The sequence below is a fragment of the Gobius niger genome (genome assembly GCF_951799975.1).
Source record: "Gobius niger genome assembly, chromosome: 19".
NCBI lineage: Eukaryota > Metazoa > Chordata > Actinopteri > Gobiiformes > Gobiidae > Gobius > Gobius niger.
In genome coordinates, this window is record NC_136870.1 from 26140058 (window position 1) to 26212146 (window position 72089).

The 72089-nt window shown below is 43.1% G+C and overlaps 2 protein-coding genes and 1 long non-coding RNA gene across 3 annotated transcripts; 1 reads left to right on the forward strand and 2 right to left on the reverse strand.

Annotated features, from left to right (window-relative positions):
* Positions 1-2193: 2193 nt before the first annotated feature.
* LOC306978375 (5-hydroxytryptamine receptor 3A-like) lies at positions 2194-16239 on the reverse strand (the record flags this gene model as incomplete). Its single annotated transcript, XM_079576898.1, has 11 exons — positions 2194-2364; positions 4078-4130; positions 4208-4324; positions 4398-4608; positions 6734-6894; positions 8817-8986; positions 9968-10077; positions 10155-10199; positions 10274-10428; positions 10492-10563; positions 16200-16239. The coding sequence occupies 11 exons, from the start codon at positions 16237-16239 to the stop codon at positions 2194-2196; spliced, it is 1305 nt and encodes a 434-aa protein (XP_079433024.1).
* Positions 16240-26579: 10340 nt separating this feature from the next.
* LOC306979091 lies at positions 26580-28607 on the forward strand. The gene is made up of 3 exons (XR_013793939.1): positions 26580-26725; positions 26814-26858; positions 28580-28607. It is a non-coding gene; the product is annotated as an uncharacterized lncRNA (long non-coding RNA).
* A 15869-nt stretch (positions 28608-44476) lies between these two features.
* On the reverse strand, positions 44477-57021 carry LOC306978624 (hepatic leukemia factor-like). The gene is made up of 4 exons (XM_079577274.1): positions 56751-57021; positions 47888-48217; positions 45429-45634; positions 44477-44718 (listed from the first exon to the last, which is right to left on the reverse strand). Exons 1-4 carry the CDS (start codon positions 56869-56871, stop codon positions 44503-44505), a joined length of 873 nt encoding a protein of 290 aa, XP_079433400.1. The 5' UTR covers positions 56872-57021; the 3' UTR covers positions 44477-44502.
* Between the last annotated feature and the right edge of the window lie 15068 nt (positions 57022-72089).

The following is a 72089-nucleotide window of genomic DNA, read 5'->3' on the forward strand; positions in this document are numbered from 1 at the left end:
AAGCCAAACTGGAGAAAATGTCCTCGGTTCAGGTCGGGGTTAATCTCATCTCAGTGTGATGCAAAAAGGAAGCGAGGTCTACTTCATGTTAAGTGTTAAAAGCTTTCATTTGACCTGTCCATGAGCAGGAACTCTTTTTAACCGGCTGCATTTTTGTGCAGTGACATAAAGGGGACGGCCAAGGCAAATTCTTTAAACAAATAACGTGTCAGAAATATCTCCACCTAAACATTCCCACCCTCGTCACATTTGTTCTCGCCGTCCCTCCATTTGACAAGACAATGGGGAGTCGTTATGTGAGTGAAACTGGAGCTTCAGATCAAATGTCAGTGTGGTTCATGTTCACAGTGGAAATTTACAACCCGATCACGCAGAAAAATGTCGAGTATTATGGAGCGAGAGGGGAGTGAATATTAACGTCTTAACCCCCGCCTTAACCAAGCACCTTTTCTCCAGTTTTACCCCAATCTAAAAGCCTCTCGACTGGAGAGGGGGTCTCCAGCCGTGCTTCTCTATGGCCTCTTAAATGAAGCATGCACCAGTTTGTTGAGCTTTCGTCATGAAGAATATAGTATTTGGGCCTTTGAATGACATTAAAAAGTTTACATTTTCTGCAACAAAAGCTGAATAATTGAACGAGCCAGGTTTAAATCAATGTTTTTTATTTTGCTGCAGAGATTTGATTTAGTTTTTGAATTAGCCAAATGTCAAAGGTGCCGACCCAGTGATGCAAAGGTAATGAATGTTGTCCAAAGAAGTGGAGGTCGATCCCGGGGCGGAGCAGGCAGTCTCCTCCTGCAGCTCCTCCTGTTCTGAGGCGTCACACATGTTCATCATCATAGGAAACATGGAAGTGTAACTGTGAGGCGCTCTGCTGCCCTCTGCTGGACACACAGGTGCTCAGCCAGGGGTGGAAAGTGACATGGTGTTTACACATTTAAGATACAGTCCCGATCAAAAGTTTAAGACCAGTAGAAAAACTGCGCGGTTGGAACTTAACCCCTTAACTCCCACCTGAACCGAGCACGTTTTCTCCAGTTTGGCTTTACCCCAGTCCAAAAGCTTCTGGAAAAAAGCTGTGAAAATAGCAACAAAACTGAGACGAAAACAAGGATGGAAATGTGACAAAAAAGTGAGGAAACATTGATGAAAAAGTGATGAAAAATTGACGTACAAATGACTAAAATGTGACAAAAAAAATGACAAAAATGTGATAAAAATTTGACAAAAACAAAACAAAAATTTGATAAAAATTTGCCAAAAAAATTACAAAAAATGATAAAAAATGTGACAAAAAAATGACAAAAAAACGACCAAAAAAATGACCAAAATGTGATAAAAATTTGACAAAACAAAACAAAAATGTGATAAAAATTTGACAAAAACAAAACAAAAATTTGATAAAAAATTGACCAAAAAATGACCAAAAAAAATGACAAAAAAATGATACAAATTTGATACAAATTTAACAAAAACAAAACAAAAATTTGATAAAAATTGACCAAAAAATTACAAAAATGTGACAAAAAATGACAAAAAAAAGAGACAAAAATGTGATTAAAAAAAATGACGAAAAAATGACAAAAATGAGTTGAATACCCAACAAAAAAATGATGGAGAAAAAAATCTGATGACATGAGGATAAAGATCCTCTCGGTTCAGGCGGGAGTTAAGAGGTTAACAAGGTTCAAAGAAGAACTTCAATATGCAAATAAAGGAACGGGAGTGAAACAACAACAATAAAAGTAAAGTAGAGTAAACATTTATTGAAAACAACAAATAAACAGTTTTTGCAGCTGATTAAAAGTTTTGGACCACGTTGACTGCCAATGACGTCTATGGACGGCAATTAGGTTTTTCAATGGGAATGGCTGAGCATGTCTGGTATTAAAATCTTAGTTGTAGTTATTTTATTCAGACACTGCTCTTTGGTAGGATCACAGTCAATGTTTTGCTTGATTACAAAAAGCTAGTTTTGGGTGATTTCACCTATTTTCTACAGATGATTACTAAAGAATGGAAAGAGAGACAGATGACGCAAACTTTCGAGCCGAGCTAATACAGTTTCATGAGCTGATTTTAAAGCAAAATAATCACTTAAATCCTTCATCTGGAGCCTCAGGAACTGGCTCTTCGACTGGAGTTGATCCAGAAGAATCCAGAAACTTTCACTCCTGTTGCTCCTGGTTGTTTCTAATCCGCCCAGTGGTAAAACAAAGTGCCCAGAAACAGCCCGGCCGCACAGACGTAGAAGACGATGAAGACGCGGTTGATGATTTTGGCTTTTCTGCTCCAGTATCCGGGTTCTGCTCCCTCGCGTTTCTGAAGGACCTCGGTCAAAAGAGTCGTCAAAACATGGAGCTCCTGGAGGAGAAGCAAGAGTTCAGCACCGTTCCATAGGAGTTCTTTCAGTCTTTTATCTAGCATAGCCGGTTTCCCCAGCCACTAACAATGGATGCAAATTAGCACAAGGCTACAATCCGGCGTGGCGTGTTTACATGCATGAGTCCCATGTATGTTCATTAACATTCACTGTCCCAGTATTAATAGGGATTCATCATGTGGAGCAACATCATGTCATATGTTTCGACTTTAGGAATAGAGGAAAAGAATGCTCATTTGTGTGTTGAATTTGTAATCAAAAAAGGAAGAAAGTTCTCATCTATCGGAGTTTTCAGAAGCAATGACAAAACAATTAAATAATAAAATATACTAAAATGTGTTTAATTTTCAAAGTAAAATATAATGCTATAACAAAGATTAAGGATAAATATCATGATGCATTAAGTTATTTTGATTTTTACTAGGGATGCACCGATACCGATACCAGTATCGGGTATCGGGCCGATACCACACGCTTGTACTCATACTCGTACTCATTCATGAGGTCCCGATACCAGAAACCGACACCATTTGACGTGCGGCCAGTGCACCTACGAGGCGCAGCTACGAGGCGCAGCTACGAAGCGCAGCTACGAGGCGCAGCTACGAGGCGCAGCTACGAGGCGCAGCTACGAGGCGCAGCTCTCAGCTGAGGAGAGAAGAAGCAACAAACTGGAGAATTGTTTAGTGTAAATACAATAATCCACATAGAGCTGACTTTATTACAGACTGCGCTCTCTAAACCAGAGTCTGAGCTGGATTTAACCAGAGCTTAATGTTGTTAGAGCTGCAGCGTCTGCAGTGTTTACAACAGACAGGCTAACGTTGCTAACTCGCGGCTAACAGTTTTGGCCATTCTGACGCCATTTTATGCCCAGGGGTTTATTTATCTGAAAAACTAACCCAGCGACTAAAAAGTCCTCAGAAAATCCAACTTAAAGACATACAGCATGTTTATATTGAGCGAAAATGAGCTGCAGCAGAACAATGAAAACGCTGTAGCTACTCGCTAAGTTACTACAAACACACGAGAAAATCTACAGGAGCTGAAGTAAAGACGAAAAGAGACCATTTAAGTAACATCTCAATACTATTGTTAAATAAAAACACATAAATGAATAAAGCTCAGGCATTGGGAGCTTTTGGACATGGGCTTTTCTGTCTATGATGGACAGAGACATAAAAATAAAAAATTATATTGAATGAAGATAAAACAAATAAATAAATGTCATCAGCACAATTCTAATATAACTGCTCTTAAATGTGTCGCCTTCTTTACTTAAGGAAATGTACATGAGTAAATTAACTAATTACAAACCAATCTGCTGTGAAAAAAGAAGAAAAAGAAGAAGAAGAAGAAGAAGAAGAAGAAGAAGAAGAAGAAGAAAAGAACGTTGAAGAAAATGCCTTGTACTCGTGTCGGTATTCGGTATCGGCGAGTACTTAAAAGTACTCGTATCGGTTTTAGAAAAAGTGGTATCGGTGCCTCCCTAGTTTTTATTGTATAATCTTGCCGTCGAACCATATGACAATTTTTAGTGATTGACTCAATGGTGAGCTTAAAAAACATTATTAAACACATATATATTTGAATACTTTGTAGTTGGCCGAAGATGTCATACAAATACCTTTGGTGCTGTTGTTGGGCTCGCCAAATGACCGGCTCAGTGGTCAATGACCTCCGAAACATCTTACCTTCTCTAAAGTGGACTCTGAAGGGACGGCATCGCGGCTCGGAGCGACCACATCTGTAAACAGTGGACAGATGTTTAGTTCCTGCTCACGCCTTCAGGAAACTGGGCTGGGGCGTCGAGTGAAGGCGTACCCGTCAGTGGCCTGCAGAGGTCGCCCTGCTCCTGGTCTTTGTTGAGCAGGTACAGCACCACGATGCTCTCCATGAGGCTCAGCAGCATCAGAGAGAAGATCCCCAGGCAGAACACCGCTGGGACACAACAGACCTTTGTTACTTCCTCTCAGAACCATCCAGATGTTTCTGTACAAACATCTGGCCTCACCGATCAGGGGGATGCGTTTGGACGAGGACGGCAGGATGTCGTTGAGCAGCAGCTGCATCACGGTCACGGCCAGGAGCACCGTGATCTTAAAGCCCAGTTTCTCTCCTCCGGTGTCCGACACGAGGAACGAGGCCAGGTCCAGGACCAGGAAGAACAGCACCGGGAACAGGAAGTTCACGACGTACAGGAGCGAGCGCCGCCGCATGTTGATCTGAGGACAGAGAGAGAGAGTTAGAGAAGAGTTTAAACAACAACAAAGGTCTTCTGGAAGTTCTTTAGACATGTAATAGGCCCATGTGCAAAAGCTTGATACTTAACGTAAATGCTCTAATATAGGCCGGGGCCTTTATTTACTCAAGGGCATCTGGGACCAGGCCTTTATTGGAACCAGGCCACAATTAGAGACAGGCCTTTGTTTCTATTTGAGCAAAACGGACGACCAGGAAATGAAGAAAAACGAGATTTGTGTCCATTTGCACCTAAAATATTAGGTTCATTTATTAATGAACATTTCAAACCCTCTCCCAGCGGCTGGAACATTGACGCCTTTTATTCTGTCGGGACAACAGGAAGTGTTTCGTTGCTGTTAGCGGAACTTTTACATCAATGTCACTGCAGGTTTCTGTTTCGTTTTTACCGCGGACCGGATTATTTGTTGTTATCTCGTGTAAAAGGCGAGTTTAGACGGAGCGTTTGTGTTTGTGATCGATCATGAGACTGACCCGAGAGAAGACGAGACACTCGCGCTGATCAGAGGAGTTATTTTGAGGCGTGGGACTGACCTGCACACGGAGCAGCTGGACGTGCTTTGAAGACGCGATGGAGACTTTATTAAAACCCTGGAGGGTCACACAACATTTGTTTCTTGCCCTGTTTCCACAAATAGTCACATGAGGTTTGAAAAGTGGCTAAATCTGAGTCAAAGTTACGCTCGGATCAGCTCCTCCTCCGCGTCCCCCTCGGCCCGGGTTCAGTTTGTTACTTCCTGCACGTGAGTTTTCATTTACACCAGTATGAGACAAATTCCTAACATGGGGAATATTTCTACTGCTATAGTTTCTAATAAAAGCCCCAGCCTGTTTTAGAGACCGGCTTTAATTTTTAATTTGCCTCCACCAGCCGCGAACCCGGCCTCTGTCAGAGACCCGGCCGCTAATGGAATACAGGCCAGTATTAGAGAATTTACGGTAGTTCATTTTCATTTGGAACACTCTCATTAAACACCATTACTGTATATCATCTACAGGAGAGAGGAGGACCGGCTGGTGTCCTGGTGCAGCCACAACAACCCTCAAACAGGGATCAACTCAAGCACTGGCCTTCTCCCGATGGGACATGTCGGGAACACTCCTTTAGGGAGACTGAGTGTAACAGGGTTATGGTTCATGGTATATCCTGGAGAATTGGCGCTGGCCGTAGTTCTTGTTGGTTTGTTCGTTGGTCATACCTGGCAGTGTCTTTGGGTTGTCTGTCTTGTTTTGGCAAGTGTATTCTATTTTGGTTGTTGCCCCGTGTGTCACGTCCTGTCCCAGGCCAGTCCTATATATGGGGGCTCCTCCCGTTCCGTCTTCCCTTTTCTTGAGTCTTTTTTGGAAGAGGTAGGATCTCGGGCCATCTGCCCCTTATGTTTCATTTTGTTGTGAATTCCATGTGTCTTTTAAGTTATCATATTGTTTTTTTGTCATTTCTGTTCATATTAGTTGTTTATTCTGTGGATGTCTTTTCTTTTGTATTTCGTAGATTGTTCTGTGGGCTGGGGCTATCGTCGGGGCTAACGCCATTTTCTTTTAAATTTTGTCAGAAATAAACGGGGTTCCCCCAAATGTGTCCTGAGTCCCGCGAGTCCTTTAGTAAAACTACACAACGCAGGGTCTGCCACACATCAGCCACATTTGGGGGAAGCGGCCACATGAGCTCCTCACCCTCAGCCCCCAGCGAAGGAAACTCATTTCGGCCGCCTGTATCCACAATCTTGTTCTTGCGGTCATTACCCAGCTCTCATGACCATAAGTGAGAGTGGGAACACGGCTCGGCCAGTAAATGGACTCAGCTCCCTCTTCACCACAACAGTCTGATACAGCGACCACATCTCTGCCAAGGCTGCACCGGTCTGTCCATCTCACACTCCATCCGTCCCTCACTGAGAACAAGACTGCGAGACATAAACCCATGGATTCTGTCATCTACACTCTCTCTTGTTGCTTTGGTTTTGGTTTGAAGTTCAATCTAACATAATTCTGCTCAGGAAAGGGTTGAGTTAAAGAGTTTATCCTCTCTGCTGCTGCTGCTCTGACTATGCTGATACATTCGCTTGTGCAGACTGTTGCTGGACTCACGCTGAAGATGACGACGTCCTGGAGGTATTCGTAGTGGTTGACGCTGGACTTGGTGATGGTCATGTTGAGGAAAACCCACTCGTACTGTGTCCGCATCACCTCCCGCGTCCACTCGGTGGCGTTTGCTGAGTCCAAGGTGGAATTCAAGGTCATTTCTGTCTCTGGAAATGAACAAGAAAAGACATGACCCATAAGTGTGACCGATAATAAAGTAATTATGAGGAAACACCAGGAAACGGAACATGAAAAGTTTTATTTAGGGAAAAAGCACTCGCTTCACAACACAACGGATTTGTACTTTCTACTTTCTCTACTTTCGCTTAACCTCTTACCACCCGCCAAAACCAAATCCATTCTCTCCTCTATGCCATTGTCGTCACTTTTTATTTCCCTTATGTGTTTTTGTCACTTTTTTATTACTTTTCTGCTGCTCTTCTGTCACTTTGTTGTTGGATTTTTATCTTTTTTTGCTGGATTTTTGTCATTTTTTTCTGCTGGATTTTTTTCATTTTTTTGCTGGATTTTTGTCATTTTTTTTGTTGGATTTTTGTCTTTTTTTTGCTGGATTTTAGTCTTTTTTTGCTGGATTTTTGTCATTTTTTTCTGCTGGATTTTTGTCTTTTTTGTTGGATTTTAGTTTTTTTCTGCTGGATTTTAGTCTTTTTTTTCTTGATTTTTGTCATTTTTTTCTGCTGGATTTTTGTCTTTTTTTTGTTGGATTTTTGTCTTTTTTCTGCTGGATTTTTGTCTTTTTTTGTTGGATTTTAGTCTTTTTTTCGGCTGGATTTATGTCTTTTTTTTCTTGATTTTTGTCATTTTTGCTGCTGGATTTATGTAATTTTTTCTGCTGGATTTTTGTCATTTTTTTTGTTGGATTTTTGTCTTTTTTTTGCTGGATTTTTGTCTTTTTTTTGCTGGATTTTTGTAATTTTTTCTGCTGGATTTTTGTCTTTTTTTTTGTTGGATTTTTGTCATTTTTTCGGCTGGATTTTTGTCATTTTTTTGCTGGATTTTTGTCTTTTTTTTCTTGATTTTTGTCATTTTTGCTGCTGGATTTTTGTCATTTTTTCTGCTGGATTTTTGTCACTTTTTTGTTGAGTTTTTGTCATTTTTGTCGCTTTTTTTGGTCACTTTTTAGCTTTTTTTGTTGTGTTTACATCCTCATTTTCTTCTCGTTTTTTGCCTCCGTTTTGAAGAAGCTTTTAGATTTGGAGAATTTGGAGAAAACATGTTCAGGTGGGAGTTAAGAGGTTAAAGTGAACCTATGACCGACGTTCAGTTTAAAGGAACAGGCCACCGTTTTTCCACACTGAGATTTGTTCTTACCTGAGCTTAGACGAGTTGATACGTACCTGTCTGGTCTTGTGGAGGAATGTGGTCGCTTCCAACTTCACCCCCGTTTGGAGATATAGGAATATACTGGGAGAGGCCAAAAGCCAAAGACCAGACAGGTACACATCAACTCGTCTAAGCTCAGGTAAGAACATATCTCAGTGTGGAAGTCTGTTCCTTTAACCTCTTAACTCCCGCCTGAACCGAGAGGATCTTTTTTCCATCAAATTTTTGTTGGGTATTCAACTAATTTTTGTAACTTTTTTTGTCTATTTTTTTGTCAAATTTTTATCAAATTTTTGTCTTTTTTTTCATCAATTTTTATCACATTTTGTCACATTTTTGTCATATTTCTGTCATTTTTATGTCACATTTTTTGTCATATTTTTGTCATTTTTTTAATCAATTTTTTGTCATTTTTTGTCATTTTTTTGTCACATTTTTGTCATTTTTTTGTCACATTTTTGACATTTTTTTGTGGTTTTTAGTCACATTTTTGTCATTTTTTTGTCACATTTTTGTCATTTTTTGGTCATTTTTTGTCACATTTTTGCCACTTTTTCATAAATTTTTGTCACTTTTTTGTCAATGTTTTCCATTATTTTTTTCGTCTCAGTTTTGTTGTTATTTTCACAGCTTTTTTCCAGAAGCTTTTGGACTGGGGTGAAGCCAAACTGGAGAAAATGTGCTCGGCTCAGGTGGGAGTTAAGGGGTTAAGACGCAGACTGAAGAGCAGGAACTCTTCTCTCACCGCCGTACATGATGGACCTGAAGGTGAGGTTGCACTGCTGAACGTCGAAGGGGAACTTGTGGATGTGCATCCGGCAGGTGCTGACCACCACCTGGTCGTTGTTGTAGGACACTCGGCCGGTGTGCATGACGTGCATGTACGGGCTCGCGCCGGACTTGTCCTTCTCTGTCCTGGAGCCACGAGCAGAAATGGGAAATACATCACGTTATGAAAGTGGACATGAAAACATCTTATAAACTGCTTTTGACACCTGAGCGACCTGCCCGGAGCAAGGGCCTATTGTAATCACAACACAGTTCATGAAGCGCCCTGTCCCAAATTTTTAATATATATTCTCACGTATGCTAACCTGCTAACCTCTTAACTCCCGCCTGAACCGAGAGGATCTTTTTCCTCACGTCATCAGATTTTTTTTCCATCATTTTTTTGTTGGGTATTCAACTCATTTTTTTTGGTCATTTTTTGTCACATTTTTTCGTCAACTTTTTGTCCATTTTCTTGTCATTTTTTTGGTCATTTTTTCATCTAATTTTTGTCATTTTTTGGTCAAATTTGTATAATTTTTTTGTCATTTTTTGGTCATTTTTTTGTCACTTTTTTGTCACATTTTTGTATTTTTTTTGTCACTTTTTTGTCATTTTTTGTCACTTTTTTGTCATTTCTTTTGTCATTTTTGTGACATTTTTGCCACTTTTTCATCAATTTTTCGTCACTTTTTTGTCAAACTTTTCTCACCTTTTTGTCACATTTTCGTAATTGTTTTCGTCTCAGTTTTGTCACTATTTTCACACCTTTGTTCCAGAAGCTTTTGGATTGGGGTAAAGCCAAACTGGAGAAAATGTGCTCGGTTCAGGTGGGAGTTAAGGGGTTAAAGAGACAGAGGCCTATTTCAAGACATTCACTACAGCCATTTTGAGAGAGACATTTTATACAAGGCAGTTATTCTAATTTACTGCATTTACAGACCAACAGAAGGTTTGCTCATCATTGTAGTGTGATATAGACTGGTGCTATGGGATTGAAAAAAGGCAGAATACCCCCTCTTTAAGGAGATAAAACTTTGTGAATGAAATGGACGGGAGACGTTTTTGTCATGTGACTGAAACAAAGGATTGACCCAATAAAGCCACACCTTGACCTTGGACACTCACATCTCTTCGATGGTGATGTCCGGCTGCCACAGAGTTGCAGCTGGGACAGACAGCTCCTTGATTCCACAGAACTCCTCCGGGTTCCATCGGATAAAGTCGTTTTGCCAAAACTGAAACGCAACGGTCATGAATAAAACGCATCGCTCTTTAGTTCAGGAACCACTGTGAGGCGTGTGTTTGGACTCACCGTTGTAGCCCACACATACGAGATAAACGTCTGGTCCACCTCTCTCTGCAAAGACAAAGTGTTTCATCGAATCGGGATAGAACAATGGAAGGGTGAAAGTCCTTTGTGGCGATACTGACCACGTCGAGGATGGCGTAGATCAGCACCAGCAGCTTCACTCTGGTGGCGCTGGAGTGGTGTTTGACGGGACGGGACAGGGTGAACAGGTCCTGTCTCTTTGTGAGCTGCAGATGCTCCAGCACGGCGTGATACGAACAGTTCGCCTGCGCCACAGCTGCGCAGACACAGACGGCACTGAGAAACACGGAGCTACGGTTTGACAAACACTGGGACTTACTGGTGTCGTCGTCCGTCGGCTCGGGCGTCTCCGCGAACACGTGCAGCTCATGGCAGAGGCCGCGGCGCCAACCTGAGGGTCGGGAAAGCAGGTTTAGGACCGTGATTATCAACCTTTTACTACGAGTTTCCCCTATTGCGAAAATCCTGCCTATATTATTACAAAGTGACTAACCATCCATCCATCCATCACTGCCCAATGGTTTGGTCTAGTGCCTCCGAAAGAGACATTGAGAAGCTACAGTTAGTGCAAAATAAGGCAGCACATCTCGCGCTACGGTGCTCAAAATATTCAAATATTCTAAGGTTGCACCAAACTTTAGGCTGGACATTGGTGAAGAATAGACTACACTTTGCCCTTCTTTGCTTCTTTAAAAAGATTCTTGTGTTAAAACTCCCTAAGGTTTTGTATGATGTACTTGTATTCAGTTGCTCCGTACATAAGTTTAACACAAGACACGCAGTTAATCGTCATTTTACTCTTCCATCGTGTAAAACCCAGACTGGACAGAAGGCTGTTCTGTTCAGAGGAATGAAATCCTGGAACTCTCTGCCTAAAGACATTTCTAACATTGCAGACATAAACATTTTTAAAAAGACTCTGTTGTCACACTGAAACAAATGTAATACGTTGTAATTGTGTATTTATATTTTTATGCTGTTGTGATCTGTGGTCATTGTATGAAAATGTGATTTTATTATCTGGACCCCAGGAAGACTAGCCATTGTCAAGAGCAATGGCTAATGGGGATTTTGGGAACAAATAAACAAACAAACAAACCATCCATCCACATCCATCCATCCATCCACATCCATCCATCCATCCATCCACATCCATCCATCCATCCATCCATCCATCCACATCCATCCATCCATCCATCCACATCCATCCATCCATCCATCCATCCATCCATCCACATCCATCCATCCATCCATCCACATCCATCCATCCATCCATCCATCCATCCATCCACATCCATCCATCCATCCATCCATCCATCCATCCCCATCCATCCATCCATCCATCCATCCATCCATCCACATCCATCCATCCATCCATCCATCCATCCATCCATCCATCCATCATCCATCCATCCATCCACATCCATCCATCCCCATCCATCCATCCATCCATCCATCCATCCATCCATCCACATCCATCCATCCCCATCCATCCATCCATCCATCCATCCATCATCCATCCATCCATCCACATCCATCCATCCCCATCCATCCATCCATCCATCCACATCCATCCATCCATCCATCCATCCATCCACATCCATCCATCCCCATCCATCCATCCATCCATCCATCCATCCATCCATCCATCCATCCATCCCCATCCATCCATCCATCCATCCATCCATCCATCCATCCATCCATCCATCCATCCATCCATCCATCCATCCATCCATCCCCATCCATCCATCCATCCATCCATCCATCCATCCATCCATCCATCCATCCATCCATCCATCCACATCCATCCATCCATCCATCCATCCATCCACATCCATCCATCCCCATCCATCCATCCATCCATCCATCCATCCACTTTTCTGCTACACCAGCCCCTGATGGCGCCTCCTGCAGGTGGTCGGTCCACAGAAGAATGACCTCACGATTAACCGGGCCTGTTGGTCTCTCATAAGGGGCTTCTGAACCGCTGTTTGTCCGACCGTCACCTATAGGAGGTATTTGAGCTATTTGACATACGGAAGCTTAAAAGGAGTTTAATTACAAGTTTATTTACAGATCCAACATGACAGCAGCGACTCCATATTTTGATCAAGCTTCAGACCGTGTGCTAAATAGTTTAGCTCGACAGTTTACAGCGGGTACGTCATACTTCATCAGATACCATGATACGATTGACTATGGCGACATTGGAGACATTCAGCACAATAAACGGATTTGGGTGATCGTAAACCACACCTCTCCTACCAGAACATGAATTGGTGATCCCCAGTGTGAATATCACTTGTGATGTCTAGTCGGATATTTAGGGGATAGCCAGGCTAATATTTCTGTAGCTTGTTTTTGTAAATGGCTGTCTTGCCAAAAAGTTAAACATTTGTATGACAAAGACCATAGATGGATAGATGGATGATTTGAACTCAGTGCCATCAGTGATCCCTAAGTTTATGACGGCCCTCTACACTCACGGCGTCAGCAGCAGCTGCAGGAGGCGCCACGCCCTCAGAGAGAGTGCATTACAGTCATGTGTGAACTGATAAAAGCCTCTGCAAAAGTAATGGACTGGACACAACACACTGGCCTCTGTTTAAGTGAAGAGCAGATCAAACCTGACCACCAGCGCTCCCCGAGGAGACACTTACTGTACGACTACTGCATACAAAGATCTTTACTTTCTGCTCCTCACACTCAGAGCACGCTGCAGCCACAATCACTTTTACCAGACATTTCATACGAACATTGGGTTTATATAGAACTTTCTTTACATTACATTATTCATTCACTCCATACTCAGTGATGGCCTGCTACTATTGTAGCCACAGCTGCCTGGGGGTAGACTGATGGGAGCGAGGCTAGTCTCTGCCTCCTGGGTTCATCATACTGCCCTTGATTACTCTTAAAGGAATAGGCCACCAGGAGTAGTTCGAAATCCGCGCAGTAATCTTCACTTTGCTGTGCGGATGCCAAATTACTCCTGGTATTATTACGCCTTACAATATAGTTCCTCCTTTTATCCGCTTAGAAAATCCACATAGTTTAATTTTGTGTAATTATACTTTGTAGTGGAACACTTCACGTAACCATATTTAAATAGGGAAAACGTGGAAGAGCTTGGTAGCTTCTATCTTGACCTGTTTTGGAGCTATAGGGGAGAGAGGGAGAGGCTAAATGCTAACGCCGTCTGCGCTGTGTTTACGTGACTGAAGGCACGGGTGAAGATCCTAAAGGTCCTAAAGAACTCGTCTAAGCTCAGGTAAGAACATATCTCAGTATGTAAACACGGTGGCCTATTCCTTTAATTCAACACAAAGCCAGATGAAACCCTGATGTATTTGTACTTCAGTGAAGGAGCGGCAGCAGCACTCGTACTGTTCGCCGAGTGTTTATCGATTGATATTCTCTCCCCAAGTGTCAGAACTTCTGGAGCCGATACTTTTGGGTTGATTGTGGCTGTTAAATGCATTGAGTTGCCTTGTGTACGAAATGCGCGCTATAAATGAAGTTGCCTTGCCTAATGCACAGATCATGATGGTCCCAGGGGAGCCTCGTCTACACGGATGTGGTGGGAAAACGATCGGCCCATTAGAAGCAACAATCATCATCATCATCATCATCATCATCGGCTGGGATTGTTCAGCTTGAATCTGTAGAGCTAAAAGTCTAACGCTGGGTGGAGTTCTCAGCAGAGCATGGTGAGCGGTGAGTGATTTCTCTCACGTTTTGGGTTTCATCAAAATGGATTGAAGCCCAGGCTGCGCTGATGGAGGCGGCGAGCAGCGACCCCGCCTTAAAGGGATGTTTCGGGATTTTTGACATAGGGCCTCATTTCCTCGTTATCCAGAGTGTTGCTGATTTCTGGAGATATTTTTTTTTGTAATTCATGCAGTTCTTATATTTGAAGAGTTTCGTGGTGCTAGGCTAGTGCATGTCTATGTTATCAGCTAGCCTGCATTAAAAACAGTCTTTCCCGCTCCACAGAGCACCTGAGGCAAAATACTTATAACACCAGACTAACCAGATAAATGTCTGTGTTGGTGGAATGATTTTAACCATTTTGCATTTAAAAGAACGTGTATTTGAGCAGCATCAGCTTGTATAAGCTATAGCGGCGGAGTGATCTGCTAGAACAGCGTCTCAACCTTTTGGAGCCGCGACCCCGTTTATAACAGTTCAAGGGGTTCATGACCCCCCGCCCGGGTCACACCGTGAGAAATCGGAACATTCGCCGACATAATTCTTAAAAAACAAAGAAAAAAAACAAATGGCTAAAATAAAATTAATCAAATTATGAACATAGAATGGCACTCTAGTAAAATAGCAAACACATGCTGCAATAAAATATTATGATACACGCAAAAAAAAGGATGTATATTTTATCTACATGATCTGGCGACCCCCCAAATTTCCCTCAAAATGCGATCATTCATGTGATGCAGGGTCAAAAATGAAGAAAACCAGCCTGGTTTCTTGAATTGTGACTAACCCAGCGTTATCTCAGGAGGAACATCCAGCCTAGTCTAGTGTTGAACAAATAGAAATCAGGCGTTAAAGTTGTTTTTAACGTGTCTAAACTCCAATGCTTTTCAATGGGAGACTAGGGGCGAGGAGGTACTACAGCAATGGCGGCCCCCAGTGTCGTGGTCATAAAGCCGAGCAGCCAGCGGCCATTGATCTGAACACTGACCTCACGACTGAATCAACACAGTCATGTGGAAGAGAAGTTCCAAACAGTTTTATTATTACAGTCTGATATTGATGTTTGATCAGATCAATCATAGGCCGATAAATAAGAGTCATTTTCTTTGTGACATGGGTCTGTGGGCGGGGCTCCAGTGGGCGGGGCCTCAGCCGCCTGCGGCTCTGCTGCTCAAAGGCAGGACATCAATGGCAGCATGATCTGCTCCTCACGTTTCCCTCGCCTGGTCAGCTCCACGCCTGCTTTTGTATCTGTTCAAAAACAGAATAATAAAATACAAAATGCATTCTGTCCAGAATAAATTTTGTATTTTATTATTCTTTACTAAGTCCTGCTTTTGTATCTGTTCAAAAGCATCCGTTGTTTAGCGTCTAAAGGCAGCTCAGTGAGACGCTCTGAGCCGACGACCCGCCTGAAAACACGACTCACGACTCAGGAAGAGCGAAACAATCGAAACGTCCAGATGTGACTTTTCACACGTGTTTGATGGTCATTTATTTCACTTCTGTTCGTCACAGATACGAGGCACTCGAGTGTCGAGTTTCATCATTTGTCCGTTTTTGGCACTTAATGTGTTAAGTGGGCGGCACAGCGGTTAGGTCACAGCTAGAAGGTCCCGGGTTCGATTCCCACCTGCACGGGGCCTTTCTGTGTGGAGTTTGCATGTTCTCCCCGTGTCTGCGTGGGTTTCCTCCGGGTACTCCTACCACTAAAAACATGTACAATAGGTGAATCCTCCAGCCAGGTGATTCTGACCACCAGCCTGGCTCCACATCATGGAGACGGGTCCCGGATCACGGCTCCTTACGGGTCGCCCCAGCGGCATCGAAGGACGGGTTAAATGCACAGGACAAATTTCCCTATGGGGACAATAAAGTAAACAAACAAAGTGACCCCAAAGTGCTCGCGTACTTGTTTCTATAAGTGAGTTGAGTATTAAAAGTATTGCGATACATCGTTTCTGATACACGTGTCATCACATCAGAAGAGTATTATAGTGAGATATTGCAAAACTATATCTGTCCCAGGCCTTAAAATCAATATTGGGAAAACAAAAATGACCAAATTCATTTCAGATTTAGTCGACAACATTTACCTAAAACACTTTGTCAAAAATAACACTGTGTCTCAAACCCTTTGTTTAAACCAAGGCACTTTTGACATGAAAACCTCATATTAATGTCACTAATCCACAGCAGAAGTTTCAGATTTTCTCCAAATGTTGCGTTTTTCTCTATTCCCTGCAGCGACTCTGCTTCAGAATCAGACTCGAACATTTCCACGAACAAGACAAGTGAAGAAGAAGAACTTACTGATGAAGAGGAGCAGACAGGCCAGAGCCGGGAGCTTCATGGTGAGTGAGAGTCTGCCCAGAACAGACGGACATAAATCCTCCTCTGCCCCTCCCTCTGAAAGACACACACACACACACATGCACACACACACATGCACACACACACACACGCACACACACACACACACACACACACACGCACACGCACACACACACACACACACACACAAGCACACACTTTTTTATTATGATGCTTAAATTGAATATTTTCTTCATTGATAGTTATATATAGTTGTATTTTCTGACTAAGATGCTCTTCTATGTTTTTCCAGGAGATGGCACTTCCTATATGGATACTTGTTATGAAATCTTGCATATTAAAGAGACTATATGGAGTTCAACCCCTTAACCCCCACCTGAACCGAGCACGTTTTCTCCAGTTTGGCTTTACCCCAGTCCAAAAGGTTCTGGGAAATAGCTGAGAAAATAGCAACAAAACTGAGACGAAAACAATGATGGAAATGTGACAAAAATCTGACGAAAAAGTGAGAAAAAATTACAAAAAAATGATTAAAAAAAATGGACGGAAAAATTACAAAAATGTGACAAAAAATGTAAAAAATGTGATAAAAATGTGACAAAAAATGACAAATTTTGATGAAAAATTGACAAAAAATGAAAAAATGTGACAAAAAATTGACGAAAAAATGACAAAAATGTGACAAAAATTAGTTGAATACCCAACAAAAAAATGTTGGGAAAAAAAATCAGATCTTAACTCCCGCCTGAACCGAGAGGATCTTTTTCCTCACATCATCAGATTTTTTTTTTGTAACTTTTTTGACATTTTTTTGTCATTTTGGTCACATTTTTTTAATCACATTTTTGTCATTTTTTTTGGGTCCAATTTCTGTCATTTTTTGTCACATTTCTGTATTTTTTTCGGCATTTTTTGGTCAATTTTTGTCATTTTTTGGTCACATTTTTATCACATTTCTGTCTTTTTTTTTGGTCTTTTTTTTTGTCATTTTTTGTCAATTTTTTATAAATTTCTTGTGATATTTTAGTGACATTTTCCACACTTTTTCATACATTTTTCGTCACTCTTTTTGCTTTCACTGTCAGTACAGGCCAGTAATGACACAGAATTCAGTCAGGACAGTAGGGGGCAGCACCTGGACCAAACACTGTCACACAAATATCATTATAATGTGTGAATGTGTGAGTGGTTCCTTCCTTCATCACATAAGGCACCTGGACTTGGAAACAGCCTCTTGGACCAGCTCTGTTGTTCTGAATGGACAGACGAACAGAGGAAACCCCCCTCTGACGTCGCTGTGAGCGGGGCCTCGTTAAAGGCGCGGTAATAGATTTAAAGTGGATTAATAAAAACACCCTGAGCCTGGAGATCACATTAAAGCTGCATCAAATTAACGTGAAGGAAGTGCAGCTCCATCAGCGGCCCATCCCAGAGGTCCATCCCAGAGGTCCATCCCAGAGGTCCATCCCAGAGGTCCATCCCAGAGGTCCACGGGCACTCAGCGCTGCACTGAACTAACACTGCAACAGTTAAGGTGTTTTCTGTTCATCATTTATTAGAAATCCAGAATCAGCCTTTTGGCGGGAACCACTTCTGACCATGACAGGATTCTGTTTCTTTAAAAGGAATGGGTTAAAACCTGCATTCAGTCAATTCAGGGGGAAAATAAGGACATTTTATCACCAGTTTTCTGCATTTGATATAATACAATGAAATGTCCCCGCCTGGAGCCGCCACCTTATGTGAGACCAACAGGCCTGGTTAGAATCGTGAGGCCGTCCTTCTGTGGACCCACCACCTGCAGGGGGAGCCATAGGGGCCGGTGCAGCTCCAACAGCTGCCCCCACGACCCGGCAACGGACAAGTGGAAGAAGATGGATGGATGGATGGATGGATGGATGGATGGATGGATGGATGGATGGATGGATGGATGGATGGATGGACGGATGGATGGATGGATGGATGGATGGATGGATGGATGATGGATGGATGGATCGATGGATGGACGGATGGATGATGGATAGATGGACGGATGGATGGATGGATGGATGATGGATGGATGATGGATGGATGATGGATGGATGGATGGATTGATGGATGATGGATGGATGGATGGATGATGGATGGATGGATGATGGATGGATGATGGATGGATGGATGGATGGATGGATGGATGGATGGATGGATCGATGAATAGGTGGATGGATGGATGGATGGATGATGGATGGATGGATGGATGGATGGATGGATGATGGATGGATGGATGGATGGATGGATGATGGATGGATGGATGGATGGATGGATGATGGATGGATGGATGGTCTATGGATGGATGGATGGATGGATGGATGGATGGATGGATGGATGGAGGTGGATGGATGGATGGATGGATGATGGATGGATGGATGGATGGATGGTCTATGGATGGATGGATGGATGGATGGATGGATGGATGGATGGATGGATGGATGGATGGATGGATGATGGATGGATGGATGGATGGATGGATGGATGGATGGAGGTGGATGGATGGATGGATGGATGATGGATGGATGGATGGATGGATGGATGGATGGATGGAGGTGGATGGATGGATGGATGATGGATGGGTGGATGATGGATGGATGGATGGATGGATGGATGGATGGATGGATGGATGGATGGATGGATGGACAGCTAAAACCGGCTGTAAAGGCTTCTTCAGCCGTCGGTCGGTCTATGTGCAGAAAACTTACTGCCACAGACGAACCACAGACTGACCACAGACTGACCACAGACTGACCACAGACTGACCACAGACTGACCACAGACAAACCACAGAGGTTCTTTGACATGTCAAACCAACTCCACGGGCGTTTACGTTTTTTTCCGGTTGCAAGAACGCTGTACGTCTGCGTGCGTCGTCTGTACGGCCTGCGTGTCTTTCATATGTTTTGTACAAAACTTTTTTTTTCCGTTTGCCGCACTTGAGGACTTCGTACGTGTTGTGTAAGTCGTTCGTGAATTGCCCGTTCGGCGAGAGTTCATCAACCGCACGAAAACTGTGATGTTTAAGATTCATGGTGCCATTTACTCAAAGTGTGTGTAATATGCCGAGGGGGAGGGAAGGGAAGGGGAGGAGAGAGCAGGTGTCAGAGGGGGGAGAGAAAAAGGCGTGATGCTGGTGTGAGCCTAGCAGCTTCATCAAAGGTGTTTTGGATCTGTGTTCTGAATGTAAGACATGTGGTTTTCTGTCTCCAACTCCTGGAAAAGTGTCTCCAACTGCCCAAACATGCGCCTTCTCTGTATCCAAGCATGAAATATAAAGGCTGTTCCCTCCAATGGCCTGGTCAGAAACAAAGGCACGGCGTCGGTGCTCACACGTCCAGAGCGTGTGCAGCTCTTACAGATGAACCCTCCTGACCCCCCACGGTCAGTTCGTTTGTTACAGGTCGTGTGTTTGCCATGAATGAAGCGACGGCCGCTGTGCGCTGATCTGAACACACAACTACCTCCTGGGGCGGACTGGCCACATGTCCATTCTGGAAGAGCACAGAAGGGCCACCGGTCTGGGCCTCTCACTTTACTGTACCCTATACCCCCGGGCGAAACCGAGCTTTACCCAAATCTAAAAGCTTAACCTCTTAACTCCCGCCTGAACCGAGAGGATGTTTTTCCTCACGATCAGATTTTTTTTCCATCATTTTTTTGTTGGGTATTCAACTCATTTTTGCCACTTTTTCATCAATTTTTTGTCACTTTTTTGTAAATGTTTTGTCACTTTTTGTCACACATTTGTCATTTTGTCATAATTTTTTTATGTCATTTTTTGTCCATTTTTTTTTTTCAAATTTCTATCACATTTTTGTCAATTTTCGTAAATTTTTTGTGACATTTTTGTCATTTTTCGTCAATTTTTCGTCACTTTTTTGTCACATTTCCATCATTGTTTTCGTCTCAGTTTTGTTGCTATTTTCACAGCTTTTGTCCAGAAGCTTTTGGACTGGGGTAAAGCCGAACAGGAGAAAATGTGCTCGGTTCAGGTGGGAGTTAAGGGGTTAAAAGAAAAGCATCCAAAAGCAAAAACGTGCTGGATAAGCAACAAAAAAGTGACAAAAACACAAGAAAATGTGACGAAAACATGACGACAAAGCAATGAAAAAAGCCCCAAAAAAACAGAGACGAAAACAGGCCAAAAAGCCACAAAAAAGTAATGAAGAAACAACAAAAACATGACAAAAATGCAGCAACAACGTGACAAAAAGCTACCGTCACTTTTCTAGATTTTAGCTTTCAAATGAGGCGTTACAGTGTCGCTCTCCAGGCAAGAAGCTTTTAGATTTGGGGCAAAGCCGAACTGGAGAAAATGCTCTCGGAGTAAGAGATTAACATATGTATTTGTGGAAGTGTTACGCTAATTTGGGCCAGGCTGACCAGAGTCCATGGCTTTTTTTTTCAGTCCCAGTCCAGCCCCTGACCACCTCCTCCACCAACAAAACACAAACGCAGGGATTTAGGAAACGCCAGAAGAAGAAGAAGAAGTCGCACGTCCGGCTGCGATCGAGGAGAGAGGAGAAATTATTCATATTGTTCAAATTATCATTACTTTCTCAATTGTTTTAATGAACTGTTTGTTGTTTTGTGTAGAGTTGTCTTTTGTTGAGTTGTCAGTTTTTCTCCGTTTGTCTCGGATCGATCGGCCACTTCCTGTCGGCCTCACGGGAGCGACATTAAACCGCCATTAGTGAAAGAGCTGTAGAAGAGAGAGAGGCCGAACCAAGAGAGGGGTTTGGAAATGTGTCTTTGTAGGTTCTGGCTTTTGATGTGTGATTATTACAGCGTGTCAGCTCCTCGCCATGAGGACCAAACAGAAGCGCTTTGACCCCGATTTACATCTCACAAAACAAAGTCCTGCCTCTAAGATCATTGTACATGTTCATAAACCTCTTAACTCCCGCCTGAACCGAGAGCATTTTCTCCAGTTCAGCTTTACCCAAATCCTGTAGGCCAGTGTAACGCCTCATTTGAAAGACCTACAAAAATAAATTGATCTTTTTCCTCACATTATCAGATTTATTTTTTATAACTTGAAGGACTTGTGGAACGATCTCTACGACGATCTTAAAAGGAGCAATTCCATTAACTATCTCAAAAAACAGTTTAAAACCTTAATTTTTGAGAAATATACAAAAAATGCTTAAGAAAATGTGGTTAAGTTAAGCTCATGCATCACTGTTGTGCATAATTTGGAACAGAGAAACAAACACGTTTTTACCATATTTTTATTTTAGAAAAGAAGAAAACATATGTGTACTGTATATGTGTGTATGTATAAGTATATGTATAATGTATTGTATATATTTGTTTTTTGTAACGTCTTTGATGGGTAGATGTTGTTTTGTTGTTTTGTAAACAGGGCAAAATAAGCCACGGCTTCAGCGACACCTTTTCGGTTTCCCGCCTTGTCTGTAATGAATTTGCAGGACATACATTTTGTTTTATGTTTTGTAACCGAATAAACCTTCATTCATTCAACTTTTTCGATTTTTTGTCACTTTTTCGTCCATTTTTTCTCACTTTTTTTGTCAAATTTTTGTCCATTTTTTGGTCATTTTTTAATCACTTTTTCGTCAATTTTTCATCAAATTATTCACTTTTTTTGTGAAATTCTTACGACTTTTTTGTCACTTTTTCGTACATTTTTTCCTCAATTTTTCTTCAAATTTTTCTCACTTTTTTATCAATTTTTTGTAATTTTTTTGTATTTTTTTTGTTACTTTTTCGTCCATTTTTTCTCAATTTTTCGACACATTTTTCTCACTTTTTTGTCAAATTTTGGTCCATTTTTGTTATTTTTTTGTAAATGTTTGGTAATTTTTTGTCACTTTTTTGTCACTTTTTTCACATTTTCATCCTTGTTTTCGTCTCAGCAGAGTGACCGTATCACGTTCCTCTCATTTCCTGCGGCCTCAGGAGCCGCTGGCCTTCGGTAATCGCCCCGGGACGTCTCTAAGTGGTGGTCAGCGTTGAATCATTTATGGACAAAGCTTTTTTCCTCAACAGCAGTGTTTAAAACCCAGAAGATTCATTTCCAGCTCGGGTCCATTTGCGCCTCACGTCATCGACAGGCTGGACACAGAGTGAGAGGATCGAGAGGAGCGAGAGGATCGAGAGGAGCGAGAGGAGCGAGAGGAGCGAGAGGAGCGAGAGGAGCGAGAGGAGCGAGAGGAGCGAGAGGAGCGAGTGGAGCGAGAGGACCAAACATCCACAAACATCACGGACAGAGCATCGCTTTGGAGATACAACATGACTCTGACCACTCTCTGCATCCTGCTCCTCTTTACAGGTCAGTTAACCTCTTACCACCCGCCTAAACCAAATGCATGCTGGCCACTTTGGTTATAGGCCTGTGCAACACCTCATTTGAAAGCTAAGACCCACAAAACTGATCTTTTTCCTCGCGTTGTTGCCGTGTTGTGTCACCTTTTTATGTTTTTGTCATTTTTTTGTTGAGTTTTTCTCACTTTTTTTTTTTTTCATTTTTGGTAATTTGTTGGTTGACTTTTTGTTGCATTTTTGTTGAATTTTTGTCACATTTTTGTTGAATTTTTGTCAATTTTTTGTCAATTTTTTGTCAATTTTTTGTTGAATTTTTGTCACTTTTTTGTTGAATTTTTGTGAAATTTTTGTTCAGTTTTTGTCACATTTTTAAATAATTTTAGTCACATCTTTGTTGACTTTTTGTCACATTTTTGTTGAATTTTTGTCAATTTTTTTGTTCAGTTTTTGTCACATTTTTGGTGAATTTTTGTTCAGTTTTTTTCAGTTTTTCTCACATTTTTAACCATTTTCATTCACTTGTTGGTTGACTTTTTGTCACATTTTTGTCCATTTTTTGTTCAGTTTTTGTCTTTTTTTTTTGCGTTTACATCCTTGTTTTCTTCTCATTTCTTTGTGGCTGTTTTGGTGCTTTTTTTCCCCAAGAAGCTTTTTAATTAGGGCAAAACTGGAGAAAATGTGATCCGTTCAGGTGGGAGTTAAGAGGTTAAACATTTCACTTGTATTTACACACAAACCCCTCACTGAACAAGTGGGCGGGGCGATGTCATATCTGGGGGACTCTCTCTTATCTGGGGGACTCTCTCATATTCGGGGGACTCTCTCAAAAAATCAAATGATTTCCCTATTTTAAACCCATTTTACTCTCTGCTCTCTCTCGCTCTCTGACAAAGCAGAGCGGCTTCTCATGGAAAGATCGAAACAGATTTTAACATTTCTCTGAGTTTTTAAACGGTTAAAATCGGTCCAAGGACGACTGAGAAACATCCTGTTAAAGTCTTCAATCCAGAACCAGGATATTTAAATTAACACGCCATAAAAAGGAAATTGATGACACGCATGTTATCAATTTAGAGGAGAGTGGAGAGAGGGGAGAGAACCAGAAAGGAAAGTGTTTCATAAAACACTCATTATCTCGAATCTAGAAAAAAATCTGTGATTTTGATCCAAATTAGCCTCTGTTTAGCTTAGATTTCTCCGGAATCGAGGCACATAGAATCAAAGTGTTTTCACCTACAGAGAGTTGAGAGTCTCTTTCAAACGAGCCACAGCATGTGTCTATAACATAGAACACACTGTGGTGCTACAAATATCATGAAAAATGGATTGTTGGCACTGTACAGATAAATCCCCAAAACAGTGCGGCATTTCCCCACATTACCCCACATTTCTTTACATTCTCGATATCGTACATTCTCACATTCCCATTCCACACTTCCCAATTCACTTTGCATATCTTCTTGTAGATGATGTACTGCCCTCCTCTACCTACATTCCTATAAGGTTTTGTCGAATCTCTTTTACGTGATTTAATGAGGTTTAAACCCCAATAACAAAGACAGAACTTTTATAAAAGTCCTAAAAACTGATACTACTACCTTTTTAAAAGATTGTAATTAATAACTAGAAATGCAATGGCCATTGCGATTGACTGCGGAAATGCGGGAAGCGAATGCAGAAATTGCATAAACTCTTCAAATTGCATAATCAAATTTGCATAAACTGGTAAAATGCATAAAATGTCATGTTGCATAAACTGTATAAACTGCATAAAGTAGTAAAATGCATGAATGGGATAATTCGCATAAATTATGTAAATTGCATAAACGCTTTAAAATTCATAAATCCTAAATGGCATAAACTCTTAAGTTGCATAAATGCTTTAAATGCATAAACTTTTAAATTCCATAAACTGGTCAAACTGTTGAAATGGCCTCAGTGCTTGATTGGCAGAAGCTGCACAAATGGCTGAAAGGCCTGGAGTTTCCCCATTGGCTGGATTCCCCCATACACACCAATGCAAAAATGTCAAACTCTCGTATAAAAAAACTGGAAAACTGCAGAAGGACAATTTTTTCTCAAAACCCACAAGTTGCAGAAGCTGAACATGCACAAAGTGCAGAAACTGCAGAAAATGCAGAAAAAAGTGCAGAAAAGCATGGATTTGCGGCAGCCCCATTATAAGTCAATGGGAAAAATCTCCAACATTTCGGCCGATTGCGGAAAAACCGTAAGTTGCAGAAGTCCCAAAAGTAATAGCACCCTTCTCCTCAACATGCGGAACATTTTGATGCATAACTTGCATAAATTGCAAAAAGCATGAAGGTGCTGAAAGCTCTAGAAAATCGGGAAAAAGATGGAAGAGGAATAATAATAAAGAACATGAAAACCAATAATTGACTGCGGAAGAATTCCACAGTCAATCAATTAGTGTTTGCAGTGTAATAGAATAAACCCAAACATTGACTCTCAAACCGGTTCTTTATCTGTTCCTCAAACACTTTCTCTCGCCTGTAAAATGTTTCTCCGGATCCTGAACGTGACATTTAGACTGATCTGCGTCAACAAGAGGCTTTTGGAGCTTTAGCTTTAGCAGAAGGAGACGCTGCAGATCAGATCTTTCCCACAGATGAAGCTTTGGAACCTCACGTTTGTGCTTTTCCTCACGGGTGAGTCTCGAGTTTTACTGTAATAATTGTGTCGCCTTTTTTAGCCTTTACCGCCTCCTCAGCAGAGGAACAAAGTACATGATGTCATCACTGAGGAAAAGTGTAGATAACGGCCAAATGTTGCTCCAATTAAAGTTCGAAATTCAAAAATCCTTGTTGCCCTTTTAACCCCTTAACTCCCACCTGAACCGACCACCTTTTCTCCAGTTTGGCTTTACCCCAGTCCAAAAGCTTCTGGAAAAAAGCTGTGAAAATAGCAACAAAACTGAGACGAAAACAATGATGGAAATGTGACGAAAAAGTGAGAAAACATTGACAAAAAAGTGACGAAAAATTGACCAAAAATTGACAAAAAAACTACAAATAATGTGACATAAAAATTACAAAAATATGACAAAAATTTGATAAAAAATTGACAAAAATTACAAAAATGTGACAAAAAATTACCAAAATTTGATAAAAAAGTGATGAAAAAATTACAAAAATTTGACAAAATTTGACAAAAAAATTACAAAAATTTGACAGAAAATGTAACAAAAATGTGATAAAAAATGACCAAAATTTGATAAAAAATGGACAAAAAAATGAAAAAAAAAATTGACAAAATTTGGCAAAAAAATGACAAAAATGTGACAAAAATGAGATAAAAAATGTGACAAAAAATGTGACAAAAAAGTGACAAAAAAGTGACAAAAAATGACCAACATTTGATAAAAAATGGACAAAAAAATGAAAAAAATTGACAAAATTTGGCAAAAATTAACATAAAAAATTTGACCAAAAAAATTTCAAAAATGTGACAAAAAATGACAAAAAATGTGACAAAAAATGACTAAATAGTTGAACAAAAATGAGTTGAATACCCAACAAAAAAATGATGGAAAAAAAATGATGACGTGAGGAAAAAGTTCCTCTCGGTTCAGGCGGGAGTTAAGAGGTTAAGGAACATTGTCTGTAGGAGGAGATTGAGCAGCCATGTTCATTTCACAGACGTATAAAGTCTCTATAAACTCTAGACCTACAGTATTTTTCTTCTTTGTCACTGAGCACCTCTAGGGGGCGCTGTCACATTATTCTCAAGTATTTGTCTTGTGTCCTCAGGAGGCGTTCAGGGGGCGTCCATCGTTATCAGTCGCCCCAAAGGGAACACACGACCCAGGCCCCCCCCTCCTCCCCCCCGTCCCACACCCGCCGCTATAGCCCCGCCCATTCTCGACCCGGAGCACGGTGCGGACAACGGCACTGGTAAAGGGTGACCTGGTTTTTAGCATTTTAAATAACGTCCCGGTGAAGAACAGAGTGAATCAGAGTCTTTCCACAGATCCGGGCGATGTCTCGTTCGGAGTGGAGGAGGAGAGTGAATTCTTGCCCGGAGGCGACGCCTGCACGTACGACAGCCTGATCGGAGCTCTGAGCCTGACGTGGGCCGAGCGCTTCAAGATGTCCCGGCCCGTGAAGAACCACACGGACTCGCTCCGGGTTTACCTGGAGGTGGTGCTGTACGCCATCCTGGACGTGGTGAGTCGCGCTCCTGGGTTAAAGTTCAGCCTTGTTTACGATGTTCCCTCAGTGAGAAACAACACGTGTTTTTATCTTTTCTTCACAGAGGGAAACGGACCAGACGTGTGTGACCTGCGTCTGGACGTTCATGGTGAGGTTCAGCTTTAACATAGTGGACATAATGTTGATGATAAGCCGGTCTGTTTGATAAAGAACGGCCCCGGCTCAGTCTGAGCGAGGGCCAAATGTGCCCCGGCTCAGTCTGAGTGAGGGCCAAATGTGCCCCGGCTCAGTCTGAGCGAGGGCCAAACGTCCCCCTGCCCCGGGTCCGTCTGAGTGAGGACCAAACGTCCCCCCGCCCCGGGTCCGTCTGAGTGAGGACCAAACGTCCCCCCGCCCCGGCTCCCTCTGAGTGAGGACCAAACGTCCCCCCGCCCCGGCTCCCTCTGAGTGAGGACCAAACGTCCCCCTGCCCCGGCTCTGTCTGAGCGAGGACCAAACGTTCCCCAGCTCCGTCTGAGCGAGGACCAAAAGTGCCCCAGCTCCGTCTGAGTGAGGACCAAACGTCCTCCTGCCCCGGCTCCGTCTGAGTGAGGACCAAACGTCCTCCTGCCCCGGCTCCGTCTGAGCGAGGACCAAACGACCCCCTGCCCCGGCTCCGTCTGAGCGAGGACCAAACGTGCCCCGGCTCCGGCTCCATCTGAGTGAGGACCAAACGTTCCCCTGCCCCGGCTCTGTCTGAGCGAGGACCAAACGTTCCCCAGCTCCGTCTGAGCGAGGACCAAACGTCCTCCTGCCCCGGCTCCGTCTGAGCGAGGACCAAACGACCCCCTGCCCCGGCTCCGTCTGAGCGAGGACCAAACGTGCCCCGGCTCCATCTGAGTGAGGACCAAACGTGCCCCGGCTCCATCTGAGTGAGGACCAAACGTCCTCCTGCCCCGGCTCCGTCTGAGCGAGGACCAAACGACCCCCTGCCCCGGCTCCGTCTGAGCGAGGACCAAACGTGCCCCGGCTCCATCTGAGTGAGGACCAAACGTGCCCCAGCTCCGTCTGAGTGAGGACCAAACGTGCCCCGGCTCCATCTGAGTGAGGACCAAACGTCCTCCTGCCCCGGCTCCGTCTGAGCGAGGACCAAACGACCCCCTGCCCCGGCTCCGTCTGAGCGAGGACCAAACGTGCCCCGGCTCCATCTGAGTGAGGACCAAACGTGCCCCAGCTCCGTCTGAGTGAGGACCAAACGTGCCCCGGCTCCATCTGAGTGAGGACCAAACGTCCTCCTGCCCCGGCTCCGTCTGAGCGAGGACCAAACGACCCCCTGCCCCGGCTCCGTCTGAGCGAGGACCAAACGTGCCCCGGCTCCATCTGAGTGAGGACCAAACGTGCCCCAGCTCCGTCTGAGTGAGGACCAAACGTGCCCCAGCTCCGTCTGAGCGAGGACCAAACGACCCCCTGCCCCGGCTCCGTCTGAGCGAGGACCAAACGTGCCCCGGCTCCATCTGATTGAGGACCAAACGTGCCCCAGCTCCGTCTGAGTGAGGACCAAACGTGCCCCGGCTCCGTCTGAGCGAGGACCAAACGACCCCCTGCCCCGGCTCCGTCTGAGCGAGGACCAAACGTGCCCCGGCTCCATCTGAGTGAGGACCAAACGTGCCCCAGCTCCGTCTGAGTGAGGACCAAACGTGCCCCGGCTCCATCTGAGTGAGGACCAAACGTCCTCCTGCCCCGGCTCCGTCTGAGCGAGGACCAAACGACCCCCTGCCCCGGCTCCGTCTGAGCGAGGACCAAACGTCCCCCTGCCCCGGCTCTGTCTGAGCGAGGACCAAACATCCCCCCTCTGCCAACCCCTCTCTGATCTGTGATGTCTTTGTGCAGAGCTGGATCAACGAGAACATCATGTGGGACCCTTCCAATCACTGCGGGATGAACAAGATCACCGTCCCGTCAGACACTCTGTGGAAGCCGGACCTCGTCATCGAGGAGGTGTAAGTCACTCTTTACCTTTTCTGGGTCAGAACGAGTATTTCCTCATGTACTTCCTGATGTACTTCCTGATGTACTTCCTGATGTACTTCCTGATGTACTCCCTGATGTACCTCCTGATGTACCTCCTGATGTACCTCCTTTCCTCTCCCCTCAGCACAGAGAAGGGCCAGTTGTCCGTGGTCCCGTTCCTCTCCATTTACTCGGACGGGCTGGTGGAGCTCCTGTCGGACCGCGTGGTCACCAGCTCCTGTAAGATGCACGTTTATCGCTTCCCCTTCGACACTCAGAGCTGCAACCTGACCTTCAAGTCCGCCATCCACTCAGGTGAGGACGACCGAAAAGCTCCAGTAGGGGGCGCTATCGGTGCTAATTTAAGTCCTCCGTAAGTCTAAAAAAGCCTGAACTCATGAGCAGCTTCAGCGCAAATGCAGATGTTTTCTTACTACACTTTAGTCATTATCAGCTGCGGACTGAGCCAGGACTAAACCAGGACTAAACCACGACTGAATAAGAAACTAGAGCTTTTAGACAAAGAGAAAAGCAGTGATGGCAACAAACCCATCAGCTTTAGCCTCACAGAGCCTGAAGTTACTGCTGTTGTTACTAAACTCCAGATCAAAGATTGTTTGTGGATAAAGTGAGCGCTCACTGTGCATTAGACATTTTTGGAACAGTTTTGGTAAATGATCAGTGACAGAGTGAGTGCTCTCACTGTGGAACAGATCTTTGATGTGTGGAGCCTTCACTTTGTGGAACAGCTCAGTTCGGGTTGGGCGATGTTCCCTTAATTGGCCGTTGACGATGTTTACAGTGAACCATCATGATGGACGACGATATCGTCCATTTCTCATTATAAGCATTTTTAAAGACATTCACATAGCCCACATAGAAGCTGCATATTATTTATGTTAGGAAAAATGTGATATTGCAGGATAAATGGATCTAAACTAAACATGATCTGAACAGAGTCACGGAACACGACTTTTGAAAAAGAAATTTGTTAAAATTCATGCGTAAAGTCGGAGAATGACTTATTCAGAGCGTGAACTCCAAGGCTCTTATCACAGTAATACAAATGTAAATCGGAGCTTATTATTTGCATTTTTAACGTAATGTTTCAGAAACCGTGGGTGAACGGGACAACATGTCCACGTTTGCGTCGCCGCTCCACGCGCCGCCCGGTCCGTGAGCTCGTAACCTCGTACCTCCTCTCTCGGTCCTTCGTGAAGATATCTAAACCCATGCGCGCTCAGCTAGCTCCGATGTGGGAGCATTTCATCATTTGTAAAACTGTTTAGTTTTCGTACAAAGCAAAGCGAGACCACGCAGTGTTAAAGTGAAGCTTATTAGAGAGAGAGAGAGAGAGAGAGAGAGAGAGAGAGAGAGAGAGAGAGAGAGAGAGAGAGAGAGAGAGAGAGAGAGAGAGAGAGAGAGAGAGAGAGAGAGAGAGACGCGTGTCAAATAGAGCCGCTGCGTCTTTACTTTGATATTACAGCTAACAAATCATGTCTTCTGGCAGGTACTGACACTATCGTGCATATTACTTATATCCGTGATTGAATTTACAGTGAAATCCCTGCAAAGTTTGTAGGTTTACAAGGCCACAGAAGACCAGTGCCTGTTTCTGACAGGAGGGGGCGTGGCCTCACGATGGCGGCTCTCCATCATGATGTTGCTCGTCCATCACAATGGATAATGACATCGTACATCGGCACAATGTCCAAACTCTCTTTTTATCAACGCTTAAGTGGGAAATCTGCTCAAAACATGAAGTTACAGGTGACGCTGCTGCTCCTGTGTTCTTTCTGTTTTGACGTTTTAGGATTTTCTCAATTAAAATAACTTAGGGATCGAAAAAAGTACCGTTAAGGCACCGGTACCCAAAAGCAGGTATGGTTAAAGTCCTGGTATCGGGGGAAATAAATGTCACAGTATCCAGCCCTAAAGCCAGTGTCTCCCCCCAGTGGACGAGCTGAGTATTACGGCGGTGATGGACAGGGAGAAGGTCTCGGCCTGGACGCGGGAGAAGATGAGGACTCAGTTCGAGTGGCTGTTCCTCGACATAAAGGTCACCAACGACACGGTCAGCAGCTTCGAGGTGGACCAGGACGTCATCGTTTACACCGTGAGTTTCTACGGGACAAAAACGGCTCATCAAGCAGACAAGTCACACCTCTATAAAGTTATTACTCAAATTAAGGATATTTCACCAAGGAAGGAAGGAAGGGAGGGAGGAAGGAAGGAGAGAGAGGGGCGAAGTAAAGGTGGAAGGAAGGCAGATTTTCCTTTGCATCAGTTACAGTTATGCCATGCTGATACTGTACAAAGGCAGCTGACGCCCTCAAGTGGCCATGATGAGTGCTGCAGTTTATTTTTATTTTTTAAAGTCCCTTTAATCCCTTAACTCCCACCTGAACCGAGCACATTTTCTCCAGTTTGGCTTTACCCCAATCCAAAAGCTTCTGGAAAAAAGCTGTGGAAATTGCACCAAAACTGAGACGAAAACAATGATGGAAATGTGACAAAAAAGTGATGAAAAATTGATGAAAAAACGACAAAAAAATGACAAAAATGTGACAAAAATTTGATAAAAAATTGACCAAAAAATGACAAAAAATTGACCAAAAAATAACAAAAATGTGACAAAAAAATGACACAAATTTGACAAAAAATGACAAAAAAATGACCAAAAAGTTACAAAACTGAGTTGAATACCCAACAAAAAAATGATGGAAAAAAAATCTGATGACGTGAAAAAAAAGATCCTCTCGGTTCAGACGGGAGTTAAGAGGTTAATCCACATGTAACCAAGCTAAAATAATGATGTGATTGCAGTGGTTTTTCTTACATATATAATTATTTATAATGTAATATTATAAATAAATATAATAAATGATATCGAGGATGTTTCCAGTAACCGTTTCCTTCCTGACACTCAGACGATGCATTTGTGGACATGACTCTTTCTCAGTCTAGACTCTGTTGTGGTCGAGAACGTGTCCGCTCTCGGATCAGACTGCATTTGAGTTTCCTCTGGAGAACGTTTGGTCAGAGACTCACAGCAGATCAAAGCTTCTGTGGTCAGTGCACTCAGGACGACAGTGTCCTCCTCAGCTCAGAGCTGCACTCTGAACCCTGTCACCAAACTAGCGTCTGGCGGCGGGCGTGTACGCTTTAGTAACACATTTACGTCCACATTAGACACACTTTAGTCCACTTTAGGTCTATTAAGATCCAGGCCTGGTGCTAATATGAACATCATATATTTAGTAATACAATAATAAGTCAGCAAACTCAGTTTTAATGTCGTCAAGAGCCCGCTGTGAGCGACCTCTGACCTCCTCCTCAGTTCCTCTGATCGTACAGTTATAGTCTGAAGGGCGAAAGGGTGAAATCGTTTGTGAACTTTTAGTGGAGCTTTGGAGGCTCCGCAGACGCTCTGGCTGTAGATTTGTATACAGTAATATTATTATAACAATCTGTATATTATACAAACCCAGGAGGCGCTGCAGAAGATCAGAGGATCAGAAGATCAGAGGCTGCCCTCTGCAGCCAGGTTTCTGCCAGATGCTACAGTTTCCCCGGCCTTCCAGGTCATGCGGGTCAGGTCGGCCCACAGTGGCAGCGCGGCTCAGCCACAGCGGCTCAGGACTAACACCTGAGCACTATTTTGTTGTACGTTTGTACAATGACAATAAAGCACTTACTTACTTACATTATTTCATGTTGTTGTTGTGTGAAGCATCATTCAGGGGGTTTCACTCTGACTGTGATCGACTGCTCTGGGCTGGAGCCGGTGGTCTCGTCGGACCACAGCAACGAGTGGTTCACTGCAGTGTCCATTTTTACAACATATTTTAAGTTAGTTTCATAAGTCACAATGTTGTAAATGATCTTTTTTTCACTTTCAGTCTACTTTTAGTTGACTAATTACATGTTAGTTTAGTGAAGTAAATCTATAATTAACTTAGTCGATTTTGCATTTACAATATGTCTTATAATCATATTTAATCCTCTGCTTCATGGAGCTTCAGCCACATGAACAAAGCTCAGAGCTGTGGCTCTTTCAGACGTCATGGGACGTTTGGAGGATTTTAGTCCTGTGTCTCTCGACTGCAGCTCGTGCAAAATGCAGCGGCACGTCTTTTAACTGGTACACGAAAATTTGACCACATCACCCCCATTTTATCCTCACTTCACTGGCTGCCTGTGCACTTTAGGATCCATTTTAAACTGCTTCTGTTTGTTTTTAAATGTCTTAACGGTGTCACCCCGCTGCACCTCTCTGAGCTCTTACACCCGTACAAGCCTTCACGGTCTCTCAGGTCGGCTGATCAGCTCCTCCTCAGCGTCCCAAAGACCGAACGAAAGCTCAGAGGGGATCGGGCTTTTGCCGTGGCTGCACCAAAATTATGGAACGAGTTGCCCCTGCACATAAGACAGGCTTCTTCTGTGCCCGTTTTTAAATCTGTTCTTAAAACGCACTTGTTCACTTTGGCTTTTAACACAGCCTGAGTTTTTGACATTTTACCAGATTTTATTCATTTGTCTTTGATGCACCTTTTATGTTGTATTTTATGTTATGTTTGACCTTTGTAGCACTTTGGTCAGTTGTTTTAAAGTGCATTATAAATAAAGTTGCCATTGCCATTGCCATAGTCTCATCTTTTTATTTGTATTTAGTCATATTTTAGTCAATATCACTTTGATTAAAATCCTGACTAAATATTGTAGTGTAAAAATGACCTCTGTCAAACATGTGAACATGAACTGAACTAACAGTGAAGTAAACACAGCAGATCACGGTGTGAGAGCGCGGGCGGGGCTTGTTGTAAAAGCCATAACGGTGAAACTGCCACACGATCGGCTCCGACCTCCAGTGATGAAGACTTTGTAGTTTTCTGCTCTGTCTGTCCTCAGATCAACATGCAGCGCCGCTCCGTCCTCTACATGGTGAACTTCCTGTTCCCGGTGCTGTTCTTCCTGTTCCTGGACCTGGCCTCGTTCCTGATGTCGGACACCGGAGGAGAGAAACTGGGCTTTAAGATCACGGTGCTCCTGGCCGTGACCGTGATGCAGCTGCTGCTCAACGACATCCTGCCGTCCTCGTCCAACCGCATCCCCCTCATCGGTGAGGCCCGGCTCAGGCCCGGGTCTGACACGGCTCAGGCCCAGCTCAGGCCCGGGTCTGACACGGCTCAGGCCCAGCTCAGGCCCGGGTCTGACACGGCTCAGGCCCGGCTCAGGCTCAATCCAATCCAACTTTATTTCTATAGCACATTTCATAAACAAGAGTTTCCAAAGTGTTGCACAAGAAAATAAAAACAATAAGAATAAAACATTAAAACAAAAATTTTAAAAAAGTAAAAATTTAAAATTAGATGAAACCACACAAATAAAACACACAGAGGACCACACAACTCACATGGTGTTAAAAGCCAGAGAATAAAAGTGGGTTTTAAGACACTCCACGGTGGGGGCCGTTCGGACGTGGGGGGGCAGAGCGTTCCACAGCTTAGGGCCGACCCCAGAGAACGCTCTGTCCCCTCTGGTCTTAGTCCTGGGCACCACGAGCTGGAGCCGGCCCTCAGACCTCAGAGCGCGCAACGGTGTGTAAATGTGGATGAGGTCCTTGATGTACTGAGGGGCCAGACCATTCAAAGCTTTAAAAACAAACAATAAAATCTTAAAATTAATTCTAAAATTAACAGGAAGCCAGTGCAACGACGCAAGAATGGGGGAGATGTGCTCATACTTTTTGGTTCCTGTTAAACTGACTTATGCCTGTGTAAAGTGCGTCACAGTCGTCCAGGCGAGTTGAAATAAAAGCGTGCACGACTTGCTCAAAGTTCTTAAAAGATAAAAAAGGTTTAACTTTTGTTAAAAGACGAAGGTGAAAACAGCTGGCTTTAACAACAGCACTGATTTGCTTGTGAAGTTTAAAATCGGAGTCAACAATGACGCCAAGGCTGGTGGCTGAAGAGCGAACACGGTGTTTAAGACGGCCCAGGTCATTTGAAGGGTCCATGGAGCCAAACACAACAATTTCAGTCTTGTTTTCATTGAGACTTAAAAGGTTTTGAGCCAACCAGACCTTGACGTCACTCAAACACTGGAGTAGAGGTGTCAGGGGGGACCTACCATGTTTCTTCAAAGGCATATAGATTTGGCAGTCGTCTGCGTAAAAGTGGTAAGCGACGCCGTGCCTTTGGAATATTTCATTTAGTGGGAAAATATAAAGTGCAAACAGTACAGGCGCAAGTATAGAACCCTGAGGAACTCCACAGTAAAGGGGAGCGGAGGAAGATGTGGAGTCTCCCAGCCTTACCGCAAAAGATCTCTCCAAGAGGTAGGACTTGAACCATTTTAAAGCAGTCCCCCTGACACCAACACAGTTTTCCAAGCGATTTAAAAGAATTGTGTCAACTGTGTCAAAAGCAGCAGTCAGATCTAAAATGGCTGAAGGCTCAGGCCCGGCTCAGTGTCTGTTTCCTCATAGTTCGGCCCTGACCTCCGTTTGTCCTGTTCCTCCAGCCGTGTACTGCCTCGGGATCTTCTCCCTGATGCTCCTCAGCCTCCTGGAGTCCATCCTCGTGGTTTACCTCATCAACAAAGACTCGGAGAGCAGCGAACCGGAGTCTCCGCAGATCCACAGTGAGTTTTCCATCCTGAAGCTTCCCCTGTTATACGATCATGTTACTAATATGAACTCATGTCTTCTCTCAGCTGTTAAGAACAAGTTCTTACCCACAACTGACGACTTTATGGACAACAAGGTGCAGTTTTTTTTTTACTTTTCTCTTCATTAGAGATTAAACGTTGCCCATCTTTCTCTTACTGAGATGGTAAAGTACAGTTTGAGCCTCTTCCCCTCTGCGTCTGTGCTTTGTTCCAGGACTCGCTGGCGGATGAGGTTTCTCTGGAGCTGGTGGCGTCGGAGCTGAAGGACCTGAAAGAATCTCTGTCTCTGATCCTGAAGCGAGGGAACGACGAGGAGAAGCCGAGCGGATACTGGGCCCAGAAAACCAAGATCATAAACCGATACTTCTTCTTCTTCTACATCTTCGCCACCTTCGTTTTCCTGCTCTTTCTCTTCTTCCTCTGGATTTACTAACGAGTTATTCAAGTCGGGACAAGTGTGACTTTGAGGACTGAAGCCTGGGAAGACGGTGGCCTGTTCCTTCAAAGCAGTACTAAGTAGTTTATGCCCCTAGAGGCCGTAAGCGCCACTGCAGGTGTCGTAGCATGTTGTGTTTTTTACTCATTAATCGTCCGTGAGAGTAAATACTACACTGACAGAAAAGACAAAGGGACAGAGGGATGTTGTTCATCCAGTTACACAATGGAGATCATTTGTTTCACTCAAACTTGGCTGTAAATACTGTTTAAGTGGTGCTAGCCCGCAGTTAGCTTTGCCAGTTAGCCTGTTAGCTTCTTCTTTGTGATTGTGTTTGGCTGTGTCCGAATGTCCACCCTAGTCCCTAACCCCTCATTCACTACATAGGCCCGCACTATATAGTCACTGATTCTGTTGACGATTCGGACACAAGACACGACTTTCTCCGCGCTGCGTGACGTCACGCGCGGTGCATCTACAGAAATTTAAATTAAAATGTAAATCTGAATTTATTTATTGTTACAAACGTTTATTTTATGAAACATAACGCCTGTTTTGGCACTTTTACAGGCGTTACTATCATCACAAAAAAAGGACAAAAAAAAGTCTCTCCAGCGTGAGCTCAGAGATGCCGAAAGTCGGTCAGAGCCCGGTGTCCGAACACCAGCAGATTGAGTGACTTCATCTGCTAAAAGTTCAATAAACTCCGGGAATAAAGTATTTCTGTGATAAAGACCAAACTCAGAGACAGTGGAATATTTATGGATAAATACGTCAGATACGCTTTTACTTCACATGGATTTTACGTGAATGACTTGGATTATTCGAGAGGAAGCTGTCGGTCATTTAACAGCTCAAGCTAAAGGTTAGCAGCTAACGTTAGCATGAAGCTATCGGTCATTTAACAGCTCAAGCTAAAGGTTAGCAGCTAACGTTAGCATCTTTTCACCGTAACCGTTTATATTTAGTTTGTTTATTCATCACAAACACAAACACACGACTGAAACAGCGGATTTACTTCAGTCGTGTTGTTTAGTTCAAAGACCTGTCTCTGTCAGGCTCTTCTCCCACTCTCGCAATGCATTGTGGTCTATATTGACCCGTTTAGTGACCATCGATGCTCACTACTTTTTGAGATGCATTGTGGGAAATTTTGAGGGGACTACTTTTTTCTCACTGGACATTCGGACACCCCTACAAAATGGCGTGAGCACTATATAGTGACTATATAGTGACTATATAGTCACTATATAGTCACTATATAGGGAATTAGTAGTTTAGCCTTTCAAAAAACATGTATAAAGCTCACCTGGAAAGTTTACCAAATACGTTACAAAACAGATTCAATAAGAGAAAAAGCAGATATGAACTAAAAGGTACTGAGGTTTTTACAAAACCCAGGTTTCAATCGGCAGCAAAGGAAAGATGTTTCTCAATCAAAGGAGTCGCTCTGTGGAACAGTCTTGATTGTAAAGTTCAAACTTCTAAGTCCGTTGATGTGTTTAAGAAGGGGGTCAGCCCTATGTTCCCCGGTACCTATGTTCCACGGTACCTATGTTCCCCGGTACCTATGTTCCCCCACTACTATTGATTAAGATTAGGCACCAGCCCACTATCCTTAAGGTTAGTGGCTAGGTCAGGGTCAGGGTTAAGCTGACCGATACATTGATTCTGTTTTACTCATGACTTGTGATCGGTTGATGTACCAACTCCCCTACGAATAAAAAATCGCACCCGGGGAACATAGGTACGCACCCTTTAAAGGAATAGGCCACCGTTTTTACATACTGAGATATGTTCTTACCTCACTTTAGCCGAGTTAATATATCCCCGTCTGGTCTTTGTCCGTGCGCTCTGCCAGGCAAACGGAGCACATACGCAGCCTCTCCCACATGTCACATAGCTCCAAAAAAGCTCACGATAGAAGCTACCAAGCTCTTCCACGTGTTCCCTATTTAAATAAAGTGACGTGAAGTGTTTTCATGCGAAGTATATTTACACAGAAATGTAACATGTCGATTTTATAAGCAGATAAAAAGGGGGACTATATTGTGAGGCGTAATGATACGAGGAGCAAAACGTCCACGCAGTAACTCCTAAAGACTTCCCCGCTCACTTCCGTCAATAACCTGTAGGAGTTAAACAGGGGAGAAAACACTTCACGTAACTTTATTTAAATAGGGAACACGTGGAAGAGCTTGGTAGCTTCTATCGTGAGCTTTTTTGGAGCTATATGACATGTGGGAGAGGCTGCGTATGTGCTCCGTTTGCCTGGCAGAGCGCACGGACAAAGACCAGACGGGGATATATTAACTCGACTAAAGTGAGGTAAGAACATATTTTAGTATGTAAAAACGGTGGCCCATTCCTTTAAGAAGTATGTAAAAGTACCAATGTTACAAAAACATGACACTGCGGAGTAGCAGATCAACTTTATTTATGTATTTTGTATTTTGTGTTTTGTGTTTTGATGTCTTGGACAAGAAAAAAAAAGAAAAGAAAAAAGACGGCTGCATGAGACAGTTTAACATTTAAATGAACTGGAACTGTAAATGATTTTGTGTTGATTAGGGGCAGACATTATACGTTTTTACTTCTTTCTGCTCCTTTTCATTCATGCTAAATGCGGTTTCATTTTTAAATGAATGAAATAAATAAAAAAATGAAATGAAAATGAAAAAAATAGTGTGGACATTCGGACACAGCCACTGTTTAAGTGGCGCTAGCCCACAGTTAGCTTTGCCCGTTAGCCTGTTAGCTTCTTCTTTGTGACTGTCTTTCCATCTTTCTCATACAAGGAGAAAGTCAGGCCGACCTGAAGCACACGGACTAAACTCCACTCCACTGTGAAAATATTGATTCAGTTCTACTTCTTTTTCAGAATCAATAAAGTGATAAAAACCTTCAGGCCAAGAACGTGTTTACAACAAGAACGAACACAGAACATCTCTTATTTTTTCATATTCATTTTATTCTTAAACATGTTCAGGGCAAATAGGAAAATATCTTTAACACGGTCACCTTCACAGAAACAAACCATTGCCCATTTTTAAATAGATTTCAGTGACAAAGTGTAGAGCGTAAGTGCTGGAGATACATTCATCAGGGCTTTCAGGGCGGAGGCGAGTCCACTGAGAACGAGCCCATATTTAAACTTAATATAAAAACTCGCAAAAGCAGTTCTCGCAACCCCCACAGCGCCTCCTGTTGGCCGATTCCACGTCGCTCCAAAGGCTCAAAAGGTTCTGTCCTCTGCCTCGAAATGGGGGCAGGTCAGGTGTTTTTAACTGGCCTGTGGCGCCCTCTGCAGGCAGTAAAGTGACTGACACGGAATAAAACAGTGAAAATACATTCATCAAACCAGGCGGTGATCAGAACAAGAAACAGTACGGTCAGAATGTGCTTTAAAACTCACAAAAGTACAAATCGGACATTTCAGAGATAAGAAAAGTAAATGTCATTAAACGTATTTACAGCCGTGGTCTGTACACCGGTGTGCGCCGTCGGTGAGGCTTGTCCTGAGTGACCGGCCGAGGAAAACTGAACGGCGAGTGACTGATCAGGGCGGGACGGCTGTGAAGTGAGTGTCTTAAAGCTGATGAAAAGAAACCGTGGAGACGCTTCCAGTTCATTTCGTCCCGGAAACACGAGGGGAGGAGTTTGTTATGGTGATATTTTCGCTGACTTGAACCAAACAGTCAGGTTTCCTTTAGGGCAGGGGGGGGTCAAACTCATTTTGGGTCGCGGGCCGATGTTCAGCTCCCATGGCGGGTCCCTGCGCTCACCACCCCCCCGCCCCACATCAAGCACTTGAGAGAGATTAATATTTCGATTCTGATTTGATTTAACGCCTTAACTCCCACCTGAAACGAGCACATTTTCTCCAAGTTTGGCTTTACCCCAATCCAAAAGCTTCTGGACAAAAGGTGAGAAAATAGCGGCAGAACTGAGACGAAAACAATGATGAAGATGTGACAAAAAATGGACAAAAAAAATGATGAAAAAGTGGCAAAAATGTCGCAAAAATTTACAAAGGAATTTACAAAAAAATGACAAGAATGTTGCAAAAATGTGACAAAAAGTTGACAAAACAATCGACAAAAAAGGACAAAAAAAGGACAGAAAGTGACAAAAAATGACAAAAAATTTAGAAAAAAATGGACGAAAAAATAACAAAGAAAGTGGCAAAAAAGTGACAAAAAAGTGAAGAAAAATTAACAAAAAATTGACAAAAAAATAACAAAAAAGTGGCAAAAATGTGACGAAAAATTTACAAAAAATTTACGAAAAAATAACAAAGAAAGTGGCAAAAAAGTGACAAAAAAGTGACGAAAAATTTACAAAAAATCGACGAAAAAATAAAAAAGTGGCAAAAAAGTGACGAAAAAATTGTGAAAAAATAATGAAAAAGTGGCAAAAATGTGATACAAAATTTGACAAAAAATCGACAAGAAAAAAGGACAAATGTGACAAAAAGTGCAAAAAAAATTACAAACAATTTGACAAAAAAGTTACAAAAATGAGTTGAAAACACCCCCAAAAATGATGGAAACAAAATCTGATGACGTGAGGGAAAAGATCCATTCAGATAAGTTTTGTAGATCTTTCAAATGAGGTGCTACACTGGCCTACAGGATTTGGGTAAAGCTGAACTGGAGAAAATGCTCTGGGTTCAGAAACTGTGGAGACGCTGCAGGTGAACGGGGAGCAGAACATGGAGAGATGAAACGCTTTGGGAGAAGAGCTCTTTGGAACGGGTTTCTTGTAATGGTCTGTAAGGTTCAAACGAGGGCCGGACCGATATGGATTTTTGTGTCCGATACCGGTTTGAAGGGGGTTGCCCTGGAGATGATATTTTAAGTCATTTAATTTGATGTCATTTGTTTTCTCTCAGCCTTTTGACAAACCAACAGGCCTGAGAATTGTGAGGCCGTCCTTCTGTGGACCCACCACCTGCAGGAGGAGCCGTAAGGGGCTGGTGCCATGTGATATAGGCAGCTCAGCCCCCACCGGCAACGGACAAGTGGAAGAATGGATGGATGGGTAATTTGTTTTAAATCTCTAAAATAGCCGATAGTTTAAAGGGGGGGTATTCTGCAAAATCGACTTTTTCAAGCTTTACATCATGTTATTATGTCATTCCCTCATTAAAAACATGCCTGAAGTGTTGCCTTGCCACAAGCACGTATTTTTGAGTAATCTGTAAAAACTCTGATGGCGGCCATTTTAGGGATATGTTTGCCCGAATCCTCCTAGGAACGCCCCCACCTCCTGGAGACGCCTCCGAGCTTTCGTCACCAGCCGAGTAACCAACCACTGCTCCTCAGCAGAACCCCCTCCCCACTGATGCCACAGACAGCGTGTGGAGGGGGCGTGTCTGAAAGGCTCAGAGGTTCTTAAAGAGACAGAGGCCTATTTCAAGACATTCACTACAGCCATTTTGAGAGAGACATTTTATACAAGGCAGTTATTCTAATTTACTGCATTTACAGACCAACAGAAGGTTTGCTCATCACTGTAGTGTGATATAGACTGGTGCTATGGGACTGAAAAAAGCAGAATACCCCCTCTTTAAGATTTATTATTATAGATACAGACGGCGTCTCTGGAATCGCCCATATATGGTCATGCTTGAAGCAGTTGAGGGGGAAAAACTCAAGAGTATAATTTAAACTTTCTATAATTCCTCCTGAACTACTATAACTATAGGGCTATAGGACTGTTTTCCGATACCGGTGCTTTAACGATACTTTTATCGATACCTGTTGTAAATTATTTGTCATATAGACCATAAAACAGATCAATTGCTGGGTTGCAGGTTCCAGAATATGATGCTGTCACCGGACCCAAGGGGGGGCAGGATCCAGTTGTTCCTTTTAACAGCATTACACTTTCACAAGTCGTAGCTAAAAAGAGAATATTAGAAAAATGATCATCAATATCAGTCACTGGGTCCATGATCTCTCTGTACAAAAATGTCCTCAAAAACTAAATATTTTTTCATCTATATAACAGTATAGGCCTTTAGAACGCTGTGATGTCACCTGCAACCCAGCAATATTGATTTATTTATTCCTTTTCCTTCCTTTTCATTTCATTTGCATTTGTATTTGTTTGTTTGTTTACTTTATTGACCCCGTAGGGAAGTGTGTCCTCTGCATTTTTAACCCATCCTTCGATGCCGCTGGGGCAGTGGTCAGGCGGATTCACCTATTGTACATGTTTTTAGTGGTAGGGGAAACCTACGCAGACACGGGGAGAACATGCAAACTCCACACAGAAAGGCCCCGTCCTGGTGGGAATCGAACCCGGGACCTTCTAGAAAAAAAAGAAAAAAAAACATATTTTTTCCAAATTTCCCCCAATTCTTTTTTACGTGTGTTCTCCCCATTTTCTCCCCAAATTTTTTGTTTTTTCCCCCCATAATTTTCCATATTTCTTTCCAATATTTCCCCCGTTTTTACACGATCAAGTCATTTAAGCCAATGCTTGATATTTATTTAGCTTTGATTAAAAAAACAGTAAGTCTTGATCTCCTCTGGTTCTGAGTCTCTGCTGAGACTGGGGGCGTGGTCTGCGGGAGGGCGTGTCCGGCTCACAGGACGGGGGCGTGGTCTGCGGGAGGGCGTGTCCGGCTCTCAGGACGGGGGCGTGGTCAGCGGGAGGGTGTGTCCGGCTCTCAGGACGGGGGCGTGGTCTGCGGGAGGGTGTGTCCGGCTCTCAGGACGGGGGCGTAGTCTGCGGGAGGGCGTGTCCGGCTCTCAGGACAGGGGCGTGGTCTGCGGGAGGGCGTGTCCGACTCTCAGGACGGGGGCGTGGTCTGCGGGAGGGCGTGTCCGGCTCTCAGGACGGGGGCGTGGTCAGCGGGAGGGCGTGTCCGGCTCTCAGGACAGGGGCGTGGTCTGCGGGAGGGCGTGTCCGGCTCTCAGGACGGGAGTGTGGTCAGCGGGAGGGCGTGTCCGGCTCTCAGGACGGGGGCGTGGTCTGCGGGAGGGCGTGTCCGGCTCTCAGGACGGGGGCGTGGTCAGTGGGAGGGCGTGTCCGGCTCTCAGGACGGAGGCGTGGTCTGCGGGAGGGTGTCCGGCTCTCAGGACGGGAGTGTGGTCTGCGGGAGGGTGTCCGGCTCTCAGGACGGGGGTGTGGTCAGTGGGAGGGCGTGTCCGGCTCTCAGGACGGAGGCGTGGTCTGCGGGAGGGTGTCCGGCTCTCACAGCAGTGGGGCAGGACGGGGGCGTGGTCTGCGGGAGGGCGTGTCCGACTCTCAGGACGGGGGCGTGGTCAGCGGGAGGGCGTGTCCGGCTCTCAGGACGGGGGCGTGGTCAGCGGGAGGGCGTGTCCGGCTCTCAGGACGGGGGCGTGGTCAGCGGGAGGGTGTCCGGCTCTCAGGACGGGGGCGTGGTCTGCGGGAGGGTGTGTCCGGCTCTCAGGACAGAGGCGTGGTCTGCGGGAGGGCGTGTCCGGCTCTCAGGACGGGGGTGTGGTCAGCGGGAGGGCGTGTCCGGCTCTCAGGACGGGGGTGTGGTCTGTGGGAGGGCGTGTCTGACTCTCAGGACGGGGGCGTGGTCAGCGGGAGGGTGTCCGGCTCTCAGGACGGGGGCGTGGTCTGCGGGAGGGTGTGTCCGGCTCTCAGGACGGAGGCGTGGTCTGCGGGAGGGCGTCCGGCTCTCAGGACGGGGGCGTGGTCTGCGGGAGGGTGTGTCCGGCTCTCAGGACAGGGGTGTGGTCTGTGGGAGGGCGTGTCTGACTCTCAGGACGGGGGTGTGGTCTGTGGGAGGGCGTGTCCGGCTCTCAGGACGGGGGTGTGGTCTGTGGGAGGGCGTGTCTGACTCTCAGGACGGTGGGGCAGGACGGGGGCGTGGTCAGCGGGAGGGTGTCCGGCTCTCAGGACGGGGGTGTGGTCAGCGGGAGGGCGTGTCCGGCTCTCAGGACGGGGGTGTGGTCTGTGGGAGGGCGTGTCTGACTCTCAGGACGGGGGCGTGGTCAGCGGGAGGGTGTCCGGCTCTCAGGACGGGGGCGTGGTCTGCGGGAGGGTGTGTCCGGCTCTCAGGACGGAGGCGTGGTCAGTGGGAGGGTGTGTCCGGCTCTCAGGACGGGGGCGTGGTCAGCGGGAGGGTGTGTCCGGCTCTCAGGACGGGGGCGTGGTCAGCGGGAGTGTGTCCGGCTCTCAGGGCGGGGGCGTGGTCAGTGGGAGGGTGTGTCCGGCTCTCAGGACGGGGGTGTGGTCAGTGGGAGGGTGTGTCCGGCTCTCAGGACGGGGGCGTGGTCTGCAGGAGGGTGTCCGGCTCTCAGGACGGGGGCGTGGTCAGCGGGAGGGCGTCCGGCTCTCACAGCGGTGGGGCAGGACGGGGGCGTGGTCTGTGGGAGGGCGTGTCCAGCCCTCAGGACGGAGGCGTGGTCTGCGGGAGGGTGTCCAGCCCTCAGGACGGAGGCGTGGTCAGCGGGAGGGTGTGTCCGGCTCTCAGGACGGGGGCGTGGTCTGCAGGAGGGCGTCCGGCTCTCAGGACGGGGGCGTGGTCTGCAGGAGGGCGTCCGGCTCTCAGGACGGGGGCGTGGTCAGTGGGAGGGTGTGTCCGGCTCTCAGGACGGGGGCGTGGTCAGCGGGGGGGCGTCCGGCTCTCAGGACGGGGGCGTGGTCAGCGGGAGGGCGTGTCCGGCTCTCAGGACGGGGGCGTGGTCTGCGGGAGGGCGTCCGGCTCTCACAGCGGGCCGTGCTGGGTCTGGTAGCGGGACAGCAGGCTCTTGGACCGGCCCAGCTCCTGCCTGAGGGCGGACACCTCCTGCCTGAGCGCGCCGTTCTCCTTCTCCAAAAACGAGGCCCGGACGGCGATCTGGTTCTCCTTCAGCCGCCGCGCGTCTCTCGAGCGCTTCGCCGCCATGTTGTTCTTCCGCCGCCGCGCCCAGTACCGGTCGTCCTGGAAACACGAGGGGAGGAGTTTGTTATGGTTTTATTGCAAAAATTTACAAAAATGACAAGAATGTTACAAAAATGTGACAAAAAATTGACAAAACAATCGACAAAACAATTGACAAAAAATGACAAAAAATTGTGAAAAAATTGACGAAAAAATTGTGAAAAAATAATGAAAAAGTGCCAAAAATGTGACAAAAAATTGACAAAAAAATGATGAAAAAGTGCCAAAAATGTGACAAAAAATTGACAAAAAAATGATGAAAAAGTGCCAAAAATGTTACAAAAATGTGACAAAACAATCGACAAAAAAGGACAAAAAAAATGACAGAAAGTGACAAAAAAAAAGTACAAAAAATTTGACAAAAAATGACAAAAAAGTTTAAAAAATGAGTTGAAAACACCCCAAAAAATGATGGTAAAAAAAGTCTGATGACGTGAGGATAAAGATCCATTAAGATAAGTTTTGTAGATCTTTCAAATGAGGTGTCACACTGGCCTACAGGATTTGGGTAAAGCAGAACTGGAGAAAAATGCTCTCGGTTCAGGCGGGAGTTAAGAGGTTAATTAAACCTTTTGAATTTAGTTGAAATGAATTGAACATCTCCAGCTCCACCACGAGTCTCCTAATCTCCATCAAAGCAGCAGAAACCTCCACGAACCACACGACTCATGGGACTATGATTGAACCCACACCTGGACCTGCGGCCTCACCTTCAGGTCCTCCGGCGTGTAGACCTTCCTGGACTTCTTGATCATGGGCTGAGGTTTGAGCTCCTCGCTGGAGAAGCGTCTCTTCCGCGGGTCGAAGGTCTCCTGACCGGGCACGCTGCTCAGGGCCAGTGCCTGCGGGTCCGGCTCGAACCCCACCGGGACGTGGATGGTGTCCGGGTCCACGGGGCTGGGCGTGTTCCTCGGACCTGCGGGGTATGCAGATGATGTTACAGCACGGCAACAGAATGAGGGGTTTGAGTCGCTGCATTGATGAAAGTGTGAGTTTTCAGCCGCCCTGTTTCGTCACTTGCGCCTCCTGCTGTTGGAGAAGGTGATTACACCGGTCACACAGAAGGTGGAGGACCTGCTTCTTACACATGTTGAAACTGGGACACTTTGAACCGCTGTGTTGTCGAATGGTATTTGAATAATGTCACAGCCTGAGGATAAACAGATGAACAGATTTATGGCTCGATGATTAAAAATAAAGCAGGTGTGAGCAGGCGAGGACGGCGTGTTCCCAAACTGTAACTGTAATTACTGAGTCAAAACAAGATGTGTTCATTTGGTCAACTACAATATTTCATCAGAACTAAAATGATTATATTCTGTGCACCTTCTTCTCAAAACAGACCTTTGCTCATTTCAGCCAAAAAGTTCTATTTAAGGGTGTGTTCAGACAGACCGTTTGGTGCAGTTCACATTCAGACTGTACTTTATGCAAGTGAACTAGATTTTGTAAACACAGACACGTGTGTGACGATCGAGGCTCCCATAGGACAGCAATGACTACAACAAATGAAATAAAAAATAATATTTGACGCTTTTTATGATAATAAAAGAAACGTAAGAGACTAAACCACTTACAGCTTCACCGGAGCAGCTGGAGGAAGAGGAGTTTGTGCAGATGAAGGGCCGTCTGCTGAGCTGTTTGTTTCAATTATGTCCACGGGACAAACTGTTGGTCTTGTTCCTCTTTGTCTTTAATGCTTCTGTACTTTCTTGTAAGTTTGACAACGTTTTTTCCACTTTGACGCCGCGGCTGTTCAGGAAACCGCTCGAAGCCTTTGCTTCATTTTCTCGCTAAACATACTAAACACAAACACATTTTTGTGTGTCTTTTCTAGCAGTTGTGTTAGTGCATCTGCCCAAATATCCAGGAGGCTCAGCGTCTCCTGGAGGCTCCAGGTCTACGGCTCATTGTTTGTAGCATCCATCCAGTGTTAGCGTTGTTATCACTATTAATCACACTGGGTCAGGCTGTACAGTCGTACTGTCTCTGTCAGAGCCTTGACTGTGAGCTCAGACTCTCAGCCACTGAATGCTTGTGCATCAGTCTGACGCTCTGAGAGGGGATTTATCCCTTTCCTGTGGAAGCACAGACTTGAATGGTAGGACTATCACAATGTCTCGAGTTCATGTCTCCGGGTCCTGCAACGATGGTAAATAAACTTCTCCTGCATAAGACATCCAGACTGCTGCCTGTTCTTCATCTATCCTCTCCAACACCATTGTTTATTCTCTAACAAGCACTAGTAGCAGCGAAGGGCTAACTTTCCCCACGGTGCCTTGCTACGGTGGCTTGTTAAGCGCGAAAAGGCGCTTGTATCCTGGAGTTGTTTCGGATATTCACACCTGAAGCGAACCGCACCAGAGTCCGTTTGGAACCGGACCGATACCACCTGATAAAGCGGGTCTCGGTCCGGTTCTTTGATCCGCACCAGGATCAGTTTGTTGTTTTCACACCTGCATAAAAGATCCGGACCAGCGTTGGAAACTAACCCTGGTCCGTTTAAAGTGGACCAAACAGTGCAGGTCTGAATACACCCTTTAGGAGCAGGAGGCGGGTCTAAATGCTGTCCCGCTGTAGAACAGTTTGGCCTGAATGAGCAAAGGTTCATTTTCGGAGAAGAAGGCCCAGGAATCTCTGAGATCTGGAAGACTTTTGTTTGGAAGAAAGAACTAAAATCCCCCAAACAAGAACTGAAAGACTCTTGGCTGCCAAAGTGTTAAAAGCTGTGACACCTGCCATATTTGGGGGCTACGAGGCTTAACTCTGCAGGGCGTCCAAACTTTTGCTTTTAACATGAATATTTTTTTGGGGAAAGTTATGGGAAAGTCTCATCTATAACCTCAGGCCTTTTGGAGGTCATTTCAACTTCCCCCTGCTTCATTATTCACATTATTAGAACATTTTTTATCCGCAGTGCTTAAACCTTTCCTGCCCACTGCGCACCTTTAATAGCTGTCAAACCTGTGTTCACTTAACTCTCATGAACCAGGAACAGAAATGTCGAACTCATGTGAACTGGAAATCTGCCAACGCGAACTCACTCACCTCCAACCAAAGAATGTGCTCACCAAACGAGGCGGTTTATGGCAACAGTGCCCCACACGTGACGAGTGAGCTTTCAAGTGTGCAAACCATGATTCATCATCAATCAAACCCCGTATCTCACCTGTGGGCGGGGCTGTGGGCGGGGCCGTGCGAGGGGGGCTCTGGTGCAGGCAGCTGGAGGTGGAGGCGTGGCTCAGGTCCATCACGGTGGGCGGGAGCTGCGGCATGACGGGCGGCTGCCCCTGGGACGCGGCGGGGGCCTGGGGCGGGCTCTGGCCCACGATCGGCTGCTCGTGGTGACTGGAGGGGATGCCGATCTGGAAGAGGAACTGGTCCAGGTCCATGTACTCGAGCTGGGAGTCCCAAAGCGTGGGGCCCAGGAAGGCGGACTGAGGGGCGGAGCACTCGTCATCCTCCACACACTTCTGCTTCTCCTGAGGCGCGACGAAACCTGCGGAGGACGAACCGGACACGGTGAGACTCTGAGGCTCGGACGACACTTAAGGGCATGATGTGAACGATTTCAGAAACAAAACCACGTTCATTTGTTCATATCACATATACCCTTTTCCCCTAAATATGTCACACAGGTAACCCCTTAACTCCCACCTGAACTCAGCACATTTTCTCCAGTTTGGCTTTACCCCAGGCCAAAAGCTTCTGGAAAAAATCTGTGAAAATAGCGACAAAACGGAAACGAAAACAATGATGGAAATGTGACAAAAAAGTGAGAAAACGTTGACAAAAAAGTGATGAAAAATTGATGAAAAAGTGGCAAAAATATCACAAAAATGTCACAAGAAATTGATGAAAAATTGATGAAAAAATGACAAAAATGTGTCAAAAAGTGACAAAAATGTGACAAAAAAAATAACAAAAATGTCACAAGAAATCGACAAAAAATGGACGAAAAAATGACAAAAAATGACCAAAAAAATGATCAATCAATCAATATAATAATATTTCAGCCCTGTTGTGTTTGATTCAATTATGAGGAAATTTAGAAAGTACAATACAGAACGCTTTTTGCAGCACTTTTGAGGGCCCCCACCCTGCACTGGGCCCTGGGTTCTCAGCACCCTTTACCCCCCCCCCAGTCCGACGCCCATGGACACTTATTTAAAAAGTTAACTTGGCCAGGAGACAACAATGACTTTTTATCCTGGTCTGGATAAATAAAAGTAAAATTAAAAAAAATAATAATTATAATTTTGACTCGATTATTTTACACATAGTTTTTTTTTAAACAGCAGCATTTGTAATCTTGATATAATCTTTTAACCCCCCAAAAGTCTCGTCAGTGGCTTTAAAATGGACATGTACAGCTGACGGTGGAACACTGCTGCTCTCCAGACTCGGGCTGCACCATTTTGACAAAAAAAACGATTTTTTTCTGACAAATATTGTGATTGCGATTCCATTTGCAATTTTTCTAATTTGATTCATTTAAATGCAATAACTGCTTAAGTATTGAGTGAAGGAATTTCATTTAACCCCTTAACTCCCACCTGAACCGAGCACATTTTCTCCAGTTTGGCTTTTACCTCAGTCCAAAAGCTTCTGGAAAAAAGCTGTGAAAATAGCAACAAAACTGAGACGAAAACAATGATGGAAATGTGACAAAAAAGTGAGAAAACGTTGACAAAAAAGTGATGAAAAACGGATGAAAAAGTGGCAAAAATGTCACAAAAAAATGTCAAAAATGTGACAAAAATGTGACAAAAAAATGACAAAAATGTGACAAAAAATGGACAAAAATTTGACAAAAAATGACCCAAAAAATTACAAATGTGACAAAATGTGACAAAAAATAACTAAAATTTGACCAAAAAATTACAAAAAAGGGAGAAAACATTGACAAAAAAATGACAAAAAAATGACAAAAATTTGACAAAAGAATTACAAAAAAGTGAGAAAACATTGACAAAAAAATGACAAAAATGTGACAAAATGCTACAAAAAAATGACAAAAAATATGATAAAAATTTGACAAAAAAATAACAAAAAATTGACAAAAAATGATCAAAAAAATGACAAAAAAGTTACAAAAAAGTTACAAAAATGAGTTGAAATGAATACCCAACAAAAAAATGATGGAAAAAAAAATCTGATGACGTGAGGAAAAAGATCCTCTCGGTTCAGGCGGGAGTTAAGAAGTTAATACATATTCCTGCTCAAATTGCCCCACATTAGAACACACACAATAATACACTTTCAAAAATCTTTAGTTTCATATGGACAGCGCCCTCTTCTGGAGGAGGTCGGCATTCAGAGCACCTCTGGGGGACAGCCACGTGACTACAATCAGTCCAGGATAGAATCACATAGCATCTAAACACACCCAGACACACTTTTATCTGTTGCAGCTGAACCTGAGATCAGAGGCGCCACAATTCTGATTGGAACATCTACTGTATCTTATCAGATCTATCAGTCAAATACCGAAAAACCTCAGCCTCTCTCAGCCGTGAAGTTACTGCAGTCGTCAAAAGCTCAATATCGATAAACCTTGCGTCCCTACAAAGTAATAGAATTTCTTGTTTGGTTTCCCATATGCACTGCTCACTGCACTCTTCCTTACATTACAAAGCTTCAAAAGATAGAAGTGGAAAATTCTGTCTACGATGTTTAAACCTCTGCTACGTGTCGGAAATAGTTTTAAACATTCTGATCGCTTTTCCTTGGAGGAAATTCTAACAATAGACTCTTTCACTGATGGGCAAACACACCCAACATTTTACCGGATTATAAGGAAAAAGGAAACTTTGGGAACGGATTTACAGAAAGGCACAGGGAAGGAGACGCCAGATAAAATGTGGTCAAACTGGTTTAAACGCGCCACAGATAAAGTTGACCAAGCCTCCATAACATCGGATTAAACTGATCTCTTACAGTAAATGATGTAAGATTTCCAAACTACAGGGAAATCTTTTGCTTTCCGGACCTTTCACCATGTATTTCTTCCCCCAGTTGCTATTGTTGTATGGAAGTTGCATGATTTTGAAAAGAATATGTTTTATTGCGATTTTTCCAACTAGTTTTGTAATTGATTTGTTTTGTTTTGTTCAAATTTGTTCAAATAAAGATTTCCTTCACAGCTTTTAAATATGTACAGAAGCATTTACACTAGAACTGCACGATTTTTATGAAAGATATAGTCTGAGTCAGTGTCTAAGCTGCTCAAGACGCTAGCATGCTACTGGTTAGCAACTGTCATCAACCAACATGTGGCCACATCTATGAACGCTGAGGAAATACTACAGTAACAGCTCTGACCTCTGTCACATGTTGTCTCCTGTGGTTCAGGGCTTTCCCTTGGAGCTGTTGAAGCTAAATGCTAACCTGTAGCATGCAAACTCTTGGTTTCTTCACATAAACGTGCACTCTCCGAGGCCGTGTTTTAACTATTTTCTTCTTGAGCAATGATTACGAGGACATAAAAATGCCACTGTCGATCTGTTGTCTTTTGTTTTGAGTAGAGATATTGTTACATGTTGTAGCGCTGCATAATTCTACTTTGGTGTTCAAAATGGCCGCCATAACAACAAGTCACGTGACTGAAAAGCGTGTATAAGAAGGATAAAGCATAATATAATTACTATAGTAGAAAATAAGCTCAAATCGGTGGTGTTTTCTCTGCTAAATAGGGCTGGGTTTTTCGATACCGATACCTGAACAATACTTTTTATGATACCTATGCTAAAATATTTGTCATATAAGCCGAAAACAGAGCAATAATGTTGATTTATTCCATACATTTGTGTCATTTACTTGAGCTGAAACAACCAAAACACTTCCTTTCATCCCTGGAACCACAGCCATCAAAACTTAGTCTCTAAAGTTTTTTTTTTTCCCCTGTACTTGCTTTCGTAAAAGGTTTGGACACCACTGTAATAAACTAAGACGTTTGTTGTTTTCGGCGTGAGCTCATTAGCTAAATAACTGCTGCCTTTCAAACTGTGATAATTATTGGACAACTCGGCCTAACATCAAATTGGTACAAACTGGCTTTTGACGGGCGTCTTGGCATCTGACACCAAATAAGCACGTAGCGGAGCCTTTAGCCGCACTTAGCCGGCGCTAGCGTGAGTTAGCGTGCTAATTGCAGCCTCCACAGCGGGTCTTTAATCTGGACTGCGGCAGGAACCGGAGCGGAAACAGAGATGACGTAATTCTGCCTTGATGTGAAGCGGAGACCGAGGTCACCGAGGGATTAGAGCAGCGAGAAAACACTCAGGACTCAAGGATCTGACGGAGACGACCCAAAGAGAGGAGCAGCACTCATAATAACCCTGCGTTAGCCTTACAGAGGTTAGCATTCCATCACGGCAACGGCAGCAAATCGAGTGGCGGAGGACGCAATGTTGATTATCCACTCAGTTTGCAAAGTTAAAAGGTTCTATTTCAGAAATTTAAGTACCCTCTATAGCAGTGGGTCTGAACTCACGCAGCGTCAGGAGGAGTCACTTTCAAACCATAATGAAAAGTTGCAACCCTTCTCTCACATTTCGTTATCGGGGGAAAAAAAGGTACTACTGGTATTGTATTTTTCACATTGAGGCTGCGCTGTTATGGGGGATTTAGCTGTAGAGTGGCAACAATTCAGACCATTTTTCATGATATTTGTAGCATCCATCCATCCATTTTCTTCCACTTGTCCGTTTCCGGGTCGTGGGGGCGGCTGTTGGAGCTGCCCAGATCACATTGCACCTGCCCCTTATGGCCCCTCCTGCAGGTGGTGGGTCCACAGAAGGACGGCCTCACGATTTTACCCGGGCCTGTTGGTCTCTCGTAAGGGGCTTCTGAACCCCTCTTTGTCTGACCCGTCACCTAGGACCAGTTTGCAATGGGAGACCCTACCAGGGGCACGAACCCCCGACAACAGAGCTCCTAGGATTAATCGGGTGCTCAAACCCCTCCACCACGTTAAGGTGATGGTTCCAGGAGGGGGATATTTGTAGCAGCCCAGCATTTTCTATGTTATAGCTATGGACACAGGCTGTGGCTCGTTTGAAAGACGAAACTCTAAGCTCTCTGTAGGTGGAAACAGTTTAATTCTACGTGCCTCAGTTCCTGAGAAATCTAAGCTAAACAGAGGCTAAATTTGATCAAAATCACAGATTTTTTTCCAGATTTGGAGATTAGTGTTTTATTAAACACTCTCCTTTCTGATTAACTCCTCTCTCCTCCTCTCTCCTCCTCTCTCCTCCTCTCTCCTCCTCTCTCCTCCTCTCTCCTCCTCTCTCCTCCTCTCTCTCTCCTCCTCTCTCCTCTCTGGACGGACACTAACGTTATGTGAAGAGGCAAATGCCTAAATATATTTGTTTCAAGTCAATTTTCAATGACATCATTGTTGACATGTTTTGAAACACGCGTGTTCTCGATCTCTTTTTATGGCGTGTGCATTTAAACAGCCTGGTTCTGGATTGAAGACTTTAACAGGATGTTTCTCAGTCGTCCTTGGACCGATTTTAACCATTTAAAAACTCAGAGAAACGTTAAAATCTCAACTGTTTGGATCTTTCCATGGCTTGTTCTGCTTTGTCAAACATGAGAGAAAAGTGTCGGCTCTACAGCTGTTACCTGCGCAACACCACGCCCCCTCGGACTAAAAAAAGAAAGAAAAGAAATGCAATAGGGCTGAAACGACTAATCGATTAATCGACGACTAATCGATTATTGAAATAGTCGACAACTATTTTAGTAATCGATTAATCGTTTTCTGGTTCACACAGACTAAAATGGAGCAAAAATGACATAAAAATGTAGTATTTTTTATGAAATCCTACTATGTTTATGTAGTTTGGGTCTGTGTACATTTTGTTCATTGTAAATTTCATGAATAGAGCCTCCAACAAACATTTCCCTTTAGTTTACTCCATCAACACATCTTCAAGCAGCGCCACTAAAGCTATGTGATTAAAAGAAATAGAAAAAATACAGTTTTCCTACACCATTCACAGCCAAGCGATTACTCGATTAATCAGAAAAATAATCGATAGATGAATCGATTACAAAATAATTGTTAGATGCAGCCCTACAATGCAATATAATACATATAAAATGTCCAGATCGCTAAAAAGAATGACACAAATGTAAAAGAAATATGCTTTTATGGGCTGGAAGTCATTCCAGTTCCATTTTATGGCTCCAGATCAGTGTTTCCAACCATTTTTGCATTGTGAACCCCCTGGAGCCTTCAGTGATGATCCACAAACCCCCTGTCTCGAAGGTGTTGCAGTTTATTGGGTGGTTCTACAACAACAACATCCACGAGTCACGACCGACAGAAACCACGGTCTGATACTTCATAACGTTTTATAGTTTGCTGCACTGAAAAGGCCTCTTCAAACCCGATGCTCCAATGAGAAAAATGGGTCAAGGCAACGTTACAATATGGTCATTCAGCCACATCGCTGCTTTTTTTGGGAGACTAAAAAAAAAGGCTGTTATGTGATGGTCATGGCAACTTGTTATATACGAGTTTAGCTTATTAAAATTCTGCAGGATGGAAACGGCAGCGACAGGAGCAACAATGTTAGACTAATTTGCACGCGATGTTTATTTACTTAGCACCTGTCACAGAAGAGCTTCACAAAAGAACAATAAAATACAAATCGATCACACGGGTAGAACTAGAATGACAAAACATTTGGCTCAAGGATGAAAAGTGTCATGAAACTGTCGTGTGATCCATTTTGTGGTCTGGCAGGCAGCAGGAAATGACTGACAATCTGTGGAACCTGTTTTCCTCAATAAAACAATATAGCGCTGAAACAACTAATCGATTAATCGACAACTAATCGATTAAAAAAGTTGTCAACTATTTCAGTAATCGATTAATCGTTTTCTAGCAAACACAGACTAAAATAGAGCAAAAAAGACATGACAATTATGTATTTTGGATGAAAACCTACTTTGTTTTTAAAGTGAGGGTCTGTAGTGCTTTGTACATTATAAATTTCATTAATATCTGTCTTTGTCTCGTCCAATCAGAAAGCAGAATTAGAACAAAGAGCCTCCTACAAACGTCTACTTTTAGTTTACTCCATCAACATGTCCTCAAGCGGCGCCACTTTAGCTTATGTGATAAAAAAAAATGAAGAAATACAATTTCCATGCACCTTTCACAGCCACATAGTTGCAGCCCTAGTACAATATTAATTACGGAATCTTACAATTTCACAGAGACTTAAAAATATCAATACAGGACAAAAACAAGTCCTAAATGAACCAAAATGAGGAAAATCATGACTAACTGCTTAAAATATGAATTAATTAAAACAAGACTTTTGCCCATTTGTACAATATGGAAACTGCATTGTTTAATATTGCAAAAATATTTCTAGTTGTCATTAGGCAAAACATTGAGTAAACAAAATGTGAGGAGTGTCGATGTTGTTATTATGCAGACAAGAAGGCACTAAAACTAGAGCGACTTGTTGATTGAACTTAAAACTTTAAGTGTGCGAGTCGACCCTTTCCACAACTTAAAATACTCATTTCAGACCAAAAACAGGTCTTGACCTCTTACCTCCCACCTCCACAGAGTGCATTTTCTCCAGTTCAGCATGACCCAAATCTAAAACCTTCTTGACTGGAGCTTACAGCCTACACTGCAAAAAGTACCCTCCTAAAAACAAGGAAAAAAAATCTTAAAATAAGACGTTTTGTCTTGTTTTAAGGAAAAAATTCTGCCAAGGGGGTCAGCATTTTTTTCTTGCTAAGAATTCTTATTTCTAGAATATTTTTCCCATCATAAAACAAGAAAGAAACACTAAATTTAAGCAAATAAATAACTAGAATTAAGCAAAATGTCCTCAGAAAATGGAATAATTTAAGGAAAACATTCTTATTTAGTGAAAAATTGTGGATATTTTACTTAAATGTTGCTTGATTTAAGCAAAATGTTCTAAATTACTTAATAAATACTAATATTTAGGGAAAATATTGCCTGCGCCCCGGGACCCGTCTCCATGATGTGGAGCCAGGCTCAGAATCACCTGCTGGAGGATTCACCTATTGTACATGTTTTAGTGGTGGACACAGGGAGAACATGCTCCACACAGAAAGACCCCATCCTGGTGGGAATTGAATATTCTTTGTCTAAAGCTGAAGAAGATTCAAAAAGTTTTTCTTTCTTGATACAAGAAAAATGAGCATGTTTTTAGCAAAAATATCTGAACAAGAAATGGCTAGATTTTATTTCCTAAAATAAGATTTTTTTTCTCAAGAAAACTTTGCTACACAAAACATTATTACTTTTTAGGGAAAAAATAAGAAGTTATTTCTTAAAGTAAGACATTTTTTACTTGCTTAGAATCCACTTTTTGCAGCCTATAGGCCAGTATAATGCCTCATTTCAAAGCTCCAAAATGGATCAAAACCGGATCTTTTTCCTCACATTGTTGCCTTGTTGCCATCACTTTCTTTACCTTTTCCATCATCACTCTACTGTCACTTTTTCGTCCAATTTTTGTCGCTTACTTTTCTCACTTTTTGCGGCTCTTTAGTTGCATTTTTCTCACTCTTTCTTTGCTTTATTCCGTTGCGTTTTCATCACATTTTTGCCTTGTTTTTGTTGCTGTTTAGACTTGGGTAAAAGCCAAACTGGTTCAGGTGGGGGTTAAGAGGTTAAATGAACAAAGATGAGAAGAATCGTGACTAAAACTGATTATTTTGTGGATTTTTTAAAACTACACATTTTGTGATACACTGTGGCTTTTCTTGCGATATAGAAATTCAGTTTAATGATTCAGTAATGGTGTTTTTCTGGGTCATTTTTAGGCCAAATATTGAGTCAGAAGTGCCATATCCATTATGCAGACTAGAGGGATGTAAAACCACTTGTTGATTGAACTAAAACTCCAAAGTTGGTCAAAACTACTTTTCTTATGACATAGAAATAACATAGACATAACATTGCAATAACAACACTTTAGAGACATGGCTTTGTTGTTGTATTATTAAATGTTCTGTCTTACCTTCGTGGTGCAGAGGCAGTTTGACGGGGCTCTCCAGCAGAGACTTGAGCACTCCGTGATGCGAGGAGGGAGGCAGGAAGGCGGGATGCATGAGCGCACAGGGTCGGAGCACTTTCTCCATGGCTGTCCCTGGAGGATGGGGGCTGGAAACTGGATCAACAACACCCGGAGTGAGGCGCCGAGGCCGGGGGGGTGGGGGGGCAGAGCGAAGGGAACTAGTCTAGACTTGTTTTATAAGTCATTGTGGATTCGATCGTTTGGTTTGTGGAGGAAAAAAATGGCAAAATGAGGAGTAAATTTTAGGGTGTGATGAGTTTGGACGGAACCAGGGGCTGGACTGAGAGCGAGGCGCGCTGCGTAAGGTGCCCGGGATGGAGTGCGCGCAGAAGCGGGGGCGGAGTGTCGTCCTCTGGTCGGTGTCTGTGGCTCCGGAGCCTGATGCGAACACAAACACACTGCCCTCCGTGTGACAAACAGACCTGACTGACGAGTGACGACGGCAGCCCAGGAGCCAAGCAGCGAGCGGAGTCCGTCCCCCTGCGCGAGGAGAGAGGCCGCCCTCCCGGGGAACGACACTCCCTCAGCCGCAGTTAACTCTGCGTGAGCCGCCGAGGAGCAACAGGTGATGAAAAGTGCTGTATGTAAAATAAACACATCGTGGGAGCTTGTTTTATGTAAGGTTTGGTGCAAAATAATACCTGATACTTGCTTCAACATGGTGCGAAATACCTGTGAGACGTGCTTCAAGATAAAAGTGTGTACAGTGTCCAGGATGTGTTTGGTAATAGCGCGATCACTGGGACTGAAAAACAGCCCTGGACTCTGACCAGCCTGGCCCAGGCATTTGCTCCAGTTCGGCTTTACCCAAATCTAAAAGCTTCCCGGCTGGAGAGCAACAATGTAACGAGACCTACAATGTGATTGCAACTTTTTGTCAAGTCGTCTCATTTTTTGTCATTGTTTTGTTGTTTCTTCATTACTTTTTGTGGCTTTTTGTTGAATTTTTGTAACTTTTTTGTTGAATTTTTGTCATTTTTTGTTGATTTTTTGTAACTTTTTTGTTGAATTTTTGTCACTTTTTTGTCGAATTTTTGTTGAATTTTTTTTAGAATTTTTGTTGAATTTTTGTCACTTTTTTGTTGACTTTTTTTAGATTTTTTTTTTAATTTTTGTTGATTTTTTGTAATTTTTTTGTTGAATTTTTGTAATTTTTTGTTGAATTTCTGTCACATTTTTGTTGAATTTTTGCCACATTTTTTGTTGAATTTTTGTAATTTTTTTGTTGAATTTTTGCCACATTTTTGTTGAATTTTCGTAATTTTTTTGTTGAATTTTTGTTGAATTTTTGTTGAATTTTTGTCACTTTTTTGTTGAATTTTTGTTGAATTTTTGTTGAATTTTTGTAATTTTTTTGTTGAATTTCTGTCACATTTTTTGTTGAATTTTTGTCACCTTTTTGTTGACTTTTCATCACATTTTTTGTCACTTTTTTTGATGCTTTTCCGGCACATTTTTGTTTCGTTTTCATCCTCTTTTTCTCACCATTTTGATGCTTTTCTTTTTAGCTTCTAGATTTGGGTAAAGCTCGGTTGAGGCGGGACCGGTGGCCCTCGAGCCCTCTGAGCTCTTCCAGAATGGACATATGGCCAGTCCGCCCCTGGCTATCACCAACTTTAGATGTTCCATATTTGTCTTGGCCTTGTATGTTTTGAGCTCTCTGGCCCAGGCCGTGGGAACCCAGGGTGCTGAGGGCGCTGAAGCACCCCCTGGTGGATAGTTTGTGAACTGCAGGCAATATTAACCCCTTAACTCCCACCTGAACCGAGCACATTTTCTCCAGCTTTACCCCAGTCCAAAAGCTTCTGGAAAAAAGGTGAGAAAATAGCAACAAAGCTGGGACGAAAACAAGGATGGGAGTGTGACAAAAAAGTGAGAAAACATTGACGAAAAAGTGACGAAAAATTGATGAAAAAGTGGCAAAAATGTCACAAGAAATTGAGAAAAATGACAAAAAAATGACAAAAATGTGACAAAAATTTGACGAAAAATTGAGAAAAAATGGAAGAAAAAGTGATAAGAATTTGACGAAAAAATTGGAATAATTTGACTAAAAAGTGACAAAAAATGTACAAAAAATGACAAAAATTGACCAAAAAAAGATTGAGAAAAAATGGACAAAAAAGTGATACGAATTTGACATAAAAATGCGAATAATTTGACGAAAAAGTGACAAAAAATGTACCAAAAATGGACAAAAAAAGGGAGAAAAACTTTGACAAAAAATTTAGAAAAAATGGAAGAAAAAGTGATAAGAATTTGACGAAAAAGTGACAAAAAAGTCAAAAAAATTTGACAAAAATGAGACGACCGCCCAACAAAAAAAGTGATGAAAAAAAATCTGATGTGAGGAAAAAGATCAATTTAGTTTTGTAGGTCTTTCAAATGAGGCGTTACACTGGCCTACAGGATTTGGGTAAAGCTGAACTGGAGAAAATGCTCTCGGTTCAGGTGGATGTAAGAGGTTAATAAATAGGATTTATGCACAGAAAAAATATGTTGGGGGGAAATTTTATCCCTCAGCGCCCCCTAACTAAAACATCTTCCCACGGCTCTGTCTCTGGCTGTAGTTGGATGTGTCTATGTAAACTACCATGTATTCAACAGGTGGTGTTTTCTCCATGGATGTATCTAATGCATTCCACATCACAAGCTAGTAATGTATCTCCAGACTAGCTGTGCTTTTTAATCTTTATATTTTTATCTGTTCATCTCAGGCAACATATGACTTCTCACGTGTGACTATTAATAGCACCTGAGCTTGTTGAGTCTTTACACTGTCTGCCCTGATGAAGACCTAAGCAAGGCAAGGCAAGGCAAGTTTATTTGTAGAGCACAATTCATACACAAGGCAATTCAAAGTGCTTCACAGTTGAAAACAAATAGAATCAATAAAAACATCAACATAAAATTAATCAATTACAGTAAAAGGCGAAAACAAATACAATCAATAAAACATCAACATAGAATTAATCAATTACAGTAAGAGGCAAGAGTGTAGATAAAATACTTTCAGTTATATGCATTTTTAAGTCTTGTTTTGATTCGCTCTGTCTTGAGCACTATTTTTAAGTCTTGTTTTGACTCGCTCTGTCTTGAGCACTATTTTTAAGTCTTGTTTTGACTCGCTCTGTCTTGAGCACTATTTCGCTCTGTCTTGAGCACTATTTTAAGTCGTGTTTGGACTCGCTCTGTCTTGAGCACTATTTCGCTCTGTCTTGAGCACTATTTTAAGTCGTGTTTGGACTCGCTCTGTCTTGAGCACTATTTCGCTCTGTCTTGAGCTCTATTTTTAATTCTTGTTGTGACTCGCTCTGTCTTGAGCACCATTTTTAAGTCTTGTTTTGACTCGCTCTGTCTTAAGCACTATTTCGCTCTGTCTTGAGCACTATTTTTCTTGCTCGTTCAAAAGTAAGTTACCTAACCTCTGTTTTTGTCGCTCCTTCTCCTCTGGACATCAATATAAAATTAATCAATTACAGTAAAAGGCAAGAGTGCAGATAAAATACTTTCAGTCATATGCACGGGCAAACAGAACTGTTTTCATCCTGGATTTGAACATTGTCAGAGTTGAGGCCTGTCTCACGTCCTCATGAAGACTGTTCCAGATTTTAGCTGCATGAAACTGAAACGCAGCCTCACCGTGTTTATTATTGACTCTGGGAACCACCAGGAGGCCCCTCCTTGAAGTTCTCAGGGCCCGAGATGGTTCATACGGCTGTAACATGTCAGAGATGTACTTTGGAGCTAAACCATGAAATGACTTGTACACAAGCAGAGCTGTTTTAAAGTCTATTCTCTGAGTGACAGGAAGCGAGTGCAGAGACCGGAGCACTGGACTAATATGGTCGTATTTCCTGGTTCTTGTCAGGACTCGAGCAGCAGCGTTCTGGATGTACTGTAGCTGTCTGATAGCTCGTTTAGAGAGGCCAGTGAGTAGGCCGTTACAGTAGTCTAACCTGCTGGAGACAAATGCATGGATAAGTCTCTCTAAGTCTGGTTTTGACACTATTCCTCTGATCTTAGCAATGTTTTTCAGATGGTAAAAAGCTGCTGATGTTATTGCTTTGATGTGGCTGTTTAAGTTCAGGTCTGAGTCCATGATTACTCCTAGATTTCTAACCTGATTTTTTGGTTTTAGAGAGAGAGACTCAAGGTGACTGATAACACTTTGTCTTTGTGCCTGTGGGCCAAAAACAATGATCTCAGTTTTGTCTGAGTTTAGTTGGAGAAAGTTGTTTTGCATCCACAAACTGATCTGTTGGATGCAGTGACAGAGTGTATCTACAGGCCCATGTTCACCAGCCGTCAGTGACACGTAGATCTGAGTGTCATCTGCATAGTTGTGGTACGACACGTTGTTGCTGTTTATTAGCTGACCCAATGGAAGCATGTACAAGTTGAATAAGAGGGGTCCCAAGATTGACCCCTGGGGGACTCCACAGGTCATGGCAATTTTGTCTGAGACACAGTTGCCAATTTCAACAAAGTATGTCCTGTCCTCGAGATAGGACTTAAACCAGTTTATAGCAGTGCCAGAGATTCCCACCCAGTTTTCTAATCTGTGATGTAAGATCCCGTGGTCCACTGTGTCAAAGGCAGCGCTCAGGTCCAGCAGAACTAAAACTGAGACCTTACCTGCGTTGGTGTTCATACGGATATCATTTGTCACCTTGATCAGAGCTGTCTCAGTGCTGTGGTGGGGTCTAAATCCTGACTGGAAAGTATCAAACACATTTTTAGACAGGAGAAAGTAAGTGAGCTGCTGATATACTACTTTCTCTAGGACTTTTCCTAAGAATGGCAGGTTTGATATGGGCCGGTAGTTGTTCATTACCTTGGCATCAAGGCTGCTCTTCTTTAGAAGAGGCTTGATGACTGCAGTTTTCAAGGCCTTTGGAAATGCTCCAGTCTCGAGTGAGATGTTAACTAACTGAGCAAGTTGTGGTAACAAGCTGGTCAGCACAGACTTCAGAAATTTAGTGGGTAATTCATCAAGGCAGCATGTACATGAACTCAGACCGGAGATAACCTCTTCGATTGTTTTGTCAGTAACAGGTGTGAAATGTGTCAGCTCAAGGTGTTTATCTGGTGGCAGAGTTTCTATTTGTGTTGTGGAGATTATGGCATTTTTAATGCTTTGGACTTTGTCATAGAAAAATATTGCAAACTCATTACACTTAGATGTCGAGATTAGTTCTAGGGGCAGTGAAACTGGAGGGTTAGTTAATCTGTTTACTGTGGAAAACAGAACGCGAGAATTGTTTCTGCAGTTTGAGATGATTGTAGAGAAGTACTTCTCCCTTGCTCCACGCAAAATCTGGTTGAACACACAAAGCACTTCTTTGTAAACCTCAAAATGAACCTGGAGCTTTGACTTGCGCCATTTCCGTTCGGCTTTTCGGCACTCCCTCTTCTGTGTCCTGACCGAAACTTCACTTCTCCAAGGTGCCTTTTGCCTATTGTTAACCATTTTAACCTTGACAGGAGCAATAGTATCCAAAACATTTAAGACCCTTGATGTGTAAGAGTCCAACAGATTATCAACATTAGAACATGGGGCATTTTCAAATCTGATCATCTCCATAAACTGTGTCCCTGTTGTATCATTTATGTGTCTTCTTTGAATAACTCCAGGCCCAACCACTGGTTTCGGTGTAACACACAGGTCAAAGAAGACACAAAAATGATCAGACAAAGCAACATCAACAACATTCACATTTGATATATTAACACCTTTTGTAATAACTAGATCTAGAGTGTGGCCTTTGTTGTGAGTTGCCTCACTCACGTGCTGAGTTAAACCAAACATTTCAAGGACAGCACCGAGTTCTATTGCATGCCTGTCGTTGGTCACATCCACATGCACATTAAAATCACCTGAAATTACTAAACAATCGAAATCAATGCATATAAATGACAGTAATTGAGTAAAATCTTCAATAAAACAGTTCTGTGGTGGTTTGTAAATAGTCATATAAAGTATGGAAGATTGTTTTATCTCCATTTTGAATGACACGTACTCAAACGTTGGAAAAACCCCAAATGACAATTTTTGCAGGAGTAAATTGTCCCTGAATATGGCACAAACACCCCCACCCCTCTGGTTTTGGCGTGTTTCAGACACAAAATTGAAGTGAGATGGACTACACTCAATCAAAACTGCATTACCAGTGTTTTTGTCTAGCCATGTTTCAGTTAAAAACATAAAATCTAGATTATAAGAGGAAATAAAACTATTTATTAAAAAGGACTTGTTTTTTAGCGATCTGACATTGAGTACAGCATGTTTGAGATTTATCTGTGTTTGAGTGGATGGAATCTTTTTGCAGGGGACATGGATTAGATTTCTTTGATTGGACGGTCTGACTGTCCCTCTCTTATCTAATCTATGTTGTTTGACGGTACTAATTGTCTTGTAAGAACACACTCCCTCTATGGACCTCTGGTTGGTTTTGAGTTTGCTATGCATGGTAGCAACGCAGAGGCCCCTAATGTCCTAGACAGCAGCAGTGAAGCTGCTGGAGATAACAGCTGTGGGCGCCGGTGGTGGGGGCCGAGCTGGGGAGACCTTGGTTTGTGGATGCTTCTTTGGGGAAAAGTCTCTGGAGGGTGTAGATGTAGTAGTCGGGCTCAAGGCCTGTGGTGGAGTAGGTGAAAGTGCTCCTTCGGCTGAATCATTTAATAAAGGTGCAGGTGGTGCTGAAGCTGAGCTTTTCCCCGGAGATGCAGGTGGTGATGCTGCTATTGTTGAAACGCTTTCTGGAGATGCGGGTGGTGCTGGTGCAGCTAAATCCTTAACTGCAGCTGAGTCCACCGGTGCAGATGGTGCTGCTGTGGCTGAATCCTTAACTGTGGCTGATTCCATAGGTGCAGATGGTGCTGCTGTGGCTGAATCCTTAACTGTGGCTAAGTCCGTAGGTGCAGGTGGTGCTGCTATGGCTGAAACCTTTACTGCAGCTGAGTCCTTTACGGCAGATGCAGATGACGCAGCTGTGACTGTATCATTTATTGGTGGTGCAGTTGAGGCCTTTGCTGCTGAGCCAGGAGCTCTTCTCATGCTCCTCTCGGCTCTCTCTTGTAGCTCAGGCTCAGGCCTCCACTGATTTTGCAGAGCGTGGAGGAGATTTTCCGTCAGTCGTCTCACTCCACCTCTGCTCAAGTGAGGCCCATTTCCTCTAAACAGGTCATCACGTTGCCAGAACAGATTAAAGTTCTCTATGAAATACAGTCCTCTCGACTCACAGACGTTGGACAGCCATGTGTTCAACTGAAACAGCCGGGAGAATTTGTTTATTCTCCCATCGATGTTTGGGATGGGTCCACTGATGAACATTTGTATTGCCTCTTTATCCAGACAATCAAGTCTCTCAAAAAGTTTATTGAACTTTTCTTTCAGGGCTTCAGACTCTTCGTCTCTTGTGTCCACAGCACCAACATGTATGATAAGTTTATCAATCCCAGGGTTATTTGTGATTTCCTTGTTTAGAACATCTATGATGTCAGAAACTGTGGCGCTGGGATAACTGCTTGTAGTAATCCTGTCATTGTTTATATTAGATATGGCTCCGTCTCCAAGCACCAGGATATCTCTGGCCTTGACACTTGCCACACTTTTCCTCTCGAGCTTTGTTTCGACTTCTTTTCCTCTGTTTCTCTCTGATTTTCTCCGTTTGTTATGCTCATCTTCTGAGAGAGGTGAAAATCTGTTTGTTAACTTTATTCCAGGTTTATTTTTGCTAGCACGTTTTCTTTGCTTTGGCCGAGCACCAAGTTGTCTGTTTAGTTTCGGGAACGTTACGGTATCGTCTAGCTTTAGGTTGCAAGTATCAGTTTTTCCAGTCTTCTTACCGTGTTCCATAGGGAGCGTGTCATTAAGTCCTTTATCCATCTCAAAGGCGAGAATTTTGTCCCGCAGCAAAATAATTTCTTGTTGATAAATCCGACAGCTTTCACAAGAAGATGTTTGCGTTACTCCCGCAGCCATGTTGATAAGAGTCGTCGCTGGTCCAGATGAGTTGTAAAAAAAAAGGGCATAAAATGATTAAAAATGATTAAAAAAGTCTTGGCTCACTTAGAAGAAGAGAATAAAATCATATCCGTGTGACATGTGCCAAAAAAGAGTGATTAAAAAAGCGAATAAAGAGGCAAGCAGCATAAGCAAGCAGAGACACGACTGCACCCTCTCAAAGCAGGAAGCACATATCCTGCTTTGAGCGGTCGAAACGCGTTGGTGTCCCTCGTTCAAATAAAGGATTTTTACTCCTTTTTTTGTCTTCAGACCTAGCTTTTTTGGCGTACGGATCCTGGAAGAGCACCTGACTGGCTAAGATACCTAACCCACAGCAGCGCCCACTCGCCCTCTCATACTGATTGTTGTTTTTAAAGGAATAGGCCACCATTTTTACATACTGAGATATGTTCTTACCTTAGCTTTGACGAGTTCTTTAGGACCTGTGTGATCTTCCCCCGTGCCTTCAGTCACGTAAACACAGCACAGACGGCGTTAGCATTTAGCCTCTCCCTCTCTCCTCTATAGCTCCAAAATTCCAAAGCTTCACAAACATCATTGATATACATTTAAAACAATTGTGGACCCAAAATAGAGCCTTGTGGGACCCCATATGTAACTTTTTCAGAGTTGACATTGTGTATATGTACATATCGGTATCTGTTGCTGAGTGACAGATGTTATAATTTTGATGATTAAGGCTGAGATTTTTTATTTATTTACAGTCCTTCACACCAAACCAAATAAAACAGCCCTTAAAATAGAAACTAAAGCTGAACTTCTCACTAACTCTATTCTTATTACCCGTCGTTCTTCGACACCTTCAGCATAGTCAGTAATTATTAAATGAAGTGTTTTTCATAATTACACTTTAATGACTTTCCACTCGGTTGCAGGGGAGAAAAACAGCATCAATTATTCAAACCATAACCCAGCGGTAATTGGTGCAGACGTGTTTTTCTCGTTATAAAAGAATCAATTGTGTCCATAACCTTTTCTGCTGCGACACTGTGAGGCTGGTAATTATAAAGATCATTGCTAATTTAGTGCGAGTTCATATGTTTTTCCCTTGTTCTTCAGCGTCTCTGAGGGAAACTGATCTTCTGCTGTTGCTTCTGGAGCACCGGGCGGTTCTCCAGACCAGAAGCAAAAGGAACCGTCCTGGCAGAGAGAGGAGGCCGCTCGGCGAGGTCAGGTTTAACCTCTTAGCCTCCACCTGAACCCAGCTCCAGTCTGGCTTTACCCAAATCTATGAGCTTCTCGAAAAAAGTGTCCAGATAGCGATGAAAACACAACAAAAAAGTGACAAAAGTGCAACAAAAAGCAGCTGGAAAAGGAACAATAACACAACAAGCAAGTGACAAAGACGCGACTAAAAAAGTGATGAAAAAACACAAAAAAGCCAGAAATGAGCAAAAAAGTTAAGATCAGTCTTAGCTTTCAAGTGATTCAAATGCTGTTTTCCATTAAAAAATACATCTCTATGCCAGAAATGTAAATAATAATAATGTTTTCTACAAATTCATCTTGCGACCCCCACTTCAGTGTCCCGCGAACCCCACTTTGGGAACCATGGTTCACAAACCTTAGGCTGGAACAATTGGAAATGACCCACTGCATAATCTACTTACTGTGGTCTCTCGCTATAACGCGGTTCATCTTTCACGGCCTCGCTGTTTCGCCGATTTATTTTTAGTACAACTTTGCATGTTTTTTTTTAACGCCATACGTGCATTGCGTTCTGCGTCCTGATTGGCTGTCGCAGAGTGAGCCTCGTCTCGCTGCAGAGAGGATCTCTTAGCCCTTTTCCACCAAGCTGGTGCCGGTGCTGGTTCTGGGCCAGTTCCAGTTTCAGAACCGGTTCTTTCGTTTTCCACTGAAAAAAACCCTGGCTCTTGGTTCCAAAATCTGGTGCCGGTCGGGAACCAGTTAAAAGCTGGACCAAGAAACGAGCACCAGTGATGTCAGCGGCTGGGGGCGTGGCTCTCTCCTCCAACAAACACTCAATATTAGTTAGTTTGTGCTTAGAACTTCCTGGAGAAGCCAAAACAGTCTCTGTGGAGGAAACTGTTGCTTTGCTTTATGCTCTTCAGCTAAAACAAGAGTTAGAAAGAAGAAATCAAAATGTTAACGGCTGCTGTGACAGGAACATGAACTTATAAACTTGCCATGACAATAGGCACAGCTCTCATTTTGGTGGAAAACCAAGTCGGTATGAGACCAACCCGGCACCAGAACCAGCTCTGAACCAGCCCAGAACCAACACCTTGGTGGAAAAGCCCTCTGTGGACCGTCAACACACCAGCGCAGAGTCACAGGCCGGGCATGAGCGGCTCCGACTCCGCGTTTACTTTCTCTGAACTTTTCAGCGAAAATAAAACCCGCTAGCATGTGGCGCTCGCCTCAGCTAAACACTCGCCTCCTGACGCTGAAACTGCAACGATAAAACTTTGGTCGTAGCGACGATTGTCTCTTAGTTTGAACAAACGCATAGTAGTAGAAATCTAGTAGTAGAAATGTATTGTCCACGTGGGGAAATTCATTTGCCGTGAGTGGAAATACACAAATACAACAGTGACCACAGCAGACAGATCCAAACACTGACAACATACAAAAAACAAACCACGGCCCGTCAACCTTGGTTTAAATTATTTTAAAATCGTTATCTACATTCCTTAAAAACCTTCTCTGACAGACCAGCTGTGCATAATAATAAAAATAAAAATAAATCACTGTTGGTTTCATGTTGTTGGTTTGTTTAATTGTAAAATGGCTTGTGGCACAAATGCCTGCCTGGTCCTGTTTTTAGTCAGGGCGGGGCTCCTGTACCTTTGACCTGAGGGGAGCAGCTCAAACTCTCTAAACAGAGGATGTTTTGAGTCCGATAATATTATGTCTGCTTTATCTAGAGCTCGAGCAAAATAAATGTCCTGCAGACCCTTCATAGGAGCACCTAGGATTTTGTTTGCAACTGTTCATATTTTTCTAAGGGAGTTCTTTTGTGCCTCAGTCATGGCCCCGAACCAACAGATGATACAGAAAGTCAGAACACTCTCCACAAAAGCACTGTAAAACATTTTCAACATGTTTCTATCCACCTGAAAGGACACCAATTTCTTCATAAAAATGTGTATAGTGGAGACGAGACGATGTTTCCATCCCCACGTCTGTGATATGAATCTAAAAATCTTACCAGACAAACTAATCGCACAGTGACACCGGGTATAAGAGGAAACCCGAGTGAACGAGTGAGAAAAGTGTATAAAGTGTGTTTTGAGGGGTTTTACAGCATTAGTTTTAGTTTTAGTTTAGTTTAGTTTAGTTTAGTTTATTTGAGCAATTTCAAGTTCCAAGTTTTTACAAAAGAAAAGAAACACAATAATGCCCAAAAGGGAGTAGGCTGAAGCAAACAATGCTTATTTATGCCGACCCCTTTAAACGTATTTACAAACTTTACAACTGCCGTTCTTTTACTTTCCGGTTTGTTCTCTGAGACCAGCTCATTATGGTACAATTAAGGTACAAACATAGGAAATAAGTTTACATTGTCTTTGGTACAGAATAGGAAATAACATAGGAAATAAGTTTACTTAGTCTTTGGTACAGAAACAGGTTTGGAATACTGTCTTATAGTACATTCTTAAGTATGGAATGGAATGGTGACAGGTTGTTGCTGCAGTCTGATGCTGCCCCATGTAGAACCATCATTGCTATATTTATATACACCTGTACATGGACAGTACGTGCATATATAAACATATGGTTTCCTTCTTGTGTGTTTTAGATATTTGTCATCTGTGAGTACATTTCAGTGTGTCCTGGTCTATGCGTTAAAAGAAGCAAGATTTGGGAAGCTGTTGCCAAAAGGGGGCGCCCTTCGAGCACCAGCCCACCTCCTGCTCAACCTGTTCTTCATTGTACATTTGGAGGAGGAGCCTTTGGGTGTCCTGGTCTGTGCATTAAAAGAGCAAGATTTTGGCGACCCGGTACCAGGGTGGTCCCACTCGAGTACCGGTTACCTCTTGCTTGCCCTAGTATTTTGCTGTATGTATTTGATATATTTATTTAGGTAGGAGAGTGGAAGGTAACAAGGACGGTCACATGGAAAAGCAGACAAGAGGCGATAACAACTGCAGCCCTGACACTTTACATTCTTAGTGTATTCTTGAACAAGTAGGTTTTTGTACATACTTTTAGCTTTTCATCCAGTTTATTCCATAGTTTTACACCACAGACTGTTATACACATACTCTTTTTTGTTGAATCTACTTTTGGGTATTTAAATTTCCATTTACCTCTTAAATAATATGCACCATCTCTATCTTTGAACCTTATTTGAACATTTTCTGGGAGCGCTTTTTGTCTTGCTTTAAAAATGACTTGTGCTGTCCTAAATTTGACTAAATCCTCATTAAAACATATATGCATGTTATATGGGTGCATATTATCGCCCTTGTTGTTTTCAATATACACAAATGAAATCAGATACGACACAAACATTTTAACCTTAATCAAATATGCTGTTGACATGGCATTGGTTGCACGTGTCACTAACATTGACTCGGTGGCTCACAATGTAAGCTCGACAGTCGAGCTTATGAAACGGTTCCAGGACGGTAACCTTCAACTTAACATAAATAAGACAAAATAAATGTGCTTCAGCGATCGAAGGAAACTGGAGCCGTCAAATCCACTGTTCGAACCACTTCAGTTAATCCACGACTAATCGATTATTGAAATAGTCGACAACTATTTTAGTGATCGATTAATCGTTTTCTGGTTCAGACAGACTCAAATAGAGCAAAAATTACATGAAAATGCAGTATTTTTTGATGAAAACCTACTGTGTTTTTATAGTTAGGGTCTGTAGTGTTTTGTACACTGTAAATTTCTTGAATATCTGTCTGTGTCTCGTCCAATCAGAAGCAGAATTAGCCGAAAACAAACACTCACTTTTATCTTACTCCATCAATATGTCCTCGAGCTGTGCCACTTTAGCGCTATGTGATGAAAAAAATTGAAAAAATAGAATTTTCCAACACATTTCACAGCCAAGTGATTAATCGATTAATCGTAAAAATAGTCATTAGATTAATCGATTACAAAATAATCGTTAGTTGCAGCCCTAGACATGATGTAGAGCAAGTGACTCATTCAAATATCTAGGAACAATTTCGGACAATTCTTTCACATTTAACGAACATGTTGACTGTGTTTACAAGAAAGCTCAGCAAAGGCTTTTCCTGCTGCGTCAGCTGAGAGGTTTTGAAGTTAGTGACCACATCTTATCAAGGGTTTATCAGTGTTTCATTGAAAGCGTACTGATATTTAACATAGTCTCTTGGTTTGGTGATTTAACTGTCAAAAACAAAGCTAAACTTGGCAGAGTTGTTGAACAGGGCAGTAAAATAACAGGCCAAGAACAAAGCAGTTTATTTCAGCATTATAGTAAAGCAGTGCGTCGTGTAATAAGATCACAGATGACGACAGCCGCCCATTCCCGTCACTTTGAGCTCCTTCCATCAGGGCAGAGATACAGACTTCCTTGTGCCAAGAAACATGTGTACAGGAAATCTTTTGTTCCCTTTGCCATCAAGGAGCTGAATAAGTTGTAAGTAATGTCGTTCAGTTCCTTTTTCCTTTCCTTAATGAAGTGTACATTGCTGGGCAAATGTATTAGAATGTATGAGCAAGCCAAAGGCAAATTTCTGCCATCATTGTGCATGGTAGACGATAAAGTTTTTTTCTATCTTCTTCTATCATATAAAAATTGTAAAAAAACAAAGCTGAATTTTGTGGATTTCGTTTAGTACGGGGTATTCTTTGAACGTAACCCCCACGATAAACGAGGGACCACTGTACTCACTATAGACCGGGAGCCAGACCCCCCTCCTCAGGCACATTTTTGCTACCTTTTCCAAACTAGTATCTTTCAATTAGGGCTGCTCGATTATTGAAAAAATAATAATCACGATTATTTTTGTCATAATTGAAATCACGATTATTCAAACGATTGTTGCCTTTAAAAAAATCCATCAAGAAAATTACAAAAATCCAGAAAAAAAGTGACAAAAATCCAGCAGAAAAAAGACAAAAATCCATCAAAAAAGTGACAAAAATCCAGCAAAAAAGTGACAAAAATCCAGCAAAAAAGTGACAAAAATCCAGCAGAAAAAAGACAAAAATCCAGCAGAAAAAAGACAAAAATCCAGCAAAAAAGTGACAAAAATCCAGCAGAAAAAGACAAAAATCCAGCAGAAAAAAGAACAAAAATCCAGCAAAAAGGTGACAAAAATCCAGCAAAAAGGTGACAAAAATCCAGCAAAAAAGTGACAAAAATCCAGCAGAAAAAAAGACAAAAATCCAGCAAAAAAGTGACAAAAATCCAGCAGAAAAAAGACAAAAATCCAGCAAAAAAGTGACAAAAATCCAGCAAAAAAGTGACAAAAATCCAGCAGAAAAAAGACAAAAATCCAGCAGAAAAAAGACAAAAATCCAGCAAAAAAGTGACAAAAATCCAGCAGAAAAAGACAAAAATCCAGCAGAAAAAAGAACAAAAATCCAGCAAAAAAGTGACAAAAATCCAGCAGAAAAAAAGACAAAAATCCAGCAAAAAAGTGACAACAATCCAGCAGAAAAAAGACAAAAATCCAGCAAAAAAGTGACAAAAATCCAGCAAAAAAGTGACAAAAATCCCAAAATCCAAAAACTTGAAAAAAAAACTTGAAAAAAAAAAATTGAAAAATTTTTTTTTGAAAAAAGATAAAAACAATTATAATCGTTTTTTTGCGATTATGCTTATTTTGTAATCGTTTACTGTTGTAATCGAAATCGTAATCGGATTTCGATTAATTGCACAGCCCTACTTTCAATAGAGTATATCCTGGGTCATTACCATCGATTGTAACATTTACCCCAATAAATAGAATAAAATGCATAATGTTTGTATGCATGTAGTAAATGAATGTTTCATTTATTACATATGCTTTTAAATGGTTGGTAAATGAGAGAGACGCAGCTCTCCTCAGACCTGCCTGTCAATGGCCCACCTTAATGTGCCCATAGGCCCCCAGCCCTAACCCTGCTACTCCTACATGTGTCCCTCTGGGCCAGGTAGGGGCGGGGCTACTCCAGGTACACACACAGGAGCGCGGCACAATCATCACGTACGGTCAGCCATGCTGCAAAGTGAAGTATCTGACATGAAAATCAACGAATCTTAATTCTGATATAGACCCTTGACTATGGTCGGCCCCCGGGCTCCACCCCCT

What these genes read in the sequence shown, in the direction of transcription:
- LOC306978624 (XM_079577274.1), bottom strand. Translation starts at nt 56,871, where the DNA reads ATGGAGAAAGTGCTCCGACCCTGTGCGCTCATGCATCCCGCCTTCCTG. An exon ending in ACTGCCTCTGCACCACGAAG is followed by an intron (nt 48,218 to 56,750) that starts GTAAGACAGAAC and finishes CGTCCTCCGCAG; the next exon opens with GTTTCGTCGCGCCTCAGGAG. An exon ending in ACACGCCGGAGGACCTGAAG is followed by an intron (nt 44,719 to 45,428) that starts GTGAGGCCGCAG and finishes TCGTGTTTCCAG; the next exon opens with GACGACCGGTACTGGGCGCG.